Source organism: Lithobates pipiens, unplaced genomic scaffold (genome assembly GCF_037356315.1).
Source record: "Lithobates pipiens isolate NorthernLeopardFrog02 unplaced genomic scaffold, aLitPip1_a1.2 Scaffold_28, whole genome shotgun sequence".
NCBI lineage: Eukaryota > Metazoa > Chordata > Amphibia > Anura > Ranidae > Lithobates > Lithobates pipiens.
Window position 1 is genome coordinate 207,873,068 of NW_027507789.1, and position 72,089 is coordinate 207,945,156.

A 72,089-nucleotide genomic window follows, 5' to 3' on the forward strand; every position below is an offset into this window, starting at 1 on the left:
AATGCAGCTTGATAAGTGCCCATCTGCAGCCTCACCATTGCCATCAATGCAGCCTGATCAATGTCCATCTACAGCCCCACCATTGCCCTTCTGCAGCCTGATCAATGCGATCTGCAGCCTCACCATTGCCATCAATGCAGCCTGATCAATGCCCATCTACAGCCTCACAATTGCCCATAAATGCAGCTTGATCAGTGCCCATCTGCAGCCTCACCATTGCCATCAATGCAGCCTGATTAATACCCATCTACAGCCCCACCATTGCCCATCTGCAGCCTCACCATTGCCATAAAAGCAGCCTGATCAATGCCCATCTACAGGCCCACCAGTGCCCATCTGCAGCCTGATCGATGTGATCTGCAGCCTCACCATTGCCATCAATGCAGCCTGATCAATGCCCATCTACAGCCTCATAATTGCCCATCAATGCAGCCTGATCAATGCCCACCTACAGCCTCACAATTGCCCATAAATGCAGCTTGATCAATGCCCATCTGCAGCCTCATCTCAGATTACTGCTGCCTTGGAGGGGACGGGGGGGGGGGGGACGGGGGGGGCTGGACGATCGCCGTCAGATTACACACAGCGAGAATCTCCTTTTTACTTGGCGGCCTCTTTAATACAAAGTCCCGCCTCCTGGACCAGCTTCTATGATAGACAGAACACTGGTCCAATGGCGGCCCAGGAGACGGGCCTTCCTATTACAGAGGCCGCTGAGTAAACAGGAGTTTCTTGCTGTATCTAATCTAATGTCTCTCGTCCCGTCCCCACCCCCTCCCCCCCGTTTCCTCCTAGGCAGCCCAAATTGCAATATCGGCGTATAGCGCACAAACACTATTTGCACCCCGATTTTCAGGGTGAAAAAGTGCGTGTTATATGCCAATAAATACAGTACTTTCATTTAAGGCAAATTTACATCAGTGTGGTGCGTTAATGCAAAAAAAAAAAAAGGAGCATGTGCTATTTTCTTGCACAGCAGCACACCACACTGCGCGGCAGTGATTTATCATGTGTTTTGCTGCAATATAGTTGCATTAAGATGCTATTCAGATGTATTGGCATTGTAGTGCAGCAGAACACATAATATACTGTATGTTGCCTTCACAACACGCTTGTATTGCAGTGCACTGCAAGGCTACATAATTCACTACTGTAGAGCACTGCATCACACATTTTGGTGCGTTAGGCAGTCTATTTAAATGAATGGGCTGCAACACACGTTAACATGTGACTTAAGCCACCACATAGACGTCATCTGCCCTCCGAGTTATTATAGTATATATATATATACTATAATAATATAATATACTATAATAGTTATATATATATAGTGGAAGACTAAGGGCCGGTTCACACAGGGGCGACCTGTCAGGCGACTTAGCCGCCTGACTCAAGTCGCTCCAACTTAGAAAAAGATTCCTGTACTACTTGGGGGCGACTTTGGAGCGGCTTGCATTGACTTCAATACAGAAGACGCTTTGCAAGCCGCGCTGAAGTTGCGCTGTACGGGGGGGGGGGGCTTCAGAGTCGGACGACTTTGAAGCCGCCCCTGTGTGAACCGCCACTAAATTTGGTGCACAAAGAAACTACTAATTTCAGCTTGTTCAAGTAAGCTTTGAAAAAAAAAAAACCTAGAAGCTGATTGGTTTCTATGCAGAAGTGCACCAGACTTTGCACGCTCCAGCTTTAGTGAATCTCCCCCATAATCCAATACAGGCAAGGTTAGCAAGGTTGTTTTTGTAATTCCACCACGCATTTTGTTACAGCATGTGAAACGTATGAAGACCAGACGTAATGGGGGAGATTTACTAAAACTGGAGGGTGCAAAATCTGGTGCAGCTGTGCAAAAGAAAAAAACAATCAGCTTCCAGGTTTTAGCCCCCATTCACACTGAATCCGACGTTGAAATTGCGCAACTTCACTTGAAATCGCATGATTTCAAAGCCGCAGGTCAGTGCAACTTCAGGTTAAACTTGACTGACATCTGTGCGACTTCATGACCAGATGTCACACCTGAAAGTCGCACCTGAAATCAGAAACAATAGTACGGGAAACTTTTTTTTCAAATCAGTACAGAAAAAACAAAAACAAAACTCGCCATGCCTCTTACTAAGTACCTTGTACTGTCTACATTCCAAAAAAGGGTCATTTGGGGGGTATTTGTACTGTCCTGGTATTTTTGGGCCTAAGGCTCGGTTCACACAGGGGGCGATGCGAGGCGACACGACTTGCCTTGCCGCGACCTGCCACGACCTCAGCGGCGACTTGCAAATGACTTCTGTATAGAAGTCAATGCAAGTCGCCCCGAGGTCGCCCAAAAGTAGTACAGGAACCTTTTTTCTGAGTCGGAGCGACTCGAGTCGCTCCTCTCAGAACGGTTCCATTGTACAGAACGGGGGCGACTTGTCAGGTCGCGGCACGGCAAGTCGTGTCGCCTCGTGTTGCCCCCTGTGTGAACCGGCCCTCAAGAAATGAGAAAGGCCGTCAGTACATCAGGATTCATTGATTTTCATATATATATTTATATACCACAGTTTGTGGATTCTATAACTTTATTACAGACTAAATAATATACAATGTTATTTTCACCAAAGAAATGTAGCAGAATACATTTTGGCCTACATTCATGAAGGAAGATTATACAACAGAGACAAAGAAAAGCATGTTTTTAAATTTTCAACATTTTCAGTCTTTTTTCATTTATTTAGCAAAAAATAACAGACCGGACCATTTTGCTGGCTTAAGACCAGACCGCTTTTTGCGATTCGGCATTGTGTCGCTTTAACTGACAATTGCGCGGTCGTTCGACGTGGCTCCCAAACAAAATTGACGTTCTTTTTTTTCCCCACAAATAGAGCTTTCTTTTGGTGGTATTTGATCACCTGTGCATTTTTTATTTTTTGCGCTATAAACAAAAAAAGAGAGACAATTTTGAAAAAAAAAAACGCATTATTTTTTATATTTTGCTATAATAAATATCGCCAAAAAATTTATAAAAAAACATTTTTTTCCTCAGTTTCGGCCGATATGTATTCTTCTACATATTTTTGGTATAAAAAAAATCGCAATAAGCGATTATTGATTGGTTTGCGCAAAATTTATAGTGTTTGCAAAATAGGGGATAGTTTTATGGCATTTTTATTAATAATTTTTTTTTTTTTTACCAATAATGACGGCGATCAGCGATTTTTATTGTGACAGCGACATTATGGCGGACATTTTTGACACATTTTTGGGACCATTGTCATTTATACAGCAATCAGTGCTAAAAAAAAAGCACTGATTCCTGTGTAAATGACACTGGCAGTGAAGGGGTTAACCACTAGGTGGCAGTGTAGGGGTTAAGTGTTTCCTAGGGGCGTGTTGCTAACTGTGTGGGGCGAGGCTGTGTTGTACACATCACTGATCTCTGCTCCAATCACAGGGAGCAGAGATCAGTCTCACTGTTGCTAGGCAGAACGGGGAGATGCTTGCTTACTTTAGCATCTCCCCGTTCTTCCTCCCCGTGAGAGGATCGCGGGTATCCCCGTGGCAATCAAGTCTGTGGGACCCGCGATCGGACTCACGGAGGTCCCGACCGGCGCACACCCTGCAGGCGGCACGCACACGATGGCACGGCGGCAAATTTAAAGGGATGTACCTGTACACCCATTTGCCTGTCCGTGGCATTCTGCCGACATAAATGTGTGTGCGCCTGTCGGGAAGTGGTTAAATACCACCAAAGGAAAGCTCTATTTGTGTGAATAAATATAATAAAAATGTAGTTTGGGTACAGTGTAGCATGACCGCACAATTGTCATTCAAAGTGCGACAGCGCTGAAAATTGGCCTGGGCAGGAAGGGGGTAAAAGTGCCCGGTATTGAAGTGGTCAACCAGAGTGGCTCTCTTGTGCCGGATCATGTACCTAGTACGTGATTGTCCGTCACAATATCGCAGTTCCGCTATAAGTCGCTGATCGCCACCATTACTGGTATATTACATTTTTTTAATTCCAGTATATATATATATATATATATATATATATATATATATATATATATATATATATATATATATGATAGTTTGTAGACGCTATAACTTTTGTGCAAACCAATCAATATACACTTATTGGGATTTTTTTACCATAAATATGTAGCAGAATACATATTGGCCTAAATTGATGAAGACATTAAAAAAAAAATTTGATATTATCATTGATATTGATTGATATTATTTTATAGCAGAAAGTAAAAAATATTGTTTTTTTTTTTCAAAATTGTCAGTCTTTTTTTGTTTATAGCGCAAAAAATGTAAAAGACTCGGTGGTGATCAAATACCACCAAAAGAAAGCTCTGTTTGGGGGGGAATGACATGGTTAAATCTTTCGGAGGTCAAGTGGTTAAAGGTTTGTCTGATTTGAAATAAATACCGTATTTATCAGCACATTCATTTTAAGAGGGAAGTTTCAGGAATAAGAACTTAAATTTTAAATAAGGAACTTTGAAGCAAAATAAGGGTCAGTGCCCATCTGCAGCCTCACCTGTGCCATTAATGCAGCCTGATCAATGCCCATCTGCAGCCTCACTATTGCCATTAATGCAGCAGCCTCACCATTCCCATCAATGCAGCAGCCTCATCACTACCATCGATGCAGCAGCCTCACCATTGCCATCGATGCAGCAGCCTCACTATTGCCATCAATGCGGCAGCCTCACTATTGCCATCAATGAAGCAGCCTCACCATTGCCATAAATGCAGCAGCCTCACCATTGCCATCGATGCAGCAGCCTCACCATTGCCATCGATGCAGCAGCCTCACCATTGCCATCAATGCAGCCTGATCTGCACCCTGGGGGGGGGGGGGGGCGGGGTGAGTGCCGACAGATTACATACAGTGAGAATCTCCTATGATAACCAGAACACTGGTCCAATGGCAGCCCAGCAGACGGGACTTCCTATTACAGAGGCCACCAAGTAAACAGGAGATTCTCATTGTATGTAATCTGTTGGCGCTCATCCCGCCCTCCTCCCCGTCCCCTCCGAGGCAGCTTAAATTAGAGAATCGGCGTATAACACACGCACGCTATTTGCACCCAATTTTCAGGGTGAAAAGGTGCGTGTTATCTGCCAATAAATACAGTAGGCAGAATTTTTTTAGGGTAAGGCCGCGTACACACGGGCGGACTGTTCGCCCAACTTTGTCCGCTGAACAGTGTTTGGGCGGACAGTCCGCTCGTGTGTGGGCTTTAAGCGGACAGTTTCAGCGGACAGTTTGACGAACAAGGTTTTTCGGAAATTCCGTAAAACTGTCCGCTGAAACCTTGTTTGAGCGAACAGTCCGCCCGTTGGTAGGCTTGTTCGACAAACTAAGTTCCGCGCATGCTCAGAAAGGCTTAACACGCCGAAAGTTATAATGCAGTGTATAGGACGTCGTATTTTTCGTCCCGTCGTACGTGCCGTTCACGTCATCGCGCACGGTTTCAGCAAACTGTTCGTTCGTCGTGTGTGCCCATGTCCGTCCATGCTAATTTTGAGCGGACTGTTGGCCGAAACTGTTTGACGGACAAAGTTGGGCGAACAGTCCCCGCGTGTGTACGCGGCCTAACTGTTATGTTGGCAAATCTAAAGAAGACGATATGGAGATAGTACAATCAGATTGTAACTTGTATGGCCAGCTACAGGCAATAAAACAGTTTCCATGATTCACGTCTATCAGTGGTAGCTCTTGTAGGCACAGTGGACTATTAAAAGACGGAGTAATACACAGACACAATGGGCAGCAGCTCACAATAGGGGGGGGGGGGGGGAGCAGGAAAATGGACAGGCACTTATGGGATCTTTTTATAGAGGCATTCTAGACACAAAAGCTGGATGGTATGGAAGGAAGGCTGAGGAGAGGTATGTGTAAGATAAGAGACACTTACATCAGGTATACACTACACTCTCAGCACATGTACACATGACACCGATACTAAACAGCTATTTGTAGCCACAATGAGGGAGGAGGGGAGCGCAGATCCGTCCATTCTCTCTGCAACTGTTACTATTGTGTCCTCAAAGGCGTCCGAAGTCGTATTTATATCCCACGACACATGGACATTGTAGCCTGCCAACTGCGCCCCAACTGCCAGGGAGAGTCCCGCTTGGTGGGGATTTGTCCTTGGAAGCGCCCGGGTGATATCAAATAGTTGGACAAGCCAAAACTAAAAAGAAAAAAGGAAGGATTAGACCCCCTGTCAAGTTTTTGTTACTGAGATTTCATCTCGCTTGTTGTTGTCCCAGGGCCAATGGTATCATCAGACAGAAGGTGAGGGGGAAATCAGCAACATGGACACAGACAGCAATATGTAGCTGATAGTGGTTTTAAACTCTTCTACTTACAAAGCAAAATTCAAAAAAAGTTTTCATTGGACATACACTTTAAAGAGGGAGTCCTCTCTTGATAGTTTAGAGTGCCTTGCTTTTAGCTAGGTTGTTTTTTACTGTGATTTTATTGTGCTTTTGTTCCTGTTTGTTTTTTTATTGCTATGCAATTGAGCCTGTGTATGCCCAATAGGTTGTTAGCTTGCAATAAAAATAATAATAAAAAAAAAAAAATAATAAAAAGAGGCGGTCCTCAGTGGATGGTGCCAGTAGGACAAAGGTTGGTGTCAGTAGGGCAGTGTTTATTTGTATTTATTTTTATTAATTTGTTTTTTAGTATTTTATTTTTTATTATTTCATTCAAAATAATTTTGTTTTTTACTATTTTTTTTTTTTAGGCTTTGGTGAAATATCTGGGGTCTAAAAAGACCCCTGATGTCTAACTTTTGAGACAGAGAAAGGAACTGAGGGCAGAGATTCCCCAGTCCCTTTCTGGACAGTGAATGAATGGGAAGTGCTCTGCGCTGAGCAAGTTCTTGTTCATTCACAAACCGAAGCACATAGCACGTGTTTACTATGCTTCAGTTATGAATAAACACAGTGAGCCATCTTTACTGAGGAGGAGGAATCATGAGGTGATTAGGGTGTGCCCAGGCACGCCCAACACACACCAATGTTGGTGAATCAAAAGTTAATTGTACAGAGATTGTATATGGTCAGATTGTAACGTGCATGGTGACCCAAAACACATCAGCTGTGTCCAATCACGGCTGATTACGATGTAAACATAAGCCGGTTATCGGCTTTCCTTATCCCACGCTGACAGCGTGAGGAGAGGAGAGCCGGTGTCCCGTCGAGAAATGCCCCCCCATCGGATAGTGTCCCCCCTATACTGCGCAGGCGCAGCGCTTGCGCAATATGGGGGACAAAGGAGACGCCAAAAGTCTCCGAACAGGAACAGCTGTTCACGAGCTCTACACGGTGCCTGCGCAATTAATAGTACATTCTGTCACACGCTCCCGATGTTCGTACAACTCTGCAAGGGGCGGTGTGCCTACAGAATGGGCAGAGCTGATTACACTACTGAAGGAGTTTTACAATGATGGCCAGAGATGATCAGGGCGGGTAGTTCAATGTTACATACATAACACAAGCAATTTCTATACTTTACTGATTTTATTTTTATTATGCTTATATGTTAACATGCCCCGCAAAGATCCACCCATTTCAGAAATTCACCCCCACGAGCATCATGTTTGGAGACTTTCGGCATCTCCTTTGTCCTCCATACTGCACAAGCGCTGCGCCTGCCCAGTACAGGGCGGACACTATCCGATGGGGGGACCTTTCTCATCAGAACACCAGCAACCGGCTTGTGTGAAAGGGACACCTACACTGATTAACAGTACAAATCCAACAGTGCCCACCAGTGCTGCCATTCAGTGCCCATTAGTGATGCCAATCAGTGCTCATAAGTGCCTCCTCATCAGTGTCACCTATCAGTGCCCATTAGTGTCACCTATCAGTGCCTATCAGTGCCACTATCAGTGCCGATTAGTGCTGACTATCGGTGCGGCCTATCAATACCCTTTAGTGCCGCCTATCAGTGCCCATCAGTGCCACCTATCAGTACAGCCTCATCAGTATAAATGATAGTGTTTTATTCCTGCGCTACCACTGGTGATCTATCAAATGTCAGGGGCTGCTGCTACCACCGGAATGGATCACACCGTATCCACTTAATATGAAACTAAAGATGTGTTAGTATTGCGCTGCCCCTATATTAAATAACCCTCCGAGGGTGATAAGTATAATGCCTAGTTACATAAATCAATAGTGTAATATAAAAATATATATATAAATGTCTACTGAATAATATCAAAAAGTGCAAAGTGCTACATTAAATAAAATAAAATAAACACACCACAGAGGTGATAGAATCCAAATAAATGAAAATCAAGTGAACAAAGGTAAGTAACTAAAAACAGTCTCTTAAAAAATTACTATTTTGATAAAGTGCAGAGAAAATGCAAAAAAAAAAAAAAAAAAAGTAAACGCACTACAGAGTCAATTGAAAACCTCCACGGAAACACAACTGCTTCAATTGAGTGCAAAGCCAAAAAACAGTGAATTGATCATAAAGTGCCAAGTGCGTCTTATAAATGTGCAAATAAGTAAACACTCTTCAGAGGTGATATAAGTGAACCACCCTAATAATAAACAAATGATATACAAGAAAGTAAGAAAGAGTATACCTAGACCAAAAAAGAGGGTACCCTCTCCTGATCACATGGAAATAAACTTTAGAATTAAACAAAAAATATATATAGTAGTAAACGCACTACAGAGCCGGCTGTAGCATACGTTATAACAGAATGAATCTGGCCTCTATAGATTAAATATACATATTGAAAAAAAAAAAAGATATAAATATTCAAGTCCATAAATAAACAACAGTCTCCTTTAAGTGCAAGTGCTTTGTGCAAACTTGTGTAAATTCAACTGAGGTGTGGATCTCCCAGTGCTTAATCCCGCTGTGATCACACTTTAGTGGGCAGTGGCCCCTTACCTATAGCAAGGAGGGATTCGCATAGAGGTATATAGATTTATATATATAATAGAGCAATAAGAATAAAATTTAAAGGAGAAGGTGACCGAATTTACCAGGAGAGAAGACATATAAAGAAATCTATATACCTCTATGCCAGGCATGTCCAAAGTCCGGCCCGTGGGCCAGTTGCGGCCCGCGGTCCGGTTTTGAACGGCCCGCCTGCTCTTTCTCAATTTATTGTGCTGCGGGATCAGGGCTGTCAGTTCAGCCGATCCCCGGCACTGTGAGAAGCTCCGTGAGCTTCAAAAGTGAAAGTAAAGTGCAGAGGATTGTGCTGTGCTCTCTGCTTCCCCCTACAGTGCAGTACCCGGCTGAATGAGGAAGCTGCAAAAGGTACTGTACTACAAGCTAGATTCGTGTTAAAAAGGCCTTTATTCATGTCTGTGTGTGTGCACATCTGTATGTGTGTGTGTGCACATGTGTCTGTATGTGTGTGTGTGTGTGTGTGCACATGTGTCTGTATGTGTGTGTGTGAGCACATGTGCCTGTATGTGTGTGTGTGAGCACATGTGTCTGTATGTGTGTGTGTGAGCACATGTGTCTGTATGTGTGTGTGTGCACATGTGTCTGTATGTGTGTGTGTGTGTGCGCACATGTGTCTGTATGTGTGTGTGTGTGCACATGTGTCTGTATGTGTGTGTGTGTGTGTGTGTGTGCACATGTGTCTGTATGTGTGTGCGTGTGCACATGTGTCTGTATGTGTGTGTGTGTGCACATGTGTCTGTATGTGTGTGTGTGTGTGTGTGCACATGTGTCTGTATGTGTGTGCGTGTGCACATGTGTCTGTATGTGTGTGTGTGAGCACATGTGTCTGTATGTGTGTGTGTGTGCACATGTGTCTGTATGTGTGGGTGTGCACATGTGTCTGTATGTGTGTGTGTGTGTGTGCGCACATGTGTCTGTATGTGTGTGTGTGTGTGCACATGTGTCTGTATGTGTGTGTGTGTGTGTGTGCACATGTGTCTGTATGTGTGTGCGTGTGCACATGTGTCTGTATGTGTGTGTGTGTGCGTGTGCACATGTGTCTGTATGTGTGTGTGCACATGTGTCTGTATGTGTGTGTGCACATGTGTCTGTATGTGTGTGTGCACGTGTGTCTGTATGTGTGTGTGCACATGTGTCTGTATGTGTATGTGCACATGTGTCTGTGTGTGTGCACATGTGTCTGTATGTGTGTGTGTGTGTGTGCACATGTGTCTGTATGTGTGTGTGTGAGCACATGTGCCTGTATGTGTGTGTGTGAGCACATGTGTCTGTATGTGTGTGTGTGTGCACATGTGTCTGTATGTGTGTGTGTGCACATGTGTCTGTATGTGTGTGTGTGTGTGCGCACATGTGTCTGTATGTGTGTGTGTGTGCACATGTGTCTGTATGTGTGTGTGTGTGTGTGTGCACATGTGTCTGTATGTGTGTGCGTGTGCACATGTGTCTGTATGTGTGTGTGTGAGCACATGTGTCTGTATGTGTGTGTGTGTGCACATGTGTCTGTATGTGTGTGTGTGCACATGTGTCTGTATGTGTGTGTGTGCACATGTGTCTGTATGTGTGTGTGTGTGTGTGCGCACATGTGTCTGTATGTGTGTGTGTGCGCACATGTGTCTGTATGTGTGTGTGTGTGTGTGTGCACATGTGTCTGTATGTGTGTGTGTGTGTGTGCACATGTGTCTGTATGTGTGTGCGTGTGCACATGTGTCTGTATGTGTGTGTGTGTGCGTGTGCACATGTGTCTGTATGTGTGTGTGCACATGTGTCTGTATGTGTGTGTGCACGTGTGTCTGTATGTGTGTGTGCACGTGTGTCTGTATGTGTGTGTGCACATGTGTCTGTATGTGTATGTGCACATGTGTCTGTGTGTGTGCACATGTGTCTGTATGTGTGTGTGCACATGTGTCTGTATGTGTGTGTGTGTGTGTGCACATGTGTCTGTATGTGTGTGTGCACGTGTCTGTATGTGTGTGTGCACATGTGTCTGTATGTGTGTGTGTGTGCACATGTGTCTGTATGTGTGTGTGTGTGTGCACATGTGTCTGTATGTGTGTGTGTGTGTGTGTGCACATGTGTCTGTATGTGTGTGTGTGTGTGCACATGTGTCTGTATGTGTGTGTGTGTGTGTGTGTGTGCACATGTGTCTGTATGTGTGTGTGTGTGTGCACATGTGTCTGTATGTGTGTGTGCACATGTGTCTGTATGTGTGTGTGCACATGTGTCTGTATGTGTGTGTGCACATGTGTCTGTATGTGTGTGTGTGTGTGTGTGTGTGTCTGTTTGTGTGTGTGTGTGTGTGTGCACATGTGTCTGTATGTATGTGTGTGTGTGTGTGTGTGTGTGTGCACACATGTGTCTGTATGTGTGTGTGTGTGTGTGTGTGTGTACACATGTGTCTGTATGTGTGTGTGTGTGTGTGTGTGTGTGTGTGTGTGTGTGTGTGCACACATGTGTCTGTATGTGTGTGTGTGTGTGTGTGTGTGTGTGCACATGTGTCTGTATGTGTGTGTGTGTGTGTGTGCACATGTGTCTGTATGTGTGTGTGCGCACATGTGTCTGTGTGTGTTTTTTTTTTTTAATTTTTTTTATTGCACTGTACCAAAAGCACCCTACATTTTCCAATGTGTGGGGTACCATTAAGAATTAACGGTGCCCCCTAAAGTGCAGAGCATTCGTCTGTGTGTTGGGAACGAGCGCGACAAAGGCAAGAGAATTCTTGTTGGGCTGTGTATTAGTGCTCGGATGGACACGCTTAGACCGAATTTTCAATGGTTCAAAGAATGTCAGGCAAAATGGTCGGCCCTCAGGCATGTTCACTTCATCAAATCCGGCCCACTTTGAAAAAAGTTTGGACACCCCTGCTCTATGCGAATCCCTCCTTGCTATAGGTAAGGGGCCACTGCCCACTAAAGTGTGATCACAGCGGGATTAAGCACTGGGAGATCCACACCTCAGTTGAATTTACACAAGTTTGCACAAAGCACTTGCACTTAAAGGAGACTGTTGTTTATTTATGGACTTGAATATTTATATCTTTTTATTTTTGATGAATTGCAATATGTATATTTAATCTATAGAGGCCGGATTCATTCTGTTATAACGTATGTTACAGCCGGCTCTGTAGTGCGTTTACTACTATATATATTTTTTGTTTAATTCTAAAGTTTATTTCCATGTGATCAGGAGAGGGTACCCTCTTTTTTGGTCTAGGTATACTCTTTCTTACTTTCTTGTATATCATTTGTTTATTATTAGGGTGGTTCACTTATATCACCTCTGGAGAGTGTTTACTTATTTGCACATTTATAAGACGCACTTGGCACTTTATGATCAATTCACTGTTTTTTGGCTTTGCACTCAATTGAAGCAGTTGTGTTTCCGTGGAGGTTTTCAATTGACTCTGTAGTGCGTTTACTTCTTTTTTTTTTTTTTGCATTTTCTCTGCACTTTATCAAAATAGTAATTTTTTAAGAGACTGTTTTTAGTTACTTACCTTTGTTCACTTGATTTTCATTTATTTGGATTCTATCACCTCTGTGGTGTGTTTATTTTATTTTATTTAATGTAGCACTTTGCACTTTTTGATATTATTCAGTAGACATTTATATATATATTTTTATATTACACTATTGATTTATGTAACTAGGCATTATACTTATCACCCTCGGAGGGTTATTTAATATAGGGGCAGCGCAATACCAACATATCTTTAGTTACAGCCTCATCAGTGCCACCTATCAGTGCCCATCAGTTCTGCCTACCAGTGCCCATCAGTGCTGCCTACCAGTGCCCATCAGTGCCGCCTATTGGTGCTGATTAGTGCTGACTATCGGTGCGGCCTATCAATACCATTCAGTGCCGCCTATCAGTGCCCATCAGTGCCACCTATCAGTACATCCTCATCAGTGCCCATCAGTGCTGCCTACCAGTGCCCATCAGTGCCGCCTATCAGTACATCCTCATCAGTGCCCATCAGTGCTGCCTACCAGTGCCCATCAGTGCCACCTATCAGTACATCCTCATCAGTGCCCATCAGTGCTGCCTACCAGTGCCCATCAGTGCCACCTATCAGTGCCGATTAGTGCTATCGGTGCGGCCTATCAATACCCTTCAGTAGCGCCTATCAGTGCCCATCAGTGCCACCTATCAGTACAGCCACATCAGTGCCACCTATCAGTGCCCATCAGTTCTACCTATCAGTGCCCATCAGTGCTGCCTATCAGTGCCCATTAGTGCTGCCTATTGGTGCGACCTATCAATGCCCTTCAGTGCCTCCTATCAATACAACTTCATTAGTGCCTCCTCATTAGTGCCCATCAGTGCAGCCTCATCAGCTCACATCAGTGAAGGAGGAAAATTACCTGTTTGCAAAATTTTATCACAAAATCTGAAAAACATTTTCCTTTTTTTTTCCGTTTATTTAGTCAAAAATAGAAAAACCTAGTGGTGAATAAATAACACTAAGGCCGCGTACACACGCGTGGACTGTTCGCCCAACCTTGTTCGTCAAACAGTTTGACAAACAGTCCGCTCAAAATTAGCATGAACGGACTTGACCACACACGACGAACGAACAGTCCGCTGAAAACTTGCGCGATGACGTGAACGGCACGTACGACGGGACTAGAAAACGACGTCCTATACACTGCAATGCAACCTTCGGCGTGTAAATCCTTTCTGAGCATGCGCGGAACTTAGTTTGACGAACAAGCCTACACACGAGCGGACTGTCCGCTCAAACCAAGTTTCAGCGGACAGTTTTACGGAAATTCCGAAAAACTTTGTTCGTCAGACTGTCCGCTGAAACTGTCCACTGAAGCCCACACACGAGCGGACTGTCCGCTGAAACACTGTTCAGCGGACAAAGTTGGGCGAACAGTCCGCCCGTGTGTACGCGGCCTAAAAGAAAGCTCTATTTGTGTGGGGGGAAAAAATTCAAAAAATTTCATATGGGTAGAGTGTAGCATGACCGCGTAATTGTCATTCAAATTGTGACAGCGCTGAAAGCTGAAAATTGGCCTGGGCAGGAAGGGGTTGAAAGTGCCCATTAGGCAAGTGGTTAATAATTAAAACCCAATAAACACAGGCTGTCCAAATATGGATACATGTTGTCCAATGCACAACACATGGGGTATGTTCCCCTTAAGTTCTATTTGTATAAGAAAACAGTTAAGCCCCGTACACACAAGCGGACTTTTCAACATCCAAAGTCTGACGGAATGATTCCGGCAGACTATTCGATCGTGTGTGGGCTGCAACGGACTTTTGATTCACAAAAGTCTGACAGACTTTAGAAATGGAACATGCTTCAAATTTTTCCGCCAGAACTCTGCCGGACCCAGAAATCCGCTCGTGTGTGCGCTAGTCTGACGGACTAAAACCGACGCTAGGGCAGCTATTGGCTACTGGCTATGAACTTCCTTATTCTAGTCCAGTCATACGTCATCACGTTCGAATCCGTCGGACTTTGGTGTGATTGTGTGTGGCCAAGTCCGTTCATTCGGAAAGTCCGTCAGAACTCTGTCAGAACTCCGGCAGAACTCCTTCGAAAGTCTGTCGGACATAAGTCTGGTCGTGTGTACGTGGCATTAGACACCAAAAATCCACCCTTAAACACAGACACGGGGAATTATATAGAGAAGCCTTTCTCAATTTTTTCAACCCTTGAAGAACCCTTGAAATAACATTCCGGTCTCAGAGGCACCCCTGCTAAAAATGACTATATCTACAACCCATGATACATTAGGCCGCGTACACACGCGCGGACTGTTCGCTCAACTTTGTCCGTCAAACAGTTTCAGCAAACAGTCCGCTCAAAATTAGCATGGACGGACTTGCCCACACACGACGAACGAACAGTTTGCTGAAACCGTGCGCGATGACGTGAACGGCACGTACGACGGGACGGAAAATACAACGTCCTATACACTGCATTATAACTTTCGGCGTGTAAATCCTTTCTGAGCATGCGCGGAACTTAGTTTGACGAACAAGCCTACACACGAGGGGACTGTTCGCTGAAACCAAGTTTCAGCGGACAGTTTTTCGGAAATTCCGAAAAACCTTGTTCAGCAAACTGTTCGCTGAAACTGTCCGCTGAAAGCCCACACACGGGCGGACTGTCCGCCGAAACACTTTTCAGCGGACAAAGTTGGGCGAACAGTCCCCGCGTGTGTACGCGGCCTTAGTGTGATGGTCCATGGGAAGAAGGCTCCTTACACTTGTGTTCATTGGGAAGAATTACCCCCCTTACGGATAACTAAAAAGATCAATGGTGTCAGTGGGAACTTATCTGAGAGGTATAAGTTGCTCATTGGTTAAGGAACCTCTAGCAACCACTGGAGGAACCCCAGGATTCCATGAAACCCTGGTTGAGAAAACCTGAGATAAAGTCTCATTATAATATCTAAACCCCAATACAAACATCTAAGTTCACCTGTTTTCTATCAAAAAAAAAAAGGATGGTTCTAACATAAGGTGGCCTACATGAGATAACTAGCCTCACCTTATCGTCCAGAATCCGCAAGTTCATCTTTTGAGAGGATTAAATATGTTGCTTATGACGCCTCCAGCATCCTCACCAAACAGCACAAGAAACGGCTCCCAATGCCCCGTACACACGATCAGAAATTCTGCAGGCAAAAGTCCGATGAGAGATTTTGGTCAGAAATTCCGACCATGTGTACGCTCCATCTGACTTTCCAACCAGCAAAAGATTGAGAGCAGGTTCTCTATTTTTCGGTCGGAAAAAATTCCGATCAGAAATTCCAATCGCCTGTACCAATTCTGACGGGCAAAATTCCTACGCATGCTCAGAAACAATTTGACGCATGCTCAGACACAATTTGACGCATGCTCAGACACAATTTGACGCATGCTCAGACACAATTTGACGCATGCTCAGACACAATTTGACGCATGCTCAGAGACAATTTGACACATGCTCAGAGGCAGTGAACTTCATTTTCTCGGCTCGTCGTAGTGTTGTACATCACCGTGTTCTTGGTGGTCGAAAAAGTTCTGAGAACTTTTGTGTGACCGTGTGTATGCAAAGGCAAGCTTGAGAGGAATTCCGTCGGAAAAACCATCCAAGTTATTTTCTGACAGAATTTCTGATCGTGTTGTATGGGGCATTAGGGATAAAGGTCACATTGGGCTTTATGACAGGGCATTATTGATGAGACCAGTAATGTAAGTGGCAGCAACCAATTAGACTTCAGGTCAGTGAGGGATGAAGTCCCAGGGGTGACTGCATTTTGCATCGCTGTCTATATTTTACATATTTGTGTTGAATCGTGCCGCTCTTTAGTGCGTACTTATTTTTGGTTCTTTATGAGTTTCTTTCTTTCCAAAAAAAATTGATTCCAGATTGTGAGGTTCATATTTTATAATCCCCCATCCCTCCCTTCACCACCCCCCCCCGTTTCATGACTCACCCATCTTCATCCTAAGTATACAGGATCTGTCACCGCCACATGCAAAAAAAAACTCGGCTCCATGCTAATGGGTTCATGCATGCAAACATACTAAGGCCAAGTGCAATAACTCATAGCGAGCAGACGGAATTTCTCTGTAACCCCATTGGCTGCCATGGATCACTGTCCTTTGCACACTGTCAATGCATTTGGCACGGTCTGGCGCATATTTGGCCATCTTAACCTGTTGTTCTGCAGAAAGAAAAATAATGCGTATTTATTTCGAAAATGGTCATTTAGCCAAACCGCTAAATAAACTGTTGAAACTTTTTCCCAATAATATCCATGGGCTTGTGATCCACCCATCCCTGCTGTGTTGTATGGCCGCACACCATAAAGAGGGTGACAACGTATTTCAGAGCATGCAATACTGCAGGCTCTGTGCCAGTACTCTACCTCCTGCCTGTAAACAAGTAGTCAACATGACATTGGCCATGCCACCCCGACCTCTCTCTCCGACCTCTAAACCCACCTGAGTCCATCTTCTTCCCATTCATCATTTTCACAAAACCAGAACACCACCTGTAAGCCTGATTTTAGCTTTCAGACATTGTGTGTCAACTCTTTATTGAGATAATGGCAGGTGATTATGGCAGTTAAATTACGAAATGATGTGAAGACTTTCCAAGAAACACATAAGCAAATTGCCCTTTCTCTGTCTACTTTTGCATTGCCTTTCTGGCTTTTCTTCACTTCTATAAGGAGGTGAGTTGCCATCTAGATAAAGGAAGGCCCGTAGACGTGCTATATCTGGATTTTGCAAAAGAATTTGACACAGTTCCCCAAAAAAAGTTTACTGTGCAAAATAAGGTCCGTTGGCATGGACCATAGGGTGAGTACATGGATTGAAAAATGGCTACAAGGGTGAGTTCAGATGGTGGTGATAAATGGGGAGTACTCGGAATGGTCAGGGGTGGGTAGTGGGGTCCCCCAGGGTTCTGTCCTATTTAATTTATTCATAAACGACTGGAGGATGGGGTAAACAGTTCAATCTCTGCATTTGCGTACGATACTAAGCTAAGCAGGGCAATAATGTCTCCGCAGCATGTGGGAATCTTGCAAGAAGATCAAAACAAATGAATGGGGTGGGCAACTACATGGCAAATGAGGTTCAATGTAGAAAAATGTAAAATAATGTATTTGGGTGGCAGAAATATGAATGCAATCTATACATTGGGGGGAGAACCTCTGGGGGGATCTAGGATGGAAAAGGACCTGGGGGTCCTAGTAGATGAAAGGCTCAGCAATGGCATGCGATGCCAAGCTGCTGCAAGCAAAGCAAACAGAATATTGGCATTAAAAGGGGGATCAACTCCAGAGATAAGGTGATAATTCTCCCACTCTACAAGACTCCGGCTGCACCTGGAGTATACTGTCCAGTTCTGGGCATCAGTCCTCAGGAAGGATGTACTGGAACTGGAGAGAGTCCAGAGGAGGGCAACAAAACGTAAAGGGGACTGGAGGATATTAGTTATGAGAATTGAGGAAAGATTACAAGCACTGAATTTATGCTCTCTGGAGAAGAGACGCTTGAGAGGGGATATGATTTCAATGTACAAATACCGTACTGGTGACCCCACAATAGGGATAAAACTTTTATGCGAAAGGGAATTTAAAAAGACATGCAGCCATTCACTAAAATTAGAAGAGAAGCCGTTTAACCTTAAACTACGTAGAGGGTAAGAGCGGAAAGGATGTGGAATTCCCTTCCACAGGTGGTGGTCTCTGTGGGGAGCATCGATAATTTCAAAAAACTATTAGATAAGCACCTGAACGACCATAACATACAGGGATATACAATGTAATACTGACATGAAAGCACACACATAGGTTGGACTTGATGAACTTGTGTGTTTTTTTCAACCACACCTACTATGTAACTATGATTATTATGAGGCAGTGGCAATCTACGAGCCAAAAGCTGTTGAGGAACTACAACCCCCAGCATCCCTTACAAGCGACAAAAATTCCCAGTAACAAGTGAAGTCAGCCCTGGTTAACATTTCCTTTTAGTGCAGTGGTTCTCAACTCCTGTCCTCAGGACCCACTAACAGGCCAGGTTTGCAAGATAACTGAAATACATCACAGGTGATATCATTTTGTTCAGTAGTGATAGTCTTCATCTCCCCAAAGTAATACTTAAAATCTGGCCTGTTAGTGGGTCCTGAGGACAGGAGTTGAGAACCACTGGAATAGAAGATTCAGGTACATTGACTTTGTTGCTCCCTCTGCTGGCTAAAATCTGATTGGCAATTTTAAGTGGAATTGTAGCAGAAATAATTAAAAAAGGTGGTCCCCTTTGGGGGCAATAAAGAACGGGTGACTATTTGATGTCACAGAGACATAAGGCAGTGACTGAGTCTAATTATATTGGTCTACAATTTGATGGTTTGGCCACCCTGCGGCACACCCTGCCTACCATCAGTTATGAGTGAGCGGATGGCTTCGAAAATTACAGTTTTTGCTGTTGTCCTCCAATGTGTTAGAACAATGAAGTGCCTTCTAACTTCTCCACCTCCTCTCTACATAAACTAAACAGGAACGCTGGGAAATAATTTATTGAGCAGCTAAATTGCATCCCACGGTATGTGTATGGGATATAGCCACACCTTGCCATAGGTTTCTCATGCTTCCAGTTGAGTTAACGCTCAACAAGGGTGCAAGTCACCCCTTGACTTTAGCTTTAACTCATCACTGTTTTGGGATTGGCTGCCTCACAACTGAAAAAAATGAATAATTATCATTAGTTTATCATAGAATGATTGCTAGTTAAAGGTTTTGGATAAAAGCCTTTTCCTGGGGCATCATGGAAGCATACAAAGAGTTTTGGCTTCACCTCCCCACAACCCCATAGGCCTAGGTGACTATAGAGTGTGGCCCACTCTCTACTAATAACTTTCCTCCATTTGTAGACTTAGGATGCCTCGCAACCCTCAGTACTCTCTTGATCATCCGGGTTCAATCTCGCATAGATAGAAGAATCCTCCTAAACTACATTTACATAAGTTTCTATGGAGAAGTGGTCTCCAAACTGTGGCCCGGGGGCCAGATGTAGCCCTCTGCTTGCCTTTATCCACTGATACCAACAATAGGGCTCTTTTCTCCCATTAATACCAATGAAGGGGTAACATTTCTACCAATGACAGCAAGGATTGGGCACTATTCCTCTCAATGACACCAAATATTGGGCACTATCCCTCCCAGTGACTCCAATGATGGGGCATTATACCTCTCAGTGGCTCCAATGATGGGGCACTATCCCTCCCAGTGACTCCAATGATGGGGCATTATACCTCTCAGTGGCTCCAATGATGGGGCACAATTCCTCCCGCTGACACCAATGATGGGGCACTATTCTTCCTACTGACACCAATTATGGGACAGTATTCCTTGCTCTGACACCAGTGATGGGGCATTATTCCTTCCACTGACACCAACGATTGGACACTATTCTTCCTACTGACATCAATTATGGGACACTATTCCTTCCACTGACAACAATGATGGGGCACTATTCCTTCCACTGGCAAGAACAATTGGACACTATTCTTCCTACTAACACCAATTATGGGACACTATTCCTGCCACTGACACCAATGATGGGGCACTATTCCTTCCACTGACACCAACGATTGGACACTATTCTTCCTACTAACACCAATTATGGGACATTATTCCTTCCTCTGACACCAATGATGGGGCACTATTACTCTCACACCAATGATAGGGCACTATTTCTCTCACTAACACCAATGATAGGCTACTATTTCTTTTGTTTAGAAAGTTTGGAATCCCCTGCTATGGAAGATCCCCATTCCACTAGACTTGGAAGGAGGGAGTGTGGTATTTTATCTTAGTAGGCTCTAAATATGCCAACATTGCAGTGACTTGTGTTTTTCTGTATGTAAAGCAGGGCGCTGAAGGTCTGAAAGCTCACTCCACCTGGGCTTTGGCAACATATTGGGCAGCCTCCTGTTCCATTCGATGTGATCTGTAAAGTGGCAACATGGTTATCGACACATACCTTCATGACACATTACAGGGCCGATTTGGCCTCTTTGACAATTGTTTAGTTTGGCAGATCGATCATACAAGCTTCTACCTCAACTACTGTCTGATGCTTTACTTTTTACAATAGATTTTGGCCTGGTTATGAGCACCCTCCCTTGTGTTGCAAGATAATCCTTATCACATCCATGATCCCCTAGGAAAATAGAAAATTACATACTTACCTTTCTGTAGACTTTCATCTAATGGTGCATCTTGAGAGAAGCATACATGGATCCTACCCAGTTAGTGATATTTATCAATGACTTGCGTTAACAGAGAGTGGACCGAAAGGTATAGTCACCTAGCCCTGTGGGGTTGCTGGAGACACAACCCATCATATGCTATTATCAAGATGCACCAGAGAAGGAAAATTGCAGGAAGGCGGCAATACAATTTTCAGTTTTTTGCTCTGCTGTTCTGAAGATAAATTAGGCTATTCATATTTAACCTCCCTAGCGGTGATCCCGAGTCTGGCTCGGGCTGGGATTTTAGTACCATAAGCGGTAACCCCGAGCCAGACTCGGGATCACATCGCTGGATACAGGGAGAAGTTACTCACCTTGTCCCCTGGATCCAGCGACGTCCTCCGCACTGTGTGATCGAGCCGTCCTCCGCTCAATTCACACAGTGCCCGAATGCCGCCGAGCTCCGTTCCCTGCGACGTTACGGCGCACGGGAGCGGAGATCGGTGCCAAATTCAAAAAAGGAAAAACACACAAAACACACACAGTACTGTAATCTTACAGATTACAGAACTGTATAAAAACATTACACACCCCCTTTGTCCCTAGTGGTCTGTCCAGTGCCCTGCATGCACTTTTATATTATAAATACTGTTTTTTCTGCCTGGAATTTGGAGATTCCCCATAGCAACCAAAAAGTGTCCCTTTATGTCAAAAGTGATTTTAGACCAACTAGAAAACAGCGATAATAAATTATAATCACTTGCAGAATTGAGCGATAGTGATTTGTGGGGAAATTCGTCATGAAACACTAAGTCTAATGACAGCGACAATTCTGCAACTGAGCAAATTTCAGTGTTTTTGGATTTGATTACATTATTAAATAATTTTTATTATTATTTATTATATTATAAACTTTATCATATCCGGGATGTCTGCTAGACTCTGGTTTGAACAGATTTAAGAGAGTTATTCCTAAGAATTACAGGACTACAATATAAAACGCCAAATTTCCATGCAAAATAATTGTACCGCTTTCAGCACCTAAAATCAGAACGAATGATACCGCCAGGGAGGTTAAACATGGCTATTACCATCCCACCTATTCCCTATTATAGCACCACCCTTTATATACAAACCACTAAAATAGCCTTTCTCCGGAACCACATGTACTGGTGATGGAAGGGATAAGTTGGGACTTAAAATGTGTCTTAACGGGGATGTGTATCACACCATAAATAAAATCTAAACAAATTTATTTAAAGAAAAATCTAAATCATAGAAAAAGAGTACTTTACATGCTCTATAAATTAGAGTGTAACAGACACGTGTTTGTGGTTCTAATGCCGCGTACACACGGTCAAACTGTTTGACGTACTTAGTCCGTTGAAACACATTTCAGCGGACAATCCGCTCGTGTGTGGGCTTCAGCTGACTTTTTCAGCGTGCAGTCCGGAGTACTAAGAATTTCGGTTTTTCCAAAAATCTGTCCGTCGTACTTCGGTTTCAGCGGACAATACGGTCGTCAGTATGCTAGTCCGACGGACTAAGAATGGCGCATGCCCAGAAAGGATTTACAGGGCTTTGCTGTGTCTTGGACTTCCTATTTCTAGTCCTGTCGTACGTGCTGTACGTCATCGCGCAAGCTTTCGTCGGACTGTTTGTGTATCCGTGTGTGGTCAAGTCCGTTCAGTGGAAAGTACGCCGGATTGTCCGTCAGATTGTATGACGGACTAAGTACGTCAAACAGTTTGACCGTGTGTACGTGGCATAAGACGGCATAGTGGATCGACGTGTTTCACAATATTCTTGCTTCTTCAGAATTTATGCCCTTGTATTGAAGAGTAATGTGGCTCAAAAACTGCTTGATGGGCATCAATGAAAGGTGTGAAGATAATAACCCTCATATGTCTCAAAACAGTAAAAGGTATACCTCCAAAGGCAAAAACCTCTATAATATTTCTGACGCCAAGTGATATCCAGCCATATACCAACTTCAAAGATAACCACCATATTTGCGGTTCTAAGACGGAATAGTAGATCGACACTTTTCACAATATTCTTGCTTCTTCAAGATCCACGCACCTTGTATTGACAAGTCATATGGCTCAAAAGCTGCTTCATGGACATCAAGGAAGGGTGTGAAGATAATGAGCCCATACGTCTCCAAAGGGTAAAATTTATACCTCCAATGGCAAAAGCGTCTATAACATCGCTGATGCCAAGTGATATCCAGCAATATACCAACTCCAAAAATTACAACCACCATGCTTGCGGTTCCAAGACGGCGTAGTGAATTTACACTTTTTGCTATATTCTTTCTTCTTCAGGATCCATGCCCTTCTACTGATAAGTGATATGGCTCAAAAACTGCTTGATGGACATCAAGGAAGGGTGTGAAGACCTTTCTTTCCAAACAAGACCCAACTGAAAGAGGCTGCGCCATAAACACATGCAATGTATGCAGTTGTGCAATGATATAAGTTTATATATGTTTTCTTTATTTTAAACAAGTAGTACTAAACCACAACACAAGTAGAAGAAATTTCGAAAAAGACTTGATCATTGGCGCTCCATATTATTTCTAGATGTTCTCTAGAAGTCTTTAGTCTTTTCAACTTTGCATTGCACAGTTCTTCAATGTTGAGTGAATCCTTCAAGGAGTGGATCCTGAAAGCCACCATTGACCGAGTGCTGGGGAATAAACGTTCAGACAATGGCATTGCAAAAGAAAACAGGATATGCCACATGCAGCAGTCTAAGGAATATTGTACATACTGGGAACCACTTGCTCTATCTGTGCAGGGAACCAGCATACAAACGCAGATGCATATGGTCACGCAGGTCACTGGTCTGTACACATCAGAAGAACCACCCAGGCAAGGGAACCACCACCACTAATGGTGCGACTGTCCATATCTTGCTGGTCCAGCTATTAGACCCCTTTCACACTGGGGCGTTTTTTTGGGCGTTTTTCAGGCACTTTAGCGTTAAAAAAAAGCGCCTGTAAAGCGCTTGAAAGAAGCCTCATCTGCAGTCCCAATGTGAAAGCCTTTAAGAGCCCTTTCACAATGTCAGTGCCCGAAAAACGCTCGTAAAGCGCCGCTTAAACTAGCAGCGCTTTACCAGCGTTTTTCGAGCGTTATTGGGGTGCTTTTAACCCCTGCTAGTGGCCAAATAAAGGGTTAAAAGCGCCCACAAAACGCTGCCGCCAATAGCGCTTTTCAGGCGTTTTACAAGCGCTTCCCATTGATTTCAATGGGAAGGGGCGCTTTAGGAGTGGTGTATTCACCGCTGCAAAGAAGCTGCTTGCAGGACTTTTTATTTGACGCCCTGCCAGCGCAGCGCCTCAGTGTGAAACTACTCGGGCTTTTACATTGGGATTGCAGTTGCGGCTTCTTTCAGGTGCTTTTTTTTAAAGCTAAAGCGCCTGAAAAACGCCCCAGTGTGAAAGGGATCTCAGTGTGAAAGCACTCCGGCTTTTACATTGGGATTGCAGTTGCAACTTCTTTCAAGCGCTTTACAGTCGCTTTTTTTAACACTAAATCGCCTGAAAAACGCCCAAAAAACGCCCCAGTGTGAAAGGGGTCTTAAGGAAGCAACTTCATAGGAAAAGCTTAGTGGTCTGTTAGCAATTCTATCCCTGGTGCGTTGTACCCAACAACAGGATCGCTGACCTGACATGGCCCTGGAGGGTCAGTCCTTTCTAAAGTGACCACCCACTGATGTCTTATAACCATCATCACCTCTCTGCTATATCTTGTTATGTGTGTTCCTTATGGAAACATACCTCTTTTTACAAGAAAGAGTCAGACCAACGGCTGGGGCAGATGGGAGGAGCTAAGAACTCAGGTGTGCAGATCTCCATATGCGGTGTGCAGATCTCAGCATCCAGTGACTCTATTTTAGCCGGCCATAGACTGAGCAATTTTCTTCCCTGCAACCACGGGTTGCAGGAAAGAACATCACTTGATTGCCCCCATCAACACAGTTACTGTCAATGGGGAATCCTTCCCGTGGAGCTATTGTATTCTCCCGGCGGGGGCGGGGGCGGGGGGGGGAATCAGTCCCTGCTGGGAGAACACAGTGATTATTGCTTGTGGCTATAACAGCCACTTGCAATAATCACATGTAAAATCTGACAGGCTGGTTGTACCCATGTTGACTGCTCAATCAACTTGGATACATTCATGGTTTGAATCTTGGTCGGTCCCTGCTAAATGTAGTGCAAAGGCCTGTCTGATTGCATACAAATTGAAAAGTGTTTAGGTTTGACTTCATATTATATGGTTTTGGTAAATCGAAAGGAAAGTTGTACAAGTAAATAGTATAATGTATGGGCACGCTATGACAACTCTGTCCATACAGACTTAGAAAATCATTCGAAAAAGCATTCGATTCGACACTCGATCGAGTAGGCTAAATAAAAACGAAATAAAAAAACTAAATAAAATTATCGAAATGCAAAGTTTTATGACAAATAAATAATAATTTTCGGAACCTAAACAATTGATTTTCTAAACATTAGTAGTGGAATTGATCGAAAAAGTAAAAAAAAAAAATCTACAGCGCATGCGTGTGTTAAAATGTAACCCCGGATCATGTAATTTAACCGACTAAAAATGTACAGTTTAAGTTGATATTGATTGATAATATGTCAATAATTAGGCGACAGATCATCAGGCAGAGACACAGGTAAAGGCGAATTCACTTTGCACTACAAGTGCACTTGGAAGTGCAGTCGCTGTAGATCCGAGGGGGGACATGCAAGGAAAATAAAAAACAGCATTTATGCTTGTACATGACTGGATGATAACATCAGCAGAGCTTCCCCTCATTTCAGATCTACCCCTCAGATTTACAGCGACTGCACTTCCAAGTGCACTTGCAGTGCAAAGTGGATTTGCCTTTAGTAAATCAACCCCACAGAACAGAGCTCCATTCTAAACAAAGGCAGAGCTCCATTCTGACAAAGGGGTGGGGGGGGGGGGAGGTAATAGAGGTTGATTTACCAAAGGCAAATGCACTTTGCAAGTGCAATTGCACTCTGCAAGGGCAGTTGTTCCAGAGCTCAGTAAATGATGTAAAGCTTCACTTTGCAAAGAATACCCAATCACATGCAAGGAAAATGAAAACAAAAAAAAGCATTTTTGATTGCACATGATTGGCTAACTAAGTGAACAGAGTTTCTGCTCATTTACTAAGCTTTTTTTTTTTTCATCAATAGATTTTTATTATTGTTATATAATACAGCAGTACATTGCATACATTGTAAGAACAAAAAAAAAAAAAAACGTTATGCAAAGTATTATAACATTTCCAAGTATAATAATTCGTTATACATGTTGTATCGTCATAAATCAAGTAACAAGTGATTATGAAATGTAGAAACGTATCTCCTTGGTAAAGGTTAATGGTTACTATTAGGTAATGATACTCACCCCTCCAAGGAACCCCTACTGGGATCTCTTGTGTCCCCTGGGGGGGGGATTTTAAGCTTGGTGATATTTGTGTAACCATGGTATAAATCGTAACAAGTAGTTGTGTAAATAAAATGGAGAAACTACACTTACAGAGTGCAACTGCACTTTGCAAAGTGCACAGTCTATTTGCCTTTAGTAAATCAACCCCATAGCCCTGGGGGGGGGGGGGGATTTACTAAAACCGGAGCACACAGAATCTGGTGCAGCTGTGCATGGTAGCCAATCAGCTTTTAACTTCAGCTTGTTCAAATAAGCTTTGACAATAAAACCTGGAAGCTGATTGGTTTCTATGCAGAGCTGCGCCAGGATTTTGCATTCTCCAGTTTTAGTAAATCTAAAGCAAAGCTGGGAATAAAATTCATCACATCCCTGAGTAAAAGCAGCACACTGTGTACACAAAAAACACTGGCTAGGCACACATTCAACCCTTTGATCGCCCCACAATGTTAACCTCTTCCCTGCCAGTGTCATTAGTACAGTGACAGTGAATATTTTTTAGCACTGATCACTGTATTCGTGTCACTGGTTCCCAAAAAGTGTCAGTTAGTGTCAGATTGTCTGCTGCAATATTGCAGTACCACTATAAGTCACTAATCGACACCATTAAAAAAAAAAAAAATTACAGTATATACACCATAGTTTGTAGAAGCTATGGGGTTGATTTACTAAAGGCAAATTGACTGTGCAGTTGCCCTCTGCAAGTGCAGTTGCTCCAGACTTTAGTAAATGAGGTAAGGCTTCACTTTGCAAAGAATACCCAATCCAGTGCAAGGAAAATAAAAATGCACTTTTGCTTGCACATGATTGAATGATGGAAGACAGCAGAGCTGCTGCTCATTTACTAAGCTCTGGAGCAACTGCACTTTCCAAAGTGCACATTCTCTTTGCCTTTAGTAAATCAACCCCGATAACGTTTGTACAAACCAATCAATATATACTTATTGGGATTTCTTTTCTACCAAAAACATGTAGCAGAATACAGACTGGCCTACATTTATGAAGAAATTCGATTTAAATTTTTTTTTTTTTTATTGGATGTGTTTTATAGCAGGGAGAAAAAAAAATCTATGTGGTTGATTTAGTAAAGGCAAATAGACTGACTGCGCACTCTGCAAGTGCAGTTGCTCCAGAGCTTAGTAAATGAGCAGAAGCTCTTTTGACTTTCAATCCAATCATGTGCACGCAAAAATGCTGTTTTTTTTTATTTTACTTGGACGTGATTCGGTATTCTTTTCAAAGTGAAGCTTTACCTCATTTACTAAGTCCTGGAGCAACTTTGCACTGCAAGTGCACTTGGAAGTGCAGTCGCCCTCGATCAAAGGGGTAGATCTGAAATGAGGGGAAGCTCTGCTGATTTTATCATCCAATCATGTGCAAGCTAAAATGCTGTTTTTTTATTTTCTTTGCATGTCCCTCTCAGATCTACAGCGACTGCGCTTCCAAGTGCACTTGCAGTGCAAAGTGGATTTTCCTTTAGTAAATAATCCTCTTGGGATTGTTTGCAAAGTAAAGTTTTGCCTCATTTACTAAGCTCTGGAGCAACTGCACTTGCAATATGCACAGTCGTTTTTGCCTTTAGTAAATCAACCCCTTTGTGCACATGGATGCATAGGGGTTGATTTACTAAAGGGAAATAGTCTGTTTACTTTGCAAGTGCAGTGACACTCTTCAAAGTGCAGTTGCTCCGCAGCTTTCTAAATGAGGGGAACCTCTATCGACTCCCATCATCCAGCAGCATGTGCAAGCAAAAATGCTTTTCTTTTTTTTATTCTTTGCAAAGTGATGCTTTGCCTCATTTACTAAGCTCTGGAGCGACTGCACTTTGGGGGTTATTTACTAAAGGCAAATCCACTTTGCGCTACAAGTGCAAAGTGCACTTGAAATTGCACTGAAAGTGCACTTGGAAGAGCAGATCTGAGGGGGACATGCAAGGAAGATAAAAAAACAGCATTTTAGCTTGCACATGATTGGATAATAAAATCAGCAGAGCTTCCCCTCATTTCAGATCTGCCCCTCAGATTTACAGCGACTGCACTTCGCACTTGTATTGCAAAGTGGATTTGCCTTTCGTAAATAACCCCCTTTGAAGAGTGCAACGGCACTTGCAAAGTGCATGGTCTATGGGGTTGATTTACTAAAGGCAATTAAAAGGCAAACTTGTACTCTGCAAGAGCAGTTGCTCCAGAGCTTAGTAAACAAGCAGAAGCCCCGCTTCACTTCCATTATCCAATCATATGCAAGCAAAAAAGCTGTTTTTTTTTTTTCCTTGCACATGATTGGGTATTCTTTGCAAAGTGTAGCTTTACCTCATTTACTAAGCTCTGGAGCGATTGCACTTTGCATAGTGCAGTCTATTTGCCTTTAGTAAATCAATCCGAATGGCTTTTATTGAGGGGAGTTCAGGGGCTTAGGCAAAAAAAGATGCCCAAAGCCCCCCCCCCCCCAAAAAAAGTCAGTTTAGGAGCAGCAGCGTGCATGAACCTTATTGAGTCGGGGGAACGTTTTATTGGCACAAACATAAAAAATTCTTTTGGTTAGCTAAGTGCCACAAGGAAGGGGCATGCAAAAGCCCCACCAGTTGAACATGCCTGCTTTAAGGGGTTAACTACTTAATGACAGCATAGAAAACTGACCAGCTCTCTAGTGTATTTCACCGGTACAGCCTCCTCTACCCCCTCCAGGGTTTTCCTCCTCCCACCCTGCAGCTGATTGGTGACAAGTTTCTATATTTGGTCCCTATTATTCCGAGCAACCCAAACAGCTGGATTCTGAATGACAGAAAGAGACGGTGACACCAGGCAACAGAGGCAGGGGAAAGATTGTACAGATCGCAGTCATAGATAGATAGATAGATCGATAGACAGATCGATTGGCAGCTACTCTTTCCAGAGGAGTATACGGATCGCTGCCCCTGGATTTACACATTCTGTGTGCCCACTTTTGCCCACAAGAGGTGCCCAGCTGGAATGCATAGACCTGAGCCAAGTTACTGCACAGAGGAGACTACTCTGGGCCAACGAGGTGCCGGTTCATGGGTACCCCCTCCGCCCGCAGCCCCTGAACCCGGTCACGCCCCCAGCTCCCCACCAGTTCCGGACAGCCCAGCGCCGAGCCCCTCACCCGGCTATGGATACAGCCACTCGGAAGACAAGCCGGGCGAACCTCGAATCCGGCGCCCCATGAACGCGTTCATGGTCTGGGCCAAAGACGAGCGAAAAAGACTGGCGCAGCAGAACCCAGACCTGCACAATGCCGTACTGAGCAAGATGCTAGGTGAGATGGCTGGCCGTCCGATGCGCTGCCTTATGGCGCAGGTCAAACGCCTTCGGACGGTAGCAAAAAAAAATAAAAAATCTGCGGGTTTGGGTTGTAAAAAAAAATTGTATTAGTAAATTTGGGTCTTAGCTGAGCGGAGGATGCCTAACTTAATCGAATTATAATTCAGTGGAAAAAAAATAAATTAAAGGGATTTGAAGAAATTGTGTGCGATTGTACTTAAATCAAAAAAAGTCGCATTGGGAAGCGAGATCCCTGTTTTGTAGAACGGGCTGTGAAATCCTAGATTCACGCTGCTATTGCTGACTAATCAGCAGTGAAAATTTGTGGTTTTGGGTCCTCTTAAACCTCAGAAATGCAAATCTAAAACCTAAACAGCAGCTGCAAAGCGTGACGTTATAACAATGATTCTGACACTGGCAGGCTAAATATAAAAACGTCCCTTTGTTTAAAGGAATCGTCCATTATAAGTTTAAGGGTTTGGTAGATGCTGAGGACTTAAAACACCTGACAGTCTCTTCTGTCTCCCTGGGACTCCAGGTCTTCTTACTGGTGTTCCCATTATGGGGGTCCCCCACCATCCCTGATTGATTTAAAAATCTAGTTATGGGGGTCCCCCGCCATGCCTGATGAATTTTAATATTTACTTATGGGGGGACGCCCACCATCCCTCATGGACTTTACATTTTTGGAGGGACTCCTACCCTTCCTGATTCATTTTAAAAATGTATTTATGGGGGACTCCCACCATCCCTGATGGATTTTAACATTTATTTATGGGGGGATTCCTACCAATTCCTGATGGATTTAAAAATTTAGTTATGGGGGTCCCCCGCCATCCCTGATGAATTTTAACATTTATTTATGGGGGGATTCCCACCATCCCTGATGGATTTAAAAATGTAGTTATGGGGGTCCCCCGCCATCCCTGATGAATTTTAACATTTATTTATGGGGGGATTCCCACCATCCCTGATGGATTAAAAAATTTAGTTATGGGGGTCCCCCGCCATCCCTGATGGATTTTAACATTTATTTATGGGGGGATTCCCACCATCCCTGATGGATTTAAAAATTTAGTTATGGGGGTCCCCCGCCATCCCTGATGGATTTTAACATTTATTTATGGGGGGATTCCCACCATCCCTGATGGATTTAAAAATTTAGTTATGGGGGTCCCCCGCCATCCCTGATGGATTTTAACATTTATTTATGGGGGGACTCCCACCATCCCTGATGGACTCTAAATTTTTTGAGGGACTCCCACTCTTCCTGATGAAATATAAAATGTATTTATGGGGGGACTCCCACCATCCCCAATAGATTTTAAATCTTATGGGGGACTCCCACCCTTCCAGATTCAATTTTAAAATGTGCGTATGGGGGTCTCCCACCATCGAGCAGAGCCCTCTGATTCCTCCTGTATTGAATTGTATTGTAACTGTACCTTCTGCCCTCATGTTGTAAAGAGCTGCAACAACTGTTGGAACTATATAAATCATGTATAATATTAATAAAAATCCCTGATGGAATTTAACATTTATTTATGGGGGGCTCCCACCATCCTTGATTGATTTTACATTTTTTTGGGGGACTCCTACCCTTCTTGATGAATTTTAAAATGTATTTATGGGGGGCTCCCACCATCCCCGATGGTTTTTAACATTTAATTTACATTATACAGAAAGCAGATGGAGGAGCTAGAACTGCAAAGGTGGACAGAAACAGAACTGGGGACTAGAAGGGAGAGATTCTTTAAACTATATAGCAAGCCAATGGAAGATGCAGCCATCCAGATTCCACCTATAAATAAAATATTATTATTTTTTTAAACAGAAAAGAAGACCCACTCTTTAATTGGTGAACCTCTACATGTCTAGGTTCCGTTTTCTTTGGGACAGGTGCTCTTTAATGATGCTTTCTGTTTGCAGAATGTGCTAGATAAAATCATGATGAAGTCTATGGGGGTTATTTATGAAAGGCAAATCCCCATTTGCACTACAAGTGCAAAGTGCACTTGAAATTGCACTGAAAGTGCACTTGGAAGTGCAGTCGCTGTAAATCGGAGGGGTAGATCTGAAATGAGGGGAAGCTCTGCTGATTATACCATCCAATCACGTACAAGCTAAAATGCTTCTTTTTTTTTTTCTTGTATGTCCCCCTCGGATCTACAGCGACTGCACTTCCAAGTGCACTTTCAGTGCAATTTCAAGTGCACTTTGCACTTGTAGTACAAAGTGGATTTGCCTTTCATAAATCACCTATCTGTCTGGTAGGCAATGGGTTTACTGAATCTCGCAGTGTGTTTTCAATATTATTTAGCACTATATTATTAAAGAGTTTATTTAATGACAGGCTGTTTAAGTGACAAATATTATATATCATATGTGTACACCTAAAAAATATTTTTTTTTTTACAATGATGCTGCAAACATTCCTATTAATAATATTTTTTTTATTCAATTTATTTAGTTAAAGGATCATTCCTTCCTTTCATAATTGTGTTTTTGGAAGATCCCGGTTAGCTGAATCCCTGGATTACTCAGGGAAGCTCATTATGAAACATCAGCACTAGAGGTTTCATCATCAGAGTCGGTGACAAATATAGCGCATACCAAAAATTTAAATCAAAGTCCCTTTAATCAGCATATAAAATAGTTATAAATATTTCATATAGATCTCCAGTAACACAAAGGGGTTGAGTTACTAAAGGCAAATAGACAGTGCACTCTGCGTGAGCAGTTGCTCCAGAACTTAATAAAGATCCAATGTTGCTCCAATGCTGTTTTTTTTTTATTTTCCTTGCACGTGATTGGGTATTTTTGTGCAAAGTGAAGCTTTACCTCATTTACTAAGCTCTGGAGCTCTGGAGCAACTGTGCTTTGCAAAGTGCACATTTTTCTTTAGTAAATCAACCCCATGGTGTTTACAGCATGATTGATCTGTCACGATAATCAGCAGGGTCTGTGAATTTAAATTTGAAATAAAGGAATATGTTGTCCTCTTTTTGCATTCTTTTAAAGGTTTATCTTTTGCGAGGCAATGCAAAGGATGTGCAAAGCTATGTAACCAAAAGCCTGATTTTTAAACATAGCAAAGTTAAGAAAAGATGATGGGTTGTTATAGGTTACTGCTATTTAGACCAGCATTGTACATTTTTTTTTTTTTTTTTTTATTCTTTATTTAAGTTTTAAAAAAAAAAAAACAGGGTAGATCAAAAAGAATCAACAAGCCAATGCCGTTGGCCTGTACGTATGATTTTGAGCTGACCGTAAAAAAATATGACATTTCGTTAAAGCGATTCTGACACCAGACTTTTACCAAATTAGATTTTTTTATTTTATTTTTCATTTTGCTAATTGCCAATGTACTAATGATCTTTTTGAAACACTAATTTCTTCATTATAATCTTAGCAAATATTAGCTTATTTGCTAATAAATAAACGGTCATGTACAATGGGCATGTGCGTGTATTGGTCACACTTATTGGTCACACCTATGACATCTCTATATGCGTATTTTGAAACTTTCCTTTTTTTTTCCGAGGCATTATGTGACAATGTGTTGTTTCTCCAATAGGTCAGTCCTGGAAGAACCTGAGCGTTGGGGAGAAGCGCCCCTTTGTGGAGGAAGCGGAGCGGCTGCGCGTCCAGCACCTCCAGGACCACCCCAACTACAAGTACCGCCCGCGAAGGAAGAAGCAGGCCAAGAAGATGAAGAGAGCAGACACCAGCTCTATTTTGAGAAGTGAGGGCTACTCCGGGGGTCACCCACAGACCAGTCTCACCCATTTTCGAGAACTGCAGCCGCTGGCGTCTGGTGAACTGGAAACGTATGGGCTTCCCACCCCGGAGATGTCTCCTTTGGATGTCCTGGAGCAGAGGGAACCCGTGTTCTTTCCCCCTCACATGCAGGATGATGGTGAGCCTGTGTCCTTTCGATCGTACCAGCCTGGCATCGACTTCAGACAGGAAAAGGCGCTCAGAGAGCTCTCAATACCATACTCCCCCTCACCCACCCAGATGGGCAACATTCTTAGGACTCCACCGTCCTCTGCTTTCTTCTACACCCCCCAGGGTGGGCCTCCAGGCTGCGCCACCCTCGGCCAACTTTCCCCACCGCCCGAAGCTCATCAGTTGGACCCCGTGGAGCACCTGAACCCGTCTGAGCTGTGGGGGGATGTTGATCGCAACGAGTTTGACCAGTATTTGAATATGAGCAGGACTCAAGTGGCCATCCCAGGGTACCACTTGTCGATGTCCAAGCTGGCGTCCGCTAGGACTATGGCCTGCGAGGAAAGCAGTCTGATATCTGCTCTCTCCGATGCCAGTTCCGCCATGTACTATAGCCCTTGTATCACTGGCTGAAGCGAGTCTGCCGTGTGCCCGAGCGACTGGTGCCCATGGTGGCAGATGGGTGTTAGTGCTGGGCACATACAGCTCCAACTCAGTGTACTGCTGAGTGCCAGGTGCAGATTATCCCTGTAATACAGGGTTGTGTGGAGGTCTGAGGAGGTCACGGCAGGCATAAAGACTTACGAACACATACCATTGCAGCAGACTAAAGGAAGACTCCCTCTTCAGGGGACTTGGATATACTCTTCTCTAAGCTTTTACTAAATATATCACTTTGTTTTGTCTGCTTCCTTCTGTGCTTTTTAGACACGTCATTCTATCGCCTGGGAGATCAACAGCTCCCCTGTGCTTTCTATGCAGCTGAATTTAGGATGTGGCCCTACTTTGGCTCAAACTTCTTGTAAGATGCAAAATGATGGTGTAAAGACCTAAAAAGCATAGGAGGAATTTAGAAAGAAATTTGAATCTCGCAAAAGCCAAAGAAGAGTTTGCACAAGTCCTCTGAATTGTGTCTTTAACAGTTTATTGGGGATGCAACTTGTAGTAGTCCGAAGCGTCTCAAACAGCAATCAGGTTCATATTATTTAAAGTGACACGGTACAGGGGGATATGTAGGCTGGGACTGCTACCCTCTCCTTCTAAAAATGCTGGTTGCCCGGGTTTCGTGCTGCTCTGGCAGCTTCAGGTCTATTTGTGGCCAAGTGTGCAAATCAAGAGTTCCAGCCTATCTGTGAATTAGATCCACTGGGCACTCATTAAGGGTCAGTGACTCAAAGTTTTGAATCCACGGACAACCAGATAACTAGCATTTATAAAAGGAGGTCAGAAATGGTAGCCTACATGTCTATCTTAGTACCGGTGTACTTTAAGAATATTTCACAAGCCTAATTCTGCTTGACAATATAAACATCCAGAAAGGAAAGTGATAAGTTGAGTAGTTAACCGAAAGTAGCCCATGGTAAATACAAAGGCTTCTGGAGGCCTACAACCGCTTCAAATCACAAACAGTTTTCAAAGCTTTTGCAATAACCATGTAAAACTTGCCCAACAAAATATTTTCATTGGAAATTTGACTCCCTCAAATGCCGAAATGTGTCGTCAAACCGATTTGGTATTGCAACAGAGGAAGCCATGTTGTAAGCTGAAACAAACAAATGACCCAATACCATCTTTAATAAAAAGATTGATTAGTGGTAACATTGAGCTCTTAAAGCCAAACACCTCAACAGTTTTTTATTCACTCTTAGTATATTTAGGCCTGGTTCACACCTATGCAGGTTGCAGTTTGCATATACTAGGTGCATTTTGCGTTTTTCAATACATGTTTTTGATCCATTGAAGCCTGTGGAGCCAAAAACCAGAAAGAAAAGTCTCTGGCTTTTTCCATAAAAATGCACAGATGTGAACGTGACCCCATAGGAAGCCATGCAAAACTGAAAATGCACTAAAAAATGCACAGGTGTGAACCAGGCCTTAGCATAACACCTGTGAAAGAAGCCTCAGGTGGAAGCTGCAAACCTCTGCCATGCAGCTTCTTCCATATCCTGGAAGTAGCATGAAATAAAGAATGACAGCTTTAATAGACGCTATTCCACACAGGCATGTTCCTTTGTGAGTTGTAACAGATTGCCCTTAAAGCACCACATGGTTAAGCAATAAAAAGTGGGGGAAAATATGGCAATAAGGAAATGCTGCCCCCTACAGCTGACTTGGTAGCACTAGTGACGCTTAGCTTGCATTCTGATAATAATACAGCCACATGTAGCTTACTCAGTTCCTAAAAGCTGTGTCTGGCTCTGGTTTTTCCACCAGGGCCATGATGGAAAGTGACCCGAGGACTATTCTCTGATCCAACAGCCTACGTCCCAAGAATGGCAGGTCCTCTTAACCCCCTGTCCACTGGGATTCTGGGTAACCTATTGCACTGGCCTCTCCTGGTTCCTGAGAGGTTAAATCAGTATTTTATTCATTGTGTTTAACATGACTGTTTTTTTTTTTATGTGTATACCCTGTAAACACTGTCATTTGTGTTTTTTTTTTTTTTATGAACATTTTTTTATCATGAAAAAGTACCTTGGAATAAGATACCTTGAGGATCAGACTTAACGATTGTCTAATTACCGTCAACAGCTGGTCTATGGTGTGATACAGTCAGATATGTCAGTCTGTGCCTTTATCAATGTAAATGCGAATTATAATGTTACAGAGCATTGAACATAAAACAACTCATAACTGACAAGCACATTCCCCGCTCCCCTTACCTCTCCATAGAAATCTTCCATTAACTCTTCCTTTCTCTCTGTATCTTTCCTGCTGGTTTCTGTTTTTTTGTGTCTTTACTCACTCAATTCTTCTGATATCTTCTCTCACTCCCCGGCCTCTCTCTTAATTGCCTTGTTCTCTCTGTATGTCTCTCAGTTATTTCTTTCCCTATTTTTCCATCTCTCTATTTCTCTCTCCCGTCCCCCTATCCTATCTCTTTCTCTCTCTCTAATCTCTCTTAGGCCCCATTCACACCTGAGCACTTTGTAGCTTGAAGCCTGAAGCTACAAAACGCTGGAGGGGAAAAAAATCTATTATTCTCAATGGAGATGGTTCACATCTCCACTCCATGTCGCCTGAAGCCGAACGCCTGAAGCTCAAATAAGTTCTGGACCCTTTTTGTCGCTCAAATCGGGCATTGGTGACCTTTTGCCCTGTGCAAAATCGTGGCAAAACGCTGTAAAAAACGCAGCAAAATCATGGTAAAATCGCACGATTTTCTGCTTGAAAACACTACGTTCAGGTGTGAATGGAGCCTCTCTGTCTCCTAGCTCTATTATTTCTTTCTCCTCTCTCCTTACTTTATCTCTCTCTCTCTCTCTCTCTTTGATCCCTCTCAGCTCTCTTTCCCTGATCTCCCTCCTGTGTTCATTACCTTTCTCTTTGATCTCTCTCCTTACCCTTACTACTCTCTCTCTGAACTTTCTCCTATCTCCATTACCTCTCTCTCTCTGATGTCTCTTCTATTTCCATTACCTCTCTCCCTGATCTCTCTCCTATCTCAATTACTTCTCTCTCGCCAATCTCTTTCCTCTCTCCCTCTCAGATCTCTCTTCTATCACCATTACCTCTCTCTCTCTTTCCGATCCCTCTCGGCCCTCTATCTCTGACCTCTCCTTTCTCCATTACATCTCTCTCTCTGATCTCACCTTAACCTTCTCTCTCACCCTCTGTTCTCTCTCACCCCTCTCTCTCCGATCTCCCTCCTATCTCCATTACCTATTTCTCTTCTATCTCCTTGCCCTCTCTCTCCATCTCTCTTCTATCTCAATTACCTCTCTCCTTAAGCCACTTACGCATGGGGAGAATGTCGGAAGACATTTGCCAGTTAAAAAAAAAAAAAAAACGACCAACATTCTGCCTGTGTGCATGGGGGGCTATCCGTCAGAAGCCGGCTTTTCGGGCCGGTGTTCTGACAAAAAGTGTCCCCCTATCAAATAGTGTCCGGCCCGCACTGCGCAGGTGCAGCACAGAGGACAAGGAGACTCCGAAAGTCTCCGAAGAAGAATGACACCTGAGTCCAGGTTGAAGCCCCACCATCCAAGTGGACATATGGTTGCTCATAGTAACAGGGCCCCTCGCGGGCTCGCTATGCTCTCCACACGTCGGGCATGGCCTCGCTACGCTCAGCTCTTTTTTATTCTAACTCTATGTCCACTTGGATGGTGGGGCTTGAACCTGGACTCAGTGCACAGGCGCCGTTTATCTTCCGAGATGTTCGGCTTCTCCTTGTCCCCCGCACTGCACAAGCGCAGTACAGGATGGACACTATGTGATGGGGGACACTATCTGATACCACCGGCTTCTTTCGGAGGTGCATGCTGGGGAACCATTAGCTGACCAACTCCCGTTCAGCGCTCTCAGCCACTGGCTTCCCCCTGTCGGAACACAACAGCTCAGTGGGGAAGATTGGTGGACTAACCTTGCATGGTTAATACAGCAGCTCCCAACTAGAGCTGACAGTTTTTTTCCATGCAACCCACTGGATTGCATGAAAAAAACTGTAGTGTGTACCCGGCTTTACCCTCCTCTCTCTGATCTCTCTCCTATCTCCTTACCCTCTCTCTCTGATCTCTCCTTTGTCTTCCTATCCTATCTCCCTCTTTCTCATATCTCTCACCTATCACTAACTGTTCTCTCACCACCATTCTTTTACTTGTCTGTCTTCCTATCCTCTCCCTCCTTCTTTCCTTTGGTCTATATGTCTATTTTTTATTTTTTTTGCTCTCTTCCCAAACTTTTCTTTCCTATCATCATAGAGAGCAAATAATTCACCCCTCTCCCCCAGAACATCTGAGTGCTTACACATTCTTTATTGGCATTGAAAAAAAGGTTTATCCGCACCCGCTTATGTTTCTTTCTGGGTTCAGCAGAAGCTGGCATATTGATGCAAGATACATGAATTTGTTTTGTGCAATTGGTTTTTTGAAGAGTAAAACTTTCAGACGTGAATAGGATAGATAGCTGTAGGTTTTAAATAAGTGTATGGTGTAGATCAGTTAATGTGCAACATTATTTTAGGAGGAAAAGGGAAGGTTGTAGTGGCAGTTGGGAAGTAGGTGATTTGAAGGGGCAGTGACAGTCGGTGGTCACTGACCACTGTCAGAGGTATGCAATGTAGATGAAATGTTTAGCACTGGCACAGACTCTGCATGACTGGCACACAATACAGGTGCTAGAAAACTCTTCTAAATCAACCATAGAACATGTAATGTGTGTGTACATCTACTGTCTCATCCTCATATCAAAATAAACTGTATGAAGGGGTTTAATGTACTTTTGTTGTTCTGTCTCTCTACAGCGTTGGAACATCACTTCTGTGGCTGCTCATCCGCTACTCAGAAATATCAGTGGATTCTCTGACACCAATATTTCCAAAATGTTCAAGTGTCATTTCCATCTTTTTCTTTCCCTTCTTCTCTGGCCTACTTTCTCTTTATATGTTGTTCATCTCTTTTTCTTTTTACAAACCGTTTCTTTCTCTCTTGCTTATCCCTTGCTGCCTCCCTCTACTCATTTTTTTCTTGCTATTTTGTTTCTCGTCTTCCTTAATATTTTTTATCTATCTTCATCCATCTTTCTTTCTTTCTTTTTATTCCTTTGTCTTTCTCTTTTTTTCTTTCTCTTTCTTTCCTTCTTTCTTTCTCTATGTTGTGCATTTCTTTTTTTTTCTTATTTTTTTTTTACAAACCCTGTTTCTCTCTCGTTTATCCCTTCCTGTATCCAACTATTTTTTTTTCTCTCGCTATTTTGTTTCCATTTGTTTTGATTTTGCTTTCTTTCTTTCTCTTTATATGTTGTCCATCTATTTTTCTTTTTACAAACTCGGTTTCTCCCTTCCTGTATCCCTCTACAAATTTTTTCTTTTGCTATATTTTTCTGTTTTTCTATTTTTCAAACTCCCTTAATCTTTCTTTCTTTCTTTCTTTCTTTCTTCCCTTCATTCCTTCCTTCCCTTTGTTTCCTTCCTTCCCTTCCCTTTCCTTCCTTCCTTCCCTTCCCTTTCCTTCCTTCCTTCCTTCCTTCCTTCCTTCCTTCCTTCCTTTCTTTCTTCTTTTTCTGTCCACCTTCGTCTCTCTTTTTTGTTCTCTTTCTGTCACTGTCTCTGTTTTATTTTTCTCACTATTTTCGTCTCCCTCTGCCCGGTTATAGCTGTTATTTATTTATTTCAGGTATCTAGTGCCGTCAGTTTACACAGTGCTTTACATATATATTATACATTTACATTAATCCATGCCCTCAAGGAGCTGGCAATGTATCTCACATTCACATGCATACATACACATATTAGGGCAAATTTAGACAGCAGGCAATTAAAGTGGTTGCAAATGTAAATTAAAAATAAATAAATAAATAAACAGGTTTATATATACCTGCTCTCTGCAATAGAATTGCACAGAACAGCCCTGGACCTCCTTTTCTCGGGTACCCCCCGCTGATGCTCCCCCACTGGTGATGGTGCCCCCATGTCACTGGCAGCAGGAGCCAATGGCAAAGCCAGGGAGACACAAAAGTGAGGGGAGAGAAGAGTTACACAGCGCTGGATCATATGAGGGTTCAGGTAAGTAAAAGGGAAGGGGGGGTTGGGGGGGATACTAATGCCTAAACATTTTTTAACCAAATGCAAGGAATGCATTAAAGTAAAATATGTTTAGGTTTGACCACTTTAACCTACCAGCATGTCTTTGGAGTATAGGAGGGAAACGGAGTACCCGGAGGAAAGCCACGCAGACACAGAGAAAACACGCAAACTCCAGGTAGCGCCGTGGTTAGGATTCATATCTGTTGCTGTTTTTCTCTTACATTTTCTCCTTCTGTCCATCTCTCCTTGTTTCTTCCTCCCTCAATATCAACCAGGGTAGAATGTAGCAAGGAAGGTGACAGGAAGGTTAACAAAAAGCTCTTGCATACAAACTATCTAGTTAAGTCACCGTTAATGGCACTCCAACTGCAGTGTCGCCTCCTGCTATAGGTGGTCCTTCTGAGTATCCTAGTCTTTCTTTCTACTCCCAGTGCCCCCCACAGCCTAATCTTGTTCACTCATCTCCAGTATTTAATTTACTTAAGATGAATGATTAGTAAAGACCAATGAACAAAGCAGGAATCAAAAATATAGATTTGCAATATAAAATATTATGTTTAAACAATACATGTGAAAATGGTTTGGCTAAGGGTAGGAATTGAGAGGGGGGGCATTTCCCCACTCGGCCTCTAGTAATAAGATGTTGAGCTGGTGGTCCTGAGTGGATATACTGCAGATATTGGAAACACGCTGACCATGCTCCCCATATGGACCTTTGATCACTGACTGATAGAGGGAGGTCTTCCGCTGCCATCTTCCTTTGTGGCTCTGGAATGTCATGTGATGACCAAATGGTGAAAACTGCAAAGGAAGCTGATCATGGAAGATGTTAAAAGGTCTTTGGGGCACCATTGTATGCTTTGCATGGTACACTTTCTTTAGCTCACAGCAATCTGTGCCTACCCTTTAACGGCTAACTGGTTGTGTTTACCCTCACCCCCCAGGACAAAAGCTCCCAGTCCTCCCCTGGTTTGGCCACAGGTTGGCCAATTATCCTCTAAGGCAGCCATATTTTTACGCCAGAGGAACCCAATAAATAATTAAGAGGTCTCAGGGAACACCTGCTAAACATTATACCTACATCTCACATCGCATGTTATTAATATCAGTCAGTTATACATATCATAATAATAAATAAAAGAATAAGACTTCATGCACATAAAAAATGCTGCTTTTGCAGGCAATACAGCTTCATTATTTTTTTTTTTATGCATATCTACACAGCTCTGTGTTAGCCTATGTTGCCATAAACATCAGGCATTTAGATCAGTATTTTTTAAGCAGTGTTTAGAGGTATAAAAAAATCTGTATTTGGAGAGGAGCTTACAAGCATAAGTTACACACATACACTCGTAAACGTGCATAAAACGAGCGTGTATGAGCATAAATTTATTATAATTGCCAGAATAAATTAATATTCTGGCCAGTAGAATGCATTTATGCTTAACGCCAGGCATGCATAAACGTGCAATACATATGCGTATAAATGCGTGTACACATGTGACATTAGAGGCACTGTTTCTGTCAAGTTCTGGCAGGAAAAATGCAGCATACATTCATATGCCCGTGGGCATGAGGCCTAAAAAATATGGCAAACCCAGAGTATTTGACATTCACGTTGGATCAATTTTAACTTAAAGTGGTTGTAAAGCCAGATGTGTTTTAGCGTAATGCTTTCTCTTCTTTAAGATAAAATACCTTCAATGCTCAGCATCCACCCCAGCCCCCCCACCATACTTACCTGAGCCCAATCTCAATCCAGCGATGTGCATGAGAGCAGCAGCTCTCTTGGCTCTCTCCCTGCTCAATGGATCAGAGACAGCAGCGGGAGCCATTGGCTTCCACTGCTGTCAATCAGGGCCATTGCAGAGGGAGCAGGGGGTGGAGCCAAGCAATGCCTCGTGTCAATGGACACACAGGGGCTTATGTACTAAAGGCAAGTAGACTGTGCACGTTGCTCCAGAGCTCAGTAAATGAGGTAAAGCTTTGTTTGGCAAAGAATATCCAATCATGTACAAGGAATATATAATAATAATAATATCTATGCAAGATTAGTTGCTCCAGTGCTTAGTAAGTGGGCGGAGCTCTGCTGACTTCCATCATCCAATCACATGCAAGCAAAAATGTTATCTTTTACATTTTCCTTGTACATGATTGGATATTCTTTGCCAAACAAAGCTTTACCTCATTTACTGAACTCTGGAGCAACTGCACTTGTGGGGTGCACGGTCTATTTGGTATATTTATTTATCTCATAGAGACATCTCTGGAGCAAGTCTGCACGAGTGACCCCGTAGCAAGCGGCTTGCTATGGGGGCAATTGGCACAGAGGAGGAGCCAGGAATGCCGGCGGGGGACCCGAGAAGAGGACTGGAGCTGCTCTGTGCAAAACCATTACAATCACTTTAAAAGAATTTTCAGCTATAATCACAAAATATTTATTATCATTAAAACATTAAAAATAAAATATATAATAATTTCCAGAAACAAAGTACAGACAGACTCTGGAGACTTGCCTCCCAACACTGGTGGTCAATAAGAAAAGAAGAACGCCATTCTTAACAGACAGCTGAAAAGATTATTGGAGGATTTGCCACTGACTCTGCCAAGTGATGTTGGTCTTGAACTATGCAGGCACTTCAGATCGGAAAGCAGTCTTCCGAGCTCAAAGAACCTCTAGCAACCTCTGGATTTCTCAAACAGGATTTTATGGAACTTTAGGGTTCCCCCAGAGGTCTCTAGGGGTTCCTTTAGCAATGAGTAATTTTTGCTTCTCAGATAAGTTCCCACTGACACCGTTGATCTTTTTGTCCATCTGCAAGGGGGTCATTTTTCCCAATGTCCATCCGTGTAAGGAGCATTCTTCCCACTGACCATCACACTAATGTATCATGAGTTGTAGATATAGTCATTTTTGGCAGGGGTTCCCCAAGACCGGAAATTTATTTCAAAGGTTCCTCTATGTTGAGAAACGCTGCTCTGGAGGAAACCTAATTGGGATTGGCTGCTCCAAAGTATAAAAGTTGCGTCTACTAAAACATTCACAACACCCTGCATCTCTCTGAGACTCATCCCCCCCCCCCCAGTCAGGCTAATTGACTTCATTACTCCACCTCATGTCTGATTCCTAATTAATAAATATTTCTATTTTCATCCCTGGTGCCATTCTTCCTAATAACTCCCAAATTTAGCAGCTTGCGGTGCAGTTTTTGGCTCCTTTCAAGGGAGACTGCTGCCAAAATGAAATAACAGACCCCCGACCATACACACCAATCATCCCACACAATGAAGCCTGCTGCTGGGAGAAGGCCTGTTTCCACAGAAAAGTGCCTCAATAAATGACAAATAGTCTTGCATTTCTTCGTGGATAATGCAAAACAATCTAGTAAAATTTAATAAAACAAAGAAGCATCCGTGATTAATTAGAACTAAAAATATTTATTACAAAGTTCTGATCTTGGCCAAGAAGACAGCTAAGAATGGCTGAATACAAGTAACCTTTTAAAGTGGGCTTATAATTCAAATGAATACTTCCCAGGAATAAGTAGGGGAACAACAAAACAATGAAATCACATTATTTTTTATAAACAATAAATAAATAAGATTGTAATTGCAATAGGTAAAAAAAATAAAATAAAAATGAATGTGAATTGAATAAGTCTAACCCCTTGTACACACGGTCCGACTACCAACCAAATCCGTTGGATTTTGTCCGACGGATTGTGTCCGAAACTGTTGCATACACACGGTCGGACCAAGTTGTCGGAAAATCCGATCGTTCAGAACGTGATGATGTTATTTCGTTACGACGGGACTATATTCAGGCTAGTAGCCAATAGCTTTGGTGTAGGAATTTGATCTGAGCATGCGTGGCACTTTGTCCGATCAGAATTCTCTACACATGATCGGACAAGGTCCGATCGAACCAGTTTGTCGGAAAATATTTCCAACAAGTTGGAAAATTGGGTCCGACGGATATTCCGACGGAAACAGTTCGATGCATACCACACACAGTCAGATTATCCGACAACACGGTCCGATAGGACACATTCCGTCGGAATCTCCGACCGTGTGTACAAGGGCTTAGTTGATGTGCCTAGGCAACCTGAATCACATAGTCCCTTGCTATCAGAAGTACTGTGGGTGTTTTAACCCCCCTGGCGGTATTCCCGAAGTCTGGCTCGGGGTGGAAATTTTATACCAAAAGTGGTAACCCCGAACCAGACTCGGGACCGCATTGCTGAATGCAGGGAGAGGTTACTTACCTTGTCCCCTGGATCCAGCGATGTCCCCCCACCCCCGCGGTACGAGCGAGCCGTCCTCCGCTCGATCTATCACAGAGCCGATCTCCGTTCCCTGCGAGCGTTGCGACACACGGGGACGGAGAACGGCGCCAAATTCAAAAAGTAAAACACACACAGAAATATAACGAATGAATTCGAATGAATTCGACATGATTCGGTAATTTTTTAAACATCTAATGAAACAAAAGGTCAGCTCAAAGTAAATCTTATAGTCCAATCAGCTAATTAATTTTGTGCCGGAGGATGGATTACTGGCAAAGTGCATTCCTGAGAACTGAGTTAGAAGGGTGTTGTATTGTATTTGAGCCGAGGAGAAGAGACGTTGTCATTGCGTGTGTTAAAAGATTCAATAAACAAATTACTTTCCAAACTACGAATCATTATCACGAATGTCTATACATACATAAATAGCAAATTTCAACGAATACGAACTAATGAATTTGACGCTCTACGAATAATAACGAATTATCCGAAAACGTATTAACGTAACATAACGAATATAACAGAACGAAATTATGTATTTTACGAATGACAATGAACCGAAACTAAACGAAAATTTTCCGTTGTGCACAAGTCTAATTAATTTCACAGCCCCTTTGTCCCTAGTGTTCTGCCCAGTGCCCTGCATGCAGTTTTATAATATAAAAACTGTTCTTTATGCCTGGAAACTGGAGATTGTCCATAGCAACCAAAACTGTCCTTTTACATCAAAAATGGTTTTAGACCAGCTAGAAAACAGCGATAATAAATTGTAATCACTCGCAGAATTGAGCGATAGCGATTTGTGGGGAGATCCATCATCAAATATTGAAAAGTAATGACAGTTACAATTCTGCAACTGAGCAAATTTCTGTGTTTTTGATTTGATTACATTATTGAATATTTTTTATTATTGTTATATTATTATTTGGTATAATTATTTATAGTTATTTATTATATTATAATTTATGATTTCATTTTTCAAACTTTATCATACCCGGGATGTCTGCTAGACTCTGGTTTGGACAGATTTAAGTGAGTTATTCCTAAGAATTACAGGACTACATTATAAAACGTCAAATTTCATGCAAAATAATTGTACCGCTTTCAGCGCCTAAAATCTGAAATAATCGTACGGTCAGGGAGGTTAAGGCATCAGAGGCTGCAAAGAAGATCTTGTTTTGGCCCTGATGGGTTGGTCTGGCAATCAAGTAACAAGAATAGTATGGTAGAGAAATCTATCCATTCCCTCATCCATACTACACAACGTGGATGACACAAATGTCTCCTGTTAGCGTAGGCACCGGCTGTTGTTTAGTATGGATACCTTTGATTTCCCTCCTTCATCCTTCCATTTTCAAATCTAAGAATGTCCAGCGAGAGGGTGCCTGAATTTCGACGAGTTCATGGTGAACTGGCCGAAATTTGCTCATTGCATAACCAGATTTCATAAGGAGCGATTTATAAACATGCCTTTTGCCGCCAATCGTATTCACTCTGAGGAGGTAGCAAATATTACGTGACGATTTGTTGCTCATGGCGGGGCAACAACTATCAGGATTTAGGTGACCTCTCAACACTCACATGAAAGCTTAAGCGTCACGATCAGATAAAATGAGCAAAGCTAATAATTAAGGTGCAAATTTAAATATTTCACAAGTAAGTCAGCACAGTTATAAATCGTGTATATCTACAAATTCAAATTCTTGCCTAAACCTAAATACATTATGACCGGTTCTTTTTTTTTTTTTTTTTTTTAGTACTTTTTTAAAATAAATTTAAAGGGTTTAAAACATACAATATAGAGCCTAATGGGCATACCCAGGCTCGCGAAACATAACAATAAAAATTAGCGTAGAAACAAAACAACAAGTACGCTAAGACCACAAAAGCAAAATAAATCACAGCATTCATAGATCAAAACTTAGGGTGGCAATAGGAAAAGGCTGTTATATTTGGCACTACCCTAAAAATCAGCACCAAACTAGGTTAAGGCATGCACAGAAAGCAAATAGGCATGTCACCACCATTACACCAAACTTCACAGGAAATTGACTATCATTAGTCGTTATTATCCATATATCCCAAACTTTATGAAACTTTTTAGCACAGCCACCCGCTTAATAGATTGCTTTGTACAATGATAAGGCGGAATTGACCAGGTGCTTCCAAACATTCAATTTCCATTTAAGAACAATTGCTTTACATGCATAAAAGAGTAGAAGACCCAAGAGAGTCCTGGAGGCCCTATGAGGAGCTAAGGAATCCACCAGACCCAACAGACACACATCAATCATCAATGGCACCTGCCTGAATAGTAGTGACCGAGAGGAGTTACAGATGTCCACAATGTCTGGACTAATGAACACCACCAGAAAATATGAATGACGTCTGCTGAGACTGATAAACACCTCCAGCAGGTAGCAAAGACTGACAGATATATTCTATGTAATCACAAAGGGGTAAAGAAAAATCAGTGCTGAATCTTAAATTGTATCAGTCTACCTCTAGTAGACATCAACTGGGAAAAGGAGCATTCCCACATTTCCTTCCAGTCTTCTTCTTCCAGCTCAGGTAGGTCAGAGAGCAACTTGGTTTTAAGGGAATGTCCAACATGAATGGAGAGAAGTAACTCCTTGTAGATGGTGGATAGGAGCATAGTCATGGACTCGTTCCTAAGTAAATTTTCAAGGCCCGAGGTATATAGAGCAACCGTCTGTTTGTCAAATTGTGTTTGGAATGCATGTCTGAGCTGAGGATACCTAAATCGATATGAGTTAGGCAGATCGTAGTCTTGCTGTAAGCTATTGAAGGTCTGCAACTGGCCCTCTAAACAAATCTGATGACATGTTCTTTAAAGTTCAGCTTTAGGTGAATAAGTCCATCCAGTTGGTTCTGTACAATACAGTTTCTGTGTGAGGTCTCCCAAGAGCTAAATATATCCCTCTTTTATACATAAAGTTTCAATCAGCTATGGTATCTTAGTTGAGAAAGAAAACTATAGCATAAAAGTGGCCGTAGACAAACATTTGCACAAAAAGTCTCAGTACATTCCATGACTTCATGAATGTCATTCAAAATTTCATTTAACATTTGAATTTTCGAATGAATGGACTTTCCCAAACCATACACTGTTAGAAATTAGATTGTTCATGAAAAATTTAAATTTCTCGTCAATAGAGATGGAAATTAACATTTTTTTAACGACTTGCTCACCAGCCCTTTTTCTGACAGTTGTTGTTTACAAGTGTAGCAAGGTCCCGGGGGCCCCAGAGGCCTAATGGTGACCTCAAGGGTTAGAGAGAGCTGACATCCTTCCTTGTAGAGTGGGGTACCAGGCATGGTGGGTGTTATGCAAGAAGAAATGATGGGCACCAGTCACTTTTGAATGCGAATGAGAGATTTAGGCCCCTTTCACACTGGGGCAAGAGCGGCATCGGCGGTAAAGCGGTGCTATTTTTAGTGCTGCTTTACCATCGTAATAGCGGCAGTATATGGCCACTAGCAGGGTGGTTTTAACCCACGCTAGCGGCTGAAAAAGGGTTAAAACCACCCGCAGCGCTTTGCCGGCGGTATAGCCACGCTGCCCCATCGATTTGAATGGATAGGCGCAGTTTAGGAGCGGATGTATACCGCTCCTTCACCGCTCCAAAGATGCGGCTAGCAGGACTTTTTTCACGGTCCTGCTAGCGCACTACTCCAGTGTGGAAACCCTCGGACTTTTTTTTCAGGCGCTATACAGGCACTACATTTAGCGCTGTAGCGCCTGAAAACCGCCTCAGTGTGAAAGGGGCCATACTGTCTCTTAACAGAACTGTGGGACAGAGGGTTAGGGCCAGGAAATCCTGGAGTAGATGCAATGATAATTGGCAGACTCCGAGACTTCTATAGGTAGACAGCTATACAGTGGAAGGCCTCCAGCCGGATACCACTTATGTATAGGTAGGACCACTGTCTCTTATGGCAACTAGTCTTGCAACAGTCACTAAAGGTAGTTGTACATAACTCTTGGTAACACTGAACAGTCCTTTACTTATCTCACAGTATCCCACTGTAGATCTTCACTCACTGAGCTCCTAGTCTCTCACTAGACTTTCGGATCCTAGTCGTCACTGGGTCCCCTGAGCTCTTCCACAGCTATCCCGCTGTATACTCCTCAATCGTCACCCTCAGTATCCTGCTGGGTCCCTGGCTTGGCCCTTTCTGATGCTTTGCCACTTCTTCCCTGTCCCTGGCTGGTGAGAAGACTGATCTGGTACTTGCTTCAGCTCACTCACAGTGGTCTCCGGTAACAAGGTGGATGGACCCTTAGTAGCAGCAGCATCCTTTCTACCTCCAACCAAAACTGATTCCCCATCCAGCTGAACCTTCTCAACACGGTTGGACTCCAATCCTGCAGTCCCAACACTACACTGCTTCTCCTGCTCCTGGATAGGCCTCAGGCAGCCTAGCAGCCAGGTGCTCCCGGGATAGGCCTCAGGCTTCCAGCCCAGCAATCCGGGGCGACATAACACACGTCCGCCCAGACAGACGCCCAGGGGGCACAGAAACCCCGATCACCTGACTCCACCCAAATAAATAGCCTCTCCCAGCAGGTCAACGGACTAAAGAAACCCCTGCCAATTGGCTGAGACACCCCATCCATTCATGAACTGACCTTGCTAAGCCCCTGTCAATCTAATGTCACCAGCGCAGTGCCACCTAGTGACAGAAGAGAAAAGGTGTAGCAATTCCAGAATATAGGGAGGAATCTGTAAGTCTTCTATCAATCAGCCAGGACAACTATTATCTGGCAAACTAAATTTATTAGCAACTAGGGATGAGCCGAACACCCCCCCGGTTCAGTTCGCACCAGAACCTTCGAACGGACCAAAAATTTGTACGAACTTTAGAACCCTATTAAAGTTTATGGGACTCAAACGTTCGAAATCAAAAGTGCTAATTTTAAAGGCTAATATGCAAGATATGCAACAGACAACACCAGCAATAAGGGGTATCTTCAGGTGTATACTGTACTGGAGGCACACAACACCCACTAACTCCTGCAGATGCCTGTATTAGAGAACATCAGCAAAAAAGGGTAGATACAGGTGTATACTGTGCTGGAGGCACACAACACCCACTTTAACTCCTGTTCCTCTAACGCCTATCTTGCTCTTTCCCTGCATGCCGGAACACACTACACAAGGCCGCCGTGCTGGCGGCCTTATATAGTGTGGGGCATGTACTAAACCCCCTGAGCTATAAATGGCCACAGGCATCCTGCCTGTGGCCAATTATGGCTCTCCTTACTGTGATTGGCCAAGCATGCAGGGTCACAGTGCATGCTTGGCCAATCATGAGCCAGCAATGGACTGCAATGGCTTAGTGCATTGTGGGCCGTTCACGGCACAGGAATTTGGTGCGAACGGTCCACAAAGTTCTGAATTCGCCGAACAGACGAATGGACGATGTTCGAGTCGAACACCGAGCTCATCCCTGTTAGCAACCCTGTCTAAACACCAGGGTGCTACACAAGTAAAAATCAGCATATTTTGCTAGAAAATTACGTAGAACCCCCAAACATTATATATTTATTTTTAGCAGACACTGTAGAGAATAAAATGAAAGTGGAGGTCGTTCAAATGCATTTTTATGGAAAACATGCTCTTTAATGAATTAAAAAAAATAAAAATTGTATATTATAAAAGGTGCTGTTACGCCGAGTAAATAGATACCTAACATGTCATGTTTTAAAATTGCAGGCACTCAATGGTGCCGAACTACAATGTTTAAAAATCTCCATTGGCGACCCTTTAAAAATGTCTACAGGTTACCAGTTTAGAGTTACAGAGGAGGTCTAGTGCTAGAATTATTGGTCTTGTTCAGATGTTCACGGCAATATCTCACATGTGTGGTGTGAACACTGTTTACATATGTGGGCGTGACCTACGTATGCGTTCACTACTGTGCGCTTTAAAAAAAAAATTGTTTTCATTTATTTTATTACATATTTAAAAATTTTAAACTGTCCCTTTAATAGAAAAATTTTACCACTTTCATTGCTATTGCAAGGAATGTAAACATCCCTTGCGATAAACAATACAGCATGACAGGTCCTCTTTACAGAGAAATCTGGGGTCTAAGGCTGGATTCACACCTATGCATTTTTAGCGATTTTTGCATTTTGCAGATTTGTACTGCAGTCCATTAACCATGGTTTCCTATGGAACACGTTCTGTAATGCAAAGCTGCAAAATGCAAAAAGCACTAAAAATGCCTAGGTGTGAATCCAGCCTAAAAGACCCCAAATCTATCCTCTACCCTTAAAAGCAAAGATGAAAAAAAAAAGGTTTATTGATCTTTTAAATAAGCCCGAAAACCACTAGAAAGCGTCGGGAGGTCTAGTGTTTGAGGTCTAAAAAAGAGTTTAACTAAACCACTGTCACGGGACAGTAATTGAGGTTATATCTCATTAAAGAAGCCCTGGATAGCTGTAAAGCCTGGCAGGAATTAAAATCCTTTCCTACGCTATCCAAAACTAAGAAAAAAAAAATTCAACAAGTTTTGACTAGGCATACACTTTAACCTCTCCCTCACTTAAATAGATATTAAAGTCTCTTAAAAAACAAACAAAAAAAAACGTAAATGTTATACTCACCTGCTCTGTGTAATGGTTTTGCACAGAGCAGCCCCGATCCTCCTCTTCTCGGGTCCCCCCCCCCCCTTGCTGGCACTCCTGGCCCCTCCCTCCTCCTGAATGCTCCCAAATCAAGCATCTTGCAATGGGGGCACCTAAGCAGGCTCACTCTTGAGCTCTGTGGCTCTGTGTGTCCATTCACATACAGAGCCGCAGCTTGACTCTGCCCTAACCCTCTGTTGATTGGCTCAGTGGCTCCCGCTGCTGTCTCAGCCAATAAGGAGACCCGGGGCACTCGTGCACAGTGCTGGATCAAGATGGGGCTCAGGTAAGTGTTAGGGGGGGCTGGTGGGGCTGCTGCACACAGAAGGTTTTTCACCATAGAATGCAAGGTAAAAAAACCTTTAGCCTTTAGAACCACTTTAACCACTCCAGCCCCAGAGGGTTAACCCCCCCACCCCTCCGGCCAGGGCATTTTTTGCAATATGGAACTGCGTTGCTTTAACTGACAATTGTGCAGTGGTGTGACGTTGTACCCAAATAAAATGAATGTCTTTTTTTTTTTTACAACAAATAGAGCTTTTTTTTTGGTGGTATTTGATCACCACTTTTTATTTTTTGCGCTATAAACAAAAAAAAGCGTATTTTTTTACTTTCTGTTATAAAACATACCCAATAAGAAAAATCTAATTTCTTCATCAATTTAGGCCAATATGTATTCTGCTACATATTTTTGGTAAAATAAATCCTATTAAGCTTCTATTGATTGGTTTACGCAAAAGTTATAGTGTCTACAAACTATGGGATATTTTTATGGATTTGCTGGTGGGGGATCCCAGAAGAGGAGGACTGGGGCTGCTCTGTGCAAAACCATTGCACAGAGCAGGCAAGTATGACATGTTTTTTCCTTTTGCAATCACTTTAATAGGTACTTCAGTCCCCTTTAAGCTTTGGCCCCTGTCCTCTCTGGTGCCACCATGTTTTTTAGTCTAGTGTGTAGGCAGGTGTAGCGAAAGACTCTGCTCAGCCTTCGGGGTCCAGCAGGGCCCTGTGGCACATCTGTGCATATGCAGGTTTTTTTGGGCATGTTAGTGTGTAATTTCCATCCTGCCACCTGTGGGAAAACCTTCACAGGTGTGCTGCAGGGCTCTGCCGGGACCGAAGCTCTGTGACCCATCTGTGCATGCACAGAACTGGGGGGCAAACGTCATTCTGGCCTAGACGCAATAAAGTTAAAAATATGAAGGTTCGCTTTAACCCATGTCCCTCACCCTAAAATTCATACACGGAGAAATTTTCTTTCCTGCAACCACAATACATTTGCTTGGTTCCCCCCCAATAACACAGGCAGTGTTGATGCAGGAATCCCTCCTGCCAGGCGGACATTGTCTTCTCCTGGCGCGGGTTGGGGGGGGGGGGGAAGTCTCTGCTGGGAGAAGACAGTGATTATCGATATTAGCTGTAGCAGCCGCTTGCGATAATCAGGAAGCGAATCCAGCAGAATCGATTGATTTGGTACATTCAGCCTGCCCATTAACTGCTGAACTGGCCGGGATTCGAAACGTATATGGCCAGGCCTAAGATTAAAAAAAACCTAAGACTGAAACTGGGGCTTTTACCCAGAGCAGCCAATTAGATCAGGGGTCTCCAAACTGCGACTGACATCAACAATGGGGAACTATTTCTCCCATTGACACCAACGTTGGGGCACTATTCCTCATACTGACACTAACAATGGGGCACTATTTTTCCCACTGACACCAACAATGGGGCACAATTCCTCCCACTGACACCAATGATGGGACACTCTTCTTCAAACTGACACCAAAGATGGGGCATTATTCCTCCCACTGACCCCAATGATGGAGCACTATTTCTCCCACTGATGCCAATGATGGGGCACTCTTCCTTCCACTGACCCAAATGATGAGGCACTATTTCTCCAACTGACGCCAACGTTGTGGCACTATTCCTCAAACTGACACTAACAATGGGGCACTATTATTCCCACTGACACCAACAACGGGGCTCTATTTCTCCCACTGACACCAACAATGGGGCACAATTCCTCCCACTGACACCAGTGATGGGGCACTATTCTTCAAACTGACACCAAAGATGGGGCACTATTTCTCCAACTGACGCCAATGATGGGACACTATTCCTCCCACTGACGCTAATGATGACGCACTTTTCCTCCTACAGACGCCAATGTTGGGGCACTATTCCTCAAACTGACACTAACAATGGGGCACTTTTATTACCACTGACACCAACGATGGAGCTTTATTTCTCCCACTGACACCAACATTGGGGCACAATTCCTCCCACTGACACCAATGATGGGGCACTATTCTTCAAACTGACACCAAAATGGGACACTATTTCTCCGACTGACACCAACGATGGGACACTCTTCCTCCCACTGATGCCAGTGATGGGACACTATTCCTTCCACTGACACCAGCAATAGGGCACTATTCATTCCCCTAATACCAAAGATGCATTGTTTAATTCCAATGACCACAGTCCGGCCCCTGTAAGTCTGGAGGACAGTAAACTGGCTCTTTGTTTAGAAAGTTTTGAAGATCCCTGAATTAGATCATCTGAAATGTTAGGATAATGGAAAGATGCAGTGAAAGGTGGCTGCAGTGACCAAATGCAATCCTTGACTACTTTGTCTCACCAACGAAAGATGAAATCTGATTGGTTACAGGGGGTACAAGCTCCAAATTCTAATTCTCTGTGTCATAGCTCTCTACCCTCTCATACCCCGTCCCTGTTCTCTCTCCCTTCTCTCTATGTTTTTTTATATTCAGTTCTCTGCTTTTGATTCATTTTATAACTCATAATAATTCAAAACAGACCTCAGCTAATTGGAAGCAAACAGCAAAACACCAAAAAAGAGATGAAAATTCAGTTTTAGGAGTGAAGACACCCCGGCCCCCCTCCCACTCCTCCCCTCCAAGAGGACACACTCACAGTCCTATGTCTGCATGCAGGGAATCCCCGGGGGGTGGTGCGGAGGGGGAGGAATGGGCAAATGACATTCACTTTGGCTCCAAACACGATTCACATTATTGTTCTCCAAGAGGTGGAATCCGCAACATTTTCCTGTTCTTAATACATAAAGCTTTTTTTTTTTTCCCCTGTTTTGGTGGCAGTTTAGGATAACTTATTATTAACCTGTTCATCTTTGCAGGGGCTGCCTGGACAGTGAGCCCACCGCGCCTGCTATGTTACAGCAATGAAAGAGTAAATGCTTTCTAACAATTCTGAGCGTAGAGAGAAGTCAGGAAAGCGTGAATAGATGGCCAGTTTGCTGTCCCATACACTTTATATTGTTTTACAAATAACAGTTTTGATGCAAAAAATCATTCTAGCTGACTAGACTAAAATTATTGGCTGCTTTGAAGATGCTGTCATCACTGTCAAGTGACTGGATAGGCTCTGCTCTCAGTGATGTCACCGGTCTCTAATGAATGGATAGGCTGCATTCTTGGCAAAGTCATCGGTCTCTAGTGAATGGATATGACTATCTGAGAAGGTTTTTTTTTTTACTCCGCACCCAGGGCCAAAAACATTCTAAAGCATAATGCTCTAGTGCAGGGATCTGCAATTAGCGGACCTCCAGCTGTTGCACAACTACACGTCCCATAAGGCATAGGAAGACTCTGATAGCCACAAGCATGACACCCAGAGGCAGAGGCATGATGGGACTTGTAGTTTTGCAACAGCTGGAGGTCCGCTAATTGCATATCCCTGCGTCTAGTGAATGGATTGGCTGTATTCTCTGTGATGTCACTGGTCTCTAGTGAATGGATAGGCTGCATTCTCAGTGATGTCATTGGTATCTAGTGAATGGATAGGCTGCATTCTCAGTGATGTCATTGGTATCTAGTGAATGGATAGGCTGTATTCTTGGCAATGTCAATGGTCTCTAGTGAATGGATATGACTATCTGAGGTTTTTTTTTTTTTTTACTTTGCACCCACGGGCAAAAAAATTCTAAAGCATAATGCTCTAGTGAATGGATAGGCTGCATTCTCAATGATGTCATTGGTCTCCAGTGAATGGATAGGCTGTATTCACAGTGATGTCACTGGTCTCTAGTGAATGGATAGGCTGTACTCTCAGTGACGTCATTGGTCTCTATGAATGGATAGGCTGTATTCTCAGTGATGTCATTGGTCTCCAGTGAATAGATGTATTCACAGTGATGTCACTGGTCTCTAGTGAATGGATAGGCTGTATTCTCAGTGGTGTCATTGGTCTCTAGTGAATGGACAGGCTGCATTCTCAGTGATGTCACTGGTCTCTAGTGAATGGATAGGCTGTATTCTCAGTGATGTCATTGGTCTCTAGTGAATGGATAGGCTGCATTCTCAGTGATGTCATTGGTCTCTAGTGAATGGATAGGCTGTATTCTCAGTGATGTCACTGGACTCTAGTGAATGGATAGGCTGCATTCTCAGTGATGTCACTGGACTCTAGTGAATGGATAGGCTGTATTTTCAGTGATGTCACTGGTCTCTAGTGAATGGATAGGCTGCATTCTCAGTGATGTCAATGGTCTTTGTGAATGGATAGGCTGTATTTTCAGTGATGTCATTGGTCTCTAGTGAATGGATAGGCTGCATTCTCAGTGATGTCACTGGTCTCTATGAATGGATAGGCTGCATTCTCAGTGATGTCATTGGTCTCTAGTGAATGGATAGGCTGCATTCTCAGTGATGTCACCGGTCTCTAGTGAATGGATAGGCTGCATTCTCAGTGATGTCACTGGTCTCTAGTGAATGGATAGGCTGTATTTTCAGTGATGTCACTGGTCTCTAGTGAATGGGTAGGCTGCATTCTCACTGATGTCACTGGACTATGGTGAATGAATAGGCTAATTCGTCAGTGCTGCTGCCAGTCTCGCATAAAACAAAATGCTGAACACAAAATGGCTTTCTAAATTATGTTGGAGGCAGGTGCTCTTTCAGCAAAACATTTCTGGCACTGCTACATATAAATCAATCTTTCATACTGAATTATGAGACAGACATACATAAAAATTTAGACAAGGAATAACTGACACATAATGTGCCATTGCATAGGCCTGTTATCACAGAAACATGATTCAAATTTCACTTATCCACCTTGTCTCGGCCATGTCACCTGTTTTCACCCAGTTTCCTTGTGCTTCTTATCACCGCGGCCCCTCTGCTTCCTCTGCTGAGTCCCGGCGCAGCTGCCCAGACAAACAGCAAAATTCACCGAGTCAATCTTGGCAACGAGCGTTTATAATGAACGGCAGGGAGGAGGGGTAAAGAGTACTGACTGATAGAAGGCCTGAATCCCAGCAACAGACAGCTGCCAAAATGGCGGCCATGACAGTTTGCATCACTCCTTCCATTTTCAATTTTTTTTCCCCAAGCCATGTAAATGAAAGCCATGCTCAAAAAGTGTCCGTGTTGCCCACAACAACCACTAAGGTCATTACTAGCCTTTGTTAGAAAACTGAAACATGTAGCCATATTCAGTTAGGGTAAGGGCAATCTTTTAGTAACTTGAAAAATTTGCAAGTTTCCCCCCCAAAAATCCACCTTTTATGAATAAAAAAGATCTCACTGTGCTCCGGTCCACTGACTTTGCCTAGGCTGAGATAATATCATCATTCTGCTGCAGGCAGGAGGAAGCATTTCCTCAGTCTCTTCTACCACAGTAGATGGTGGCCTTGGATGATGCCTGACAAAGATGGCGCTGACCTTATGGAGAAAGTGCCTGTTGGCACTAAACATAAAAATATATATGATGCCAGGTCCATTTTAGGTAAACTAACCCACAGCAATCAAAAAAATCCACTTTATATGGGGCTGACATTAGCTGTGAGAATTATGGTTGGTTGGTATGGGTTACCGCAGCTAAAAATGCTAATCTTTATTAAATAAGGTCAGTGGAATCTGGTTGTTATAGGAACACAACCTGCCACATATGTATGGCAACCAATCAGATTTCATCTGTCATTTTATCTTCTGCAGTTCACAATAGAAGACAGAGAATGAGATATATCACATGGCTTACTCTTTACTTTGCTTCCCTTTATCTTTCAACTACTGCTTATTGGCAGTTTATTGTAGAATCACACAATGACATCAGAGTTTGAATACTTATTAGGTTTACTGCTATCTGTGGCTCCATTAGAGAAATGTAACGTCCTTTCCTGACAAAGTTTCACCAGACAGGAAGGGATGGAAAAACCCACAGACAGGGAAAAAAAAATCTGAAAGGGGTTCTAGCCTTCTCTTATTCTACTAAAGAAGAACATTTTTTTTAAATCAGAAAGTGAAGGATAAATCCATCTAAAGGAGCTTCAGACAGAGTTACAAAGCTGGGTTTTTTTTCACAGGGGCGTACCTACAGGTATGTGTGCTCAAGGCCTTTTGTGACGAAACGCATTGGTTTTTGCACTGCTCTTACACCGTTCCTGTATGTAGCAATAAATACTTTTTAATTTGGATTACTGGAGATGCCGGCTACCTTCTTTATTTGGCGTACCTACAGGGGTCGCAGGTGTCATAATGGCGACCCGGCCCCATGCACCAGGGGGCCCATGCAGACCTCTGTACACCTAGATAGGAGGGGCAGCGGCATGTAGAAGATCCGATCCCCTCCATGCTCCTCCAGCAGCCGCTGAAAGCCTGCTTCTCCTCCTCTCCTGCAGGTATTCAGCGGCTAAAGGAGGAAATTGGAGGGTATTGGTTCTTCTATATGCTGCCCCCCGACGCCCCTCCTATCCAGGTTCTGCTGTACCCAGGCCCCTGTGTTCTCTCCCGCCCCCTCCCCTCGCCCCCAGCAGTGCAGGTTCCCTCCTCCACTCTCCCGCCAGCTGCTGTGGGGGATGTGTCAGGATAAAGAGCAGGAAGGGGCCAGTAACTATGTCATTTATCGGCCCCTTCCTTTTCTGGATGGACAGAGTCAGTGATTGTTACCAATCACTGATTCTGTCCATTCATAACTGAAACATAACAAACTATGTTTACCGTGCTTCAGTTTGTGAATGAACGGTACAGAGCTATTCCTGTTGATACATTCTGTGCAGCTGAGGCCTTAATCTCCTTTCTCTGTCTCAAAGGTGAATCATTTGTTTAGACCTCTGATATTTCACCAAAGCTTCCCAAGGGGGCTCCTAAAGCAATTGTAAGAAATAATAAAAACAAAATTGTAAAAAAAAACTACCAGGGTCCCAAAGGTTGAATTTGCAACCAGGCCCTGGCATTCCGCCACTGTGTGGGGCAGAACATGTTTAAGGGCCAGTGGTCAGGGGGCCCTTCGTGTTTTTTTTTTCACCGTGTCCCTGAAGGTTCTAGTTATTTCTCTGGGTATTCACCCGTCTCCACAATCTAAAACTAAGAAAATTTGCTTTGACTTTAACATGGCTGTAACAGCTGTGATAGCACAAGGCCCTGCCACTATATGGATATAGAAATGACACAGGATTCTCAAATTTTCTGCTTCGGAAGCTCCGGCGTGTTTATTCTATACAGAGAAGAGTAGGGTTTCAGTTTTCTCCTGGTCTTGTAATCCCCAATCATGACCTGGAGCTTGAAGGCTCCAAAGTCTCTTGGGTGGGAAGGAGCCTTCAATCCTGTGTCCAGGTCTTTCTGGAGGCCTGCAGGATGTGTGAGGTATGCATGCTCGTTTTAAGCCAAACTTGATCATTGCTCAGGGCTTCCATTTGCAGACTAGAGCCTTTGTGTGGGGATAGGTGTGTGCTTAGGGTTGCCACCTGTCCGGGATTCACCCGGACAGTTCGGGTTTGGAATCATGCGTCCAGGTTTCAGACTGCCTGAAACCCGGACACATTATTGCACCGCTAAAGTGTTCAGGTTTGACTTGAAGAAAAGGTCGCAACCCTATGTGTGCTTCAGCCAGGAGAGGCGAACCGCTCGGGAGACAGCACCCCATGTTGGAGAGATTCCCTGCAGGACTGGGAGAGTTGGGACAGCTCAGCAGAAGACTGGCAGACTAGCAAGTCGAGGGGACTGGAGGGACACCTGTAGGTTTCTGGAGGAGCAAGAGGGCCCAAGGTGCTGGGAGAACCCTATATTTGAGGCCAGGAGTGGGCCCGTGCAGAGAGGTGCTGTTATGTAAGGCTGACTGAGTCTAGAGAGCCAGGTAGTTGGGTAACCTAAAAAGAGCAGTGGTGCTGCTGAACAGAGCCAGGTGGCAGTGCCAGGACAAGGTCATCCCGAGCACAGGCCGTACATGCCAAACTATGCACCCCCCCTCCAAGATGTATGAGCATTATGTGTCAGCAAAAATCTCCCTACAAAAGCACTGAGCACTAATCTGCATGCTTACCCCCAGTACAAATCCACCCCCCTGCTGAAAATTCCCATCTCAGCACAAAACTTACCCCCTCCCCCCAAAAAAATATAAAATTCACTCCTTCTAGCACAAATCCTCTACCCCTAAAATGTCCCCTACTAGTACAAATATTCACCCCTCACTTAAAATCCTCTCCTCCCAGCATAAGTTGCCCCCAAATCCCCCCACCTAGCACAAATCTTTTTTCCCCCTCCCCCTCCATCACCACTCTTAGCACCCCCCCCCCTCCTAGAACAATATTTATCTCCATGCAGCCCCCCCAAATTCCCCCCTCCAACACAAATCCCCTGCCCCCCAATCTCCTTGTGGTGGCCCCCTTCCACCTCACATGATACCACAGTGCGGCAGGGCCCTTCTGCCCACCCCTTGTCCTGGCCCTGTCTGGTGGCTTGCCGTTTTTAGCTGTTTTTGCTGTGAGAAACTGACATCCCCTGCATGGGCAACCAATGTGTTGAGCTTTTAATTTTTCCTAATAAAAATGGGCCGCCATGCCCTTAAAAAAAACAGTTTCGGCCTGGCACAACTCATTAATAATGCTACTACTGGGCTTAAGCAACCCCCATATGATAAGGTGCAAAGTGATCCCATGTCATCTGATGTGGCATCACATGACTAATGCCCCATACACAAGAGCGGATTTTCCATCGGAAAAATCTTGGATGTTTTTTTCCAACGGAATTCCGCTCAAGTTTGACTTGCATACACACAGTTACACAAAAGTTCGCTGAACTTTCGACCGACAAGAACGCGGTGATGTACAACACTACGACGAGCCGAGAAAATTAAGTTCAATGCTTCCGAGCATGCGTCGAATTGTTTCCGAGCATGCGTAGGAATTTTGCGCGTCGGAATTGCTACAGACGATCGGAATTTCCGATCTGAACTTTTTTCCGACTGAAAAATTGAGAAACCGCTCTCAATCTTTTGCTGGCTGGAACTCGGCCAGCAAAAGTCCGATGGAGCGTACACACGGTCGCATTTACCGACCAAAAGCTCTCATCGGTCTTTTGCTGGCCGAATTTCCGAACGTGTGTACGTGGCATTAGGGGGGAAAAAAAAGCAGCAAATGATGTCACCTCGATGAGGTAAAAGGACAGCAGCCATGATATGGGACACGTAAGGTGTTACAAGTTTCCATTTTGCCGACACCACAAATGCTGAAGCGCCAGGGGCTCGTCTTGAGCGCTTCTGTCCGTGGAAAGGGTTAAGAGCCATTACGTTATCCCAGGTCCACACAATGTGCCCCCAGCTCCATGTGTTAATGTACGGGAATCAGGACAAACAGGAAGCTCTCAGCTCTGCTCTGAGTCGGGAAGTTGGAGATGGGAGCGAGAGGTCCGGAGAGGCGGAAGCTGGCAGGAAATTCTCTGAGCTTATCTCAGCTCCGCAGGCCTTGCTGGCCTTCCACAACAACATACACAGCTGGAGACCTTCCCAGCGGCATCAAGCCATTCGGGTTGGGGAAGTTGGGGGGGGGGGGGGGATATTGGCGGGATTGGGGGATGGGACAGCTAAAAAAGAGGCTGAATAAAAATTGGGGTCATCTCTTTTGCAAAAAAAAAAAGACAGTTCTAAAATGGAAACGGCATCTTTCAGGTTCCTAGACTGGGCCTGGATTTGTACACCACAAACTATTTAAAGCTGAACTCTAGACAAACAGCTAAAAATACAGATGAAATACATATAAGGCAGCAGTGTTTCTTGCCAAATTATTTGTATTTGTGTTCATTCACCCGTAAGATTTGCACAGCTGTGCCACGCAGTACATGTCTGTTTGGCAGGTCAGGAGACCTGATCTTTCTCTGCCGCGGTTAAAGTGGGGTGCCCCCTAAAAAAAAAAAAATGTAAAGTCAGCAGCTACAAATACTGCAGCTGCTATCTTTTAATAATCGGACACTTACCTGTCCCAGGGTCCAGCGATGCGGGGGAACGAAGCCCCCCCCCTCGTTCCCCACTCCGCAACAGGCATTTAGAGGTGAGTTAAGAATTTTAAACTATTTTTTTATTTTTTGGTGGCAACACCACTTTAAGTGACACTGCCAGGCCTGGTCAATGGACAGTGAAAGGAGAAACTGCAGACGGAGATGGATGGATGAATCCCACGCTACTTTATTCTGACAGCCGCTAGTGCCAGCTGTCAGAATACTCAGACAATTTTTGACCCGGCTCCTTCTGCACAGAGTGCAGAGTTCAGGGTGCGCTATGTACAGAGTGCAGGGTTTAAATGTACACTCTGTAGTGCAGGGTCCAGGGGTGTGCTATGTTTAGAAAGCAGAATATATGGGTGCGCTATGTACAGAGCATTGTGCACAGAGTGCCACTGTGTACAGAGTGCAGGATTTAGGGGTACTCTATATACAGAGTGCAGGGTTCAGGAGTGCATTATGTACAGAGTGCAGAGTTCAGGGGTGTGCAACCCCAATCCCCCCACCGTCTCCCAAAGCTTCCTTGCATTTCTCTCTCCTATCTGGCCCAGCTCTAGTACATTTCTGTGTAGGCAGCACTGCCTTGCCTTGCAGGTAGATCATTTTCATTCTCGGAATCTGAAGATCTGTCCCCACCATGAGTACGTGCAGGGATCTCTTAGTTCAGGGAGCCGCTGAGAGCAAAGCTGTCCCTTGTAAATACAGAAGGCTTTTGTGTTTACAAGTGACAGTGGGGAGCGGAAGTGGAGGGTGAGAGCCGGAGGTGGCAGAATGGAGTGCCACCACATTCCAGCTGCAAAACCGGATGCAGGGGCCACATGACAAGGCCTGGCGGTTCGGATTCAGACATCTGGCCTTGTGTTTGACATACTGTATGTGATGTACTGTATATACTTACCTATTTGGATGCTGCTCCAGTCTGGTCACGTGATCTTACTTGTGTCAGCATGCGGGAGCTGCAGGGGAGAGGAGAGGGTGCTCTGACAATAGACAGTAAAGCCAGAATCGGTGATGTCACCCAAAGGCTTCAGTGGACTATCCATTGTCAGGGGATCCCTCCTCCAAAGACATGGATGAGCGAGTTTGGGGTGGAGGAACTTGAATGGCCTGCACAGAATCCTGACCTCAACCTGATATAACACCTTTGAGATGAATTAAGCCCCACACACACTCTGTTTTTCTGCTGAGTTTTTACTTCAGATTTACCAAAACCATGTAGAGTAAGGTCCTGCCTGATTGCATACAAATTGGAACTCCTAAGGTTTGACCTCATATTATATGGTTTTGGTAAATCTGAAGGAAAAACCCAGCAGAAAAACTGATAGTGTGTATGGGGCATTAGAGTAGAGACTGCGAGCCAGGCCTTCTCGTCCAACATCAGCACCTGACCTCACAAATGTGATTCCCGGAAGAATGGTCAATCATTCCGATAGAACCTTGTGGATAGTCTTCGCAGAAGAGTTGAAGCTGTTATAGCCGCAAAGGGCGAGCCAACTCAATATTGAACCCTACGGTCTAAGACTGGGATGCCATTAAAGTTCATGTGTGTGTAAAGGCAGGCGTCCCAATACATTTGGACGCCAGTGCATTTCAGTTAACCCTTACTGGGCATTGCTGCTTTCCAGGAACTCTTTTCTTTGGCCATAGCCTCTCCTGTCTGATGTCGCTTATGTTTTGTACATCTGGTGTTGTACTTGCCCACCCATTCCAAGTTTGTAAATAGGCTTGGTGGCCCTCTAGCCTTCCTCCAGGTGCAGCCTCCATAGTGAACAGGTGTCCAGGCAATAATTCAGGAGCCGTGTTTTGTTCTCCTTCCTGTTGATGAAGTAACAGGTTATTCTGGAGCACAATAGAGAGAGGTAGAAGGATAACAACAGCCCCCTCCACCACCTCCTGTTTTGTTGTCCTCCTTCCCCACTACGACATCCTGACCCTTCTTGAAAGGCCTCAGAAGTTGGAGTGACATCATCCCTTGGTTTCAGTTGATAATAAAGTCATAGAGAGTATGTAGTAGTGAACAGGCACAGTAGACGTGTTAAGAAAAAATATATTCTAACAGGATACAGTGCAAGTACAAAAGGTTGACCATGGCATTCAAGTACTATTCGTAATACATTGGCCGTAAATATGAGAATTTCACAGTTTTGAAGGAGCGAGCAACACCAATGAAAATGGTTGGATGGTTGGGTCCACAAAAAAAAGTCCAATGCCAAGTCCATCCACTTTAAACAACCTTCAAAATGTTGGAGGTGGTGTAAATCTGCTACTGAAAGGCCAACAGCCCTCTATTCAATGAGAATATGGTTTTCCCCTCAGGGTGGGAATTTAAAGTCCTACCCTGAGGGGAAAACCATATTCTCACTTTAACCTCCCTGGCGGTATGATTAGTTCTGATTTTAGGTGCTGAAAGCGGTACAATTATTTTGCATGGAAATTTGGCGTTTTATATTGTAGGCCTGCAATTCTTAGGAATAACTCACTTAGGCTGGGTTCACACCGCTCTGGCAGCGAGAACCGGATGTGATTCGCACCGCACTGCAGTGCAAATCACATCCGATCTCTGTGCGATGCGAGTTCAGCCATACAGATAGTATGGCTGAATTCGCATCGCACCTGCCGCAAACTCGCACGGGACCCTTGTTTTGGTCCGCAACAGAATCGGATCGCATGGGTGTTCACACCATGCGATCCGATTCCTGTCCGAGTTTGCAGATCGCACTGCGATATGCGAACTGATCTGGGGGTGTCATTAACATTTCACTGACGCTCCCAGCAGTCCGCATAGGGCAGTGTGAACTGCCGGCGGGAGGCATGCGATGCGGGAAAACGCCGCGGATTCGCGGCGTTCCCGCATCGCTCCAGTGTGAACCCAGCCTTAAACCTGTTCAAACCAGAGTCTAGCAGACATCCCGGGTATGATAAAGTTTATAATACAATAAATAATAATAAAAATTATTCAATAATGTAATCAAATCCAAAAACACTGAAATTTGCTAATTTGCAGAATTATCGCTGTCATTAGATTTAGTGTTTCATGACGAATTTCCCCACAAATCGCTATCGCTCAATTCTGCAAGTGACTATAATTTATTATCGCTGTTTTCTAGTTGGTCTAAAATCACTTTTGACATAAAGGGACAGTTTTTTGTTGCTATGGGCAATCTCCAAATTCCAGGCAGAAAAAAACTGTATTTATAATATAAAAGTGCATACAGGGCACTGCACAGACCACTAGGGACAAAGGGGGTGTGTCATTTTTTTATACAGAACTGTAATCTGTAAGATTACAGTACTGTGTGTGTTTTGTGTGTTTTTACTTTTTTGAATTTGGCGTCGCAGGGAACGGAGCTCGGCGGTGTCCCATCATATAAGGTCCCCCATCAGATAGTGTCCACTGTGTACTGCGCATGCGCAGTACACAGCAACACAGATTCCGAAAATAGCCGTGGATGAACGGCGCCTGCGCCGTGAGTCCAGGTTGTAGCCCCACCATCCAAGTGGACATAGAGTAGGAATAAAAAAGAGCTGAGCGCAGCGAGGCCAAGCCCGAAGCGCGGCGAGCGAAGCGAGCCCGCGAGGCGCCCTCTAATTTTCACAACCCTGTGTCCACTTGGATGGTGGGGCTACCACCTCCACTCACGGCACAGGCGCCGTTCAGCTTTGGAGATTTTCTGAAGCTTCTTCTGCCCCGTACTGGCGGACGCTATATGATGGCCGGACACTATCTGCCAGAACAGCGGCACTCGGACACTGTGGGAATTGAGTGGAGGACAGCTCGATTACACAGGGCGGAGGACTTCGCTGGATCCAGGGGACAAGGTAAGTAACTTCTCCCTGCATCCAGCGATGCGATCCCGAGTCTGGCTGGGGGGTTACCGCTTATGGTACTGAAATCCCAACCCGAGCCAGACTCGGGATCACCGCCAGGGAGGTTAAACAACCTTATTCGGTCAGCAGCAAATCATGCCACCCATGACCTCAATTCTGTGCTGGTAGTGTCACCCTACAACACCAAAACCTAAGGGTCCTTTCACACGGGGCGGATCAGTTCTGATCCGCCCCGTGGATATCCGTTTGCTCAGCGGGGATCACTCCGTCGATCCCCGCTGAGCAGGGAGATGACAGCTCCGTCTCTGCACACTGCGCAGGGACGGACCTGTCACAGCGCCGCTCTCCCCTATGGGAGATCGGATGACGACGGACCGCAGTGCCCGTCGTCACCCGATCCGATCCGCAGACGGATGGAAAAATAGCTTTTTCCTCCGTTACACTTTTTCGGATCGGAGCGGGTCGGATGTCAGCGGACATGTCACCGCTGACATCCGACGCTCCATAGAGCTCTATGGAGCACCCGTTCAGGTCCGCCTGAAAAACCGACAGGCGGGCCTGAACGGGACGTTAGTGTGAAAGAGGCCTAATACTTTTTTTTTATATACAGTATGTAGTGTTCAACAGAGTAGGGAAGGGTTAATATTCCTAGCAGGTTTTTTTTATTGCTCTTCCAGCTAGACAGATTTAGACTCTAATTATTGTTACAGGAAAATCCATTCACTCCGAAATCAAATGCTAAAAGCTAATTTTTTTTTTAAGTACTTTTCATCTGCATTCGCCATATTATTAAATGTACCAATAAGAATTTTAATGCAAATGTTTGTACGAAAGTTAATTCAGAATCTACTAGTGTATGGCCAGCTATAAATAGGTCTACACAAAATAACATTGAATATTCCGATTCTTACCTAAATTCTGTGATAATTGCTTTTCTTTAACCGCTTCAGCTCCAGAAGATTTACCCCCTTTCCTGACCGGGCCATTTTTTGCGATACGTCACTGCGTTACTTTAACTGACAATTGCGCGGTCGTTAGACGCTGTACTCATATAAAATCGATGTCCTTTTTTTTTTCCCCACAAATAGAGCTTTCTTTTTTTGGTGGTATTTGATCACGTCTGCGTTTTTTTTTATTTTTGTGCTATAAACAAGAAACAACTGACAATTTTGAAAAAAACGAAAAAAAAAACAATATTTTTTACTTTCTGCTATAAAACATATCACATAAAAAAATGTAAAAAATCTTATTTCTTCACAATTTTAGGCCAATATGTATTCTGCTACATATGTTTGGTAAAAAAAACAAAAAAAACAATAAGCGTATATTGATTGGATCACGCAAACGTTTACAAACTATGGGATATATTTATGGAATTTTTATTTACTTTTAAAAAATTTTTACTAGTATTGGTGGCGATCATAATGTGACTATGATATTGTGGAGGACAAATGGGACACTAATGCCGTGTACATACGGCCAGACTTTTGGTCAGACTGAACTACAAAGGACTTTGACGGAGTTTCTTCGAAATGCACTTGTCTACACACAATCACACCAAAGTCCTACGGATTCGACCGTGGTGATGTACAATGATGACGCATGTAGCCAATAGCTGCCTTAGCATCGGTTTTCGTCCATCAGACTAGCATACAGACGAACTGATTTTTGTACAAATGTTCGTGCGAATATCCGTACAAACATTTGTTAGAAAACCGACATGTTTATCGCCAGCTTTAGAAGTCGTCTTTTCTACAGGTCACATTATTAGCAGGTTATTGAATCATGCACTTGGAAGCTTGTTATATGCAGAGAATACTTTATTTCATGGAGGATTAACAATGCATGTCTTACAGCATTCAGAAACATGACACAGGAAAAAGGAATATACAAGTACACACTTCGCTACAGAGGGTACTTCCTCTCATATCATTGAATACATGAACTATACACTATAATTCTACAGCACCACCTGCTGGAATAGATAGGTATAATGCATATGTATATTTATAAACAAATTTGCTGTTGTACTTTTCCAACACCCCTTCTGAACAGCATGTGCTTTGTCAAATTATATTCAGCTTCTTCTGGAAATAACTGACGTTTCTTTAACAAAGGTTTGGTGACTGCATCAGCAGTCATCTCCTCTGATGGGCAGTACTGAATGTCAATAACCCCTTGCTCTTGATTGTCCCTCAGTATGTGATACCTGATGTCGATGTGTTTGGTCCTAGGATTGACGCTATCTGATTGTGTAATCTTTATACAACCCTGATTGTCTTCAAAAATGGGAATTGGTTTTGACATGTCTAACCCAATGACCACGAAAAAGTTGACAAATCCACATCGCTTCTTGACACGCGTATGCTGCTGCAATGTACTCTGCTTTGGTTGAAGATAGAGCGTCAGTTGCTTGCTTTTGACTAGACCAACTTATGGTTCCTTCCCCATACTGGAAGATAAATCCACTTGTGACTTTGCGGTCTGTGCAGTCCCCGGCCAAATCAGCATCCACATATCCGACCAGTTTTGGATTGGATGTTGCTGGTAACCATAACTTAATTTGAATTGTTCCTTTGAGGTATTGTTTCACTCTTTTTACTGCGTTCCAGGCACACTGACAGGGAGCTGATACTTTCCTGCATAGTATGCCCACTGCTGCAGCTGTGTCTGGTCTTGTCACAGTGGCAACATATAGCAGCTTACCGATTGCTCTGCGATATGTGTCATTGTTGGGTAGCATGTTTCCTGCTTCATTGCTCTTTTGGTAGCCTGGTTCCATAGAAGTTTTCACTTCCTTTGCATCTTGCATATTGAATTTTTCCAAGATATCAGAGATTTTCTGAGATTGGCTGAGAAGATAACTTCCATCTTCTCTCTCTCTCTTTATTTGGATTACCAGAACCAAGAGCTAATGTCCCCTAGCTCTTTGAGTTCAAAATGTTCTTTCCGCTTGTGAACTATCTGACTGTAATCCCCTTCTTGTTCAAAACAGGCTACAATATCATCGACATAGATAAGGATGTATATCCATCAGTCTTCTTGATTCTTGGAGTAGAGACAGGGGTCTGCTTTACTTCTTGAGAATCCCTCTTTAGTAAGTACTTTGTTCACTTTCTCATTCCACATCCTTGCAGATTGCTTAAGAGCATAGATGCTTTTCTGAAGTTTACACAAAAGGTTGTCTCCTTGTTCAAACCTGGTGGTTGCACCATGTAGTGGTCTTCCTTAATGTCTCCATATAGAAAAGCAGTTTTAACGTCTAGGTGTTTGCCTTGCATGCCCTTCCCGGTTGCAACGCTAAGAAGCGCTCTGATGGTGGAGTATTTTAAAACGGGAGTGGATGTTTCATTGTAAGCTTCAGGGCTGGACTGGGACAGAAATTTGGCCCTGAACTTCATCCAGACCAGCCCCCTTACATCAGAGTCCCATCACCGGCCCCTTTACATCAGAGTCCCATCACCGGCCCCCTTACATCAGAGTCCCATCACCGGCCCCTTTACATCAGAGTCCCATCACCGGCCCCCTTACATCAGAGTCCCATCAACGGCCCCTTTACATCAGAGTCCCATCACCGGCCCCCTTACATCAGAGTGTCCTCCCCCCACATGTACTCACAGTTCTGAAGGCAGCTTCTCTTCTTCCTCTCTCCAGTCATGTGATAACAAGTGATAGGGGAGAGAGGAAGGAAAGTCGTCTGGCTGTCTATCTCCCCCTGCAGGCTGGAGGGACCATTACGCCTAATGCTCTCTCCAGCATATGATGGAAGCTTCTCCTCCTGACAGGAGTGAAATCGCGTTCACTCACTGTCAGAGAGGAGCGGCTCCAGGACTGCACCTTACTGGCCCACCAGGAATCTCCGGGTAGTCCCAATGGCCAGTACATGCCTGGTGAGCTTCACCAAATTTCTGGGCGTGACCTTTGGCAACCTTCTGCGTCTGACTTTACTTTGAAAGTCCACTTACTTCCTATAGTTTTGTGGTTAGGAGGAAACTGAGTGTCCAGGTTTTATTTTCTTGACGTGATTTTAATTCTTCATCTACTGCCTTTCTCCATGTATTGGCTTCAAGTTTTGGCAGTTTTTCTATGTCTTCCCAGGATGTTGGTTCAAGTATGCTGTGTGTTTTGACAGTGTATGACAGCTTACAAGGTGGTATCCCCCTTGTAGTCCGAGTGGATCTTTTGACTTCAGGCAGTTCAGAAGGATCTGGTGGGGAACTTGATTTAGTTCCACCTCTTGTTCTGACTCCTGCACAGGTTCGCTTTGGTCAACTTTTTCTTCTGGTTTGTTGGGCATAGTCAATTCACAGCTTCCAGGGATCTGTGTTTCTGGTGATGGGCTCTCATCAAAATAAACACTATGGCTTATTGTCACTTTGTCAGTCTTTTGGTTGTAGGATTCTGTAACCCTTCGTTTTCTCACTGTAGCCTACTAGAATGCCCCCTATGGCTCTGTTCTCCAGCATGGATCGATTTTAATTTGGAATATAAGCATATGCTTTACATCCAAACACTCTGATGTGCCCTATGCTAGGCTTTGATCCATGCCACGTTTCAGATGGAGTACTTTTAATGGCTCTTGAGGGTAGTGTTCTGTAGGAAGGTTGTGAGGTAGGTTGGCATCCAACAACATGCATCTGGCCATGTCTATAAGAGTGCTATTTTTCCTTTCTGCTACATCGTTTTGTTCAGGAGTGTATGATGTGGTTGTATGGTGTACTATTCCTTGTCTCCACCATTGTTGGTGTGTATTATTCCTAGTTTTCATTGGAATTTGTTGCTAGACATCTCTTGAACTCTTGAAATTTCTCTGGTGTTTCATTCTTGTGTTTCATCAGAAAAGTAATTGTGCACCTGGAATAAGTATCAATGAAAGTCAGTAGATATCTGTTCCCACCTGATGTGGGAGTTTTCCTTGGACCGCATACATCACTGTTTCTTTGAGATACCTGTGGAAGGGGAGCATGTGTGGCTTTTGCTTCAATACAGCACTTTGTAAGGTGCTATTGTTAAATCTTCTGATAAATTTATTTTTATAATATCCTGTATAGCTTCCGAAATTCTGTGTCCCAGCCACCTGTGCCATAAGTGAATAGATTTGCTGTGTAGGTCATTAGAGATTTTATTGGCTTGCTGAGAAAAAAATAAAAGGACAAAACTGCGCTGTCTAAAAAAAACACAACCGCAATTAGCTGCCTGCACAAAGGAAAATCTATATGGTAAAATCAATATAAAGTAATGGTCAAGTGCGGCGCTGTTAATGAAATATAGGTAAAGTCCTACAACCAATAAACGACTGTATGCAATAACAAAGTATCTGTATAAATATATACTGTGATAATCCAAATAAACAAAGTATCTGTGTAAATATAAACAGTGATAATCAAAATATGAATGTAATTAAACAATAATCAATAATGATACATATTGTGCAAAGAATATAAAGTCCCATCTGTACACAGAAAATCCAAATAGGTGTTGTAAAAACTCAAAAACTATCCACCCTAATAGAAGCAATGGTGCAAAAAAATAAAATCTTATAAGTCCACGAAGAGTCCAAAGAGTGCCGTAGATACTAGAAAAACAAGTGATTTGTCTGAAGATAACCACCACCTTACGGAATGAGGTTTACGGGAAGCTATGGACCCAACTAGGCTTATGCCCACTGAGTCATTAAGGCTTAACCGTGTAATCAATCACACCTGGGGATGTTATATTTCCGAACTTCCATACACATAAAACGTTTGAATTAGACTCTTCCATATGTGGATTGTAAAGGGATCCGAAATATAGTAGCCAGGTATACACTGAGTCTCTCCCAGGTTACATATACCAAAAAAGGAGGAAATGGAGCCACATAGTGTATGACCGTTATATAAAAAACTTTTATTCAATAAAAAATGGGTACTTACATGTGAGAACACATAAAAGGCATGTACATTAAAATTTTAGCAACGCAGTGGCGTCAGAAAACTTCTTCCGACGCGTTTCGCCTTAAGGCATCATCCCCAGAAACGAAACACGAAAAGTGTCGGGGGAGGTTTGCTGATGCCTTTTCTTTCTATTGATCATCGGTGGAAAGCCGTGGCTTGCACCCAGCGCATCCAGACTGTAGTGACTGCTCACCTGGAGCGGCATCTTCCTTGTTTGAATCTAGCTTTCAGTGCTCGGCTTTACAGATAGAACAGTCCTTTTTTAGGTGACCAGTCTTTTTACAGCGAAAACAGGCTCTGCTTTCTTTATTGTGCTTTATGCCTTTATACATCTTAAGAACGTTCTCATGGTGCATATTTTCTTTCCTTCTGTCATATTCATCGATTAATTTCCCTTTGACATTTTCCAGTGTCAGCTCCTGCTCAGTTTTCTAAAGCATTAATAAGAGCAGTATATGTCTCTGGAAAGCTGCAGAGGAGCAGGGCAACAATGTGATTATCTTTGATGTCCTCTTCGTTGGCACGCACCTCTATGATCTCTAGCATAGCATTCATGTGGTCACACATATGCTGGCATTCTTCTAATCTCATCTTATACATCTTTTGTAGCAAAAACAGCTTACTGTTTAGACTTGAACGCTCATGCAGCCTTTGTAATGAAGTCCACATACCTTTGGCTGTTGTCTCTGTTCTTATGTGAATAAGCTGGCCATCTTCCACTAGTAAGCGTATAATTGCATTTGCCTGCCTATCCTTCCTGTCCCATTCCTCTGTCTCTCTGTTTGTAGGGCTGTCTGTATTCAGAACTAGCCACAAGTCATCCTTGTTCAGAAACATTTCTAGTTTAAACTTCCATAGCTGGTAGTTGGCATTGTTCAGCTTGGCAATAGCAAACTTTACATCTGAACCACTTGCCATCTTTCATCACCTTGCATACAGTATTCATTGACTTGCTGTACTCACTAAGTATTTTTTCCAGTGCCTCTGGGTGCTGCTGGGTGCGATGGGGTATCCTCTGTAATTCCTGGGTGCCTGGGACCAATAACCTATTAGCAGGTTATTGAATCATGCGCTTGGAAGCTTGTCGTATGCAGAGAATACTTTACTTTCATGGGGGATTAGCAATGCACGTCTTCTAAGCAACTTTGCTGTTGTACTTTTCCAAAACACATACCCTAACCAGTTATGGACTTTGAGCATACTAGATATGTACTGATCAGAATTTCTGTACAAATGTTCATATGA

At 43.6% G+C, this 72,089-nt stretch overlaps 1 protein-coding gene across 1 annotated transcript; it reads left to right on the forward strand.

The window, feature by feature from the left end:
- The first annotated feature begins 28,893 nt into the window (after positions 1–28,893).
- On the forward strand, positions 28,894–38,577 carry SOX18 (SRY-box transcription factor 18). The gene is made up of 2 exons (XM_077460380.1): positions 28,894–29,401; positions 32,984–38,577. The coding sequence occupies exons 1-2, from the start codon at positions 29,095–29,097 to the stop codon at positions 33,769–33,771; spliced, it is 1,095 nt and encodes a 364-aa protein (XP_077316506.1). The 5' UTR covers positions 28,894–29,094; the 3' UTR covers positions 33,772–38,577.
- The last annotated feature ends 33,512 nt before the right edge of the window (positions 38,578–72,089 follow it).

Bases quoted from the DNA above. Each gene is read 5' to 3' on its own strand.
- SOX18 (XM_077460380.1), top strand. From the start codon at position 29,095: ATGCATAGACCTGAGCCAAGTTACTGCACAGAGGAGACTACTCTGGGC. The intron at 29,402-32,983 runs GTGAGATGGCTG...TTTCTCCAATAG, and splicing joins CGTACTGAGCAAGATGCTAG to GTCAGTCCTGGAAGAACCTG.